The 60,948-nt window shown below is 37.8% G+C and overlaps 1 protein-coding gene across 1 annotated transcript; it reads left to right on the top strand.

Annotated features, from left to right (window-relative positions):
* Nucleotides 1-15,721: 15,721 nt before the first annotated feature.
* STAMBPL1 (STAM binding protein like 1) lies at nucleotides 15,722-60,352 on the top strand. Its single transcript, XM_081268277.1, has 11 exons — nucleotides 15,722-15,860; nucleotides 39,292-39,376; nucleotides 43,360-43,577; nucleotides 47,007-47,082; nucleotides 49,123-49,218; nucleotides 50,239-50,596; nucleotides 51,709-51,833; nucleotides 53,812-53,949; nucleotides 58,269-58,381; nucleotides 59,243-59,342; nucleotides 60,043-60,352. The coding sequence occupies exons 2-11, from the start codon at nucleotides 39,347-39,349 to the stop codon at nucleotides 60,097-60,099; spliced, it is 1,311 nt and encodes a 436-aa protein (XP_081124403.1). The 5' UTR covers nucleotides 15,722-15,860; nucleotides 39,292-39,346; the 3' UTR covers nucleotides 60,100-60,352.
* Nucleotides 60,353-60,948: the final 596 nt, after the last annotated feature.

Genomic DNA, 60,948 nt, shown 5'->3' on the forward strand with positions numbered 1-60,948 from the left:
CCAACTCGAATAGTTCCCATCCTCAGTCTCACTCTCCTCTTGTTTTCCCAGGTGGTGATGACTGAATTCCTCTTAAGGGAATAGAATGACCCAGACACATTTAGCTGGGCCTCATGCCGGCTCTGACTCACCCCCAGCATCATAGGAAACCATCTTATTTTAAAAGCATGATAGTAAAACCTGGAGTTTGGTTTGATTCCTTCTCATTTCCTAGAGGGATTCTGATGTGTGCTGATTTCCCCTCCTATGGACAGGCCATGAGTAAAAAACAAACAAATAAATGAAGACTTCATTCAATTCAGTTAGGAGAAAGCAGAAGTATATTTAACACTGAGAGTGCCATCTGGCATATGTTTGCGAAATGCCATAAACAACTCTACTAAGAGCCTGAGACTTAAAGCCTTTTTCTATGGGACATTACAGATCCCTTTCTTTGGAACTAATCTCCTAAGAAGTCCTAAAAATTGCTACTATGTGTCAATTTAAGAAGCAGAGTGAGACTACTACACAGTGGACATTTGTCTGTTATTTTACAATTAGAAGCATCTAACACCTGGGCTCAGCATTGGAAATCCTGAAGAAAAGAAGTTGAGGCTTTGCCACTGCATTCTGGTGTCTACCTCTAGTTTCTAAAAGTAGTGATGGCAACAGTTCTAGCATAAAAATGCAAGGATTGTGAAAGGTTTGAGATTTTATGCTATTTGCAGGCTAAGAAGTAGCCAGTTTTAGAAATGCTGGTAAAAAGCATAAGACCCTCGGGTCAGGGACACAAAGACTCTGTTACTCATGGTACATTAAGCAAGGCCGACCTCAGCACGTACACCTATTCCCCTTGACCCCAGTTTGCATGGGAGTGATGTGACTGGATCTGGCCAGATGTCTAAAAGTGTGGTGGGTGTGTTATAGGAGAGGAACCTGGATCTTTTATTGTGGGCAGTACTCATGCCTACCCTTTCTCTGTAGGAAAATACTGTCTTCACCTTCTAAGGCTTTTACTATACAAACATCCTTGAAAAGATAATCTGGAACAAATGCAATAAGTGCTTCTATTTGAAAGATATGCAGAAATGCACGACTCCAGTGGAAAATTATTTCTTAAGACAGGCTTACCAATGTTGGTAAAATTGGAGGTGCTAATCACAATGACTTAACCCAGTGATGCCAGGGTATCGTCATCAGACCAGTTCTGCAGCATAATTCCAGTGTTGGATCTGGCTGCATTATCTTCAAACCAGATTCTTAAACCCGTGTGGAGTTTGTGAACTCTAGCCAATAATTTTTTTTCTTGGATCCTGATTCATACACTAAAGGAAAAAACACTACTTAAAGAAAAACGCCTAAACATTCCCATTTCTTGCCTTTTATTTTGGTTAGATGTTGGATAAATCAGCTGCCTTCCCATCTACAAAGGTCAGGGGTAAGGTCTCCCCTGCGTTCAATCTTAAAAGAAAGTTGGTACTTATATCATCCAGAGAGCCTGTATCATCCATGTGCAGGCTCTCTGGATGATACAGTTACCAACTTTCTGAACATCATATATACAAATGTCAAGGACATTTTATCTGAGGTGGGTTAAAACAGCTGCTCCTGAAGATGCTGAACCCCCAGCCTGCAAGTTTCTAGAAACTTGGAGATTGTATCTTAAACTATCTAATGAAACTCAGCTTCCAGACAACCATTGATAAGTGTAACCATTTGTTAATTGCTTATTCTGCAACAATGCCTCCTGGAATAGTGTTTTTCAGTTCCCATAAGATATAATTTATGTTCATTGATTTGTTTAAGAATCTGCATATGAATTGGACAATAATCTCCATTTTATACTTCGTGATTAGCACACTTTTTCATTCTGAGAATCTTAAAAAGCAATTATTGTACTTGGAGCAGTGCTTCTTAAGGCCAAAATTTAATACTGACTTTTGTCTAAAAAGTGTTTTGTATTGTCCTTATAGTAAATTTTTTTTCTAATAATTTCCCGTGGGGAATTGAAATATTGCATCCTTTTCCCTCTTAGATGAGCTGCTTAAATTATGTTCCTACTTCTGTATTTCACATTAGTTAAACATCCCAATGCACCTTCGATTTAAAGACTCAAACTGCTGAAAATGGGGTTTTTCAGCTTATCTCTGACTTTACCATTCAATTTAAAAAGCAAGATGGACACCCAGATGCTATAAATTACAGTACTCAATGTTTCTTTAAAAAACATAGCATTTGTGGGCTGGGGATGTGGCTCAAGTGGTAACGTGCTTGACTGGAATGCGCGGGTTCAATCCTCAGCACCACATAAAAATTAAAAAATAAAGATGTTGTGTCCGCTGAAAACTGAAAAATAAAAAATATTTTTTAAAAAACATACCATTTGTTAAATTTTATTTAAAGCACACTAGCAACACTTGTTTTTTTAACAATTGGAAATAAAGTAAAATGCTCTTTGTTTCCTTGTTTGTTTTCCCATAATCAGGTAGGTTTTATTCCACTTATATTTTATAAATAAAAAAAGACATTGTTAGGTTTTCTTAACACTTGGACCACTTGTATCATTTTGCATTTTATTTTCAAGTTTTTATTCCAGCACTTTATGTTTGTGTGTGTGCATATATTTACAGGTGTATTTTTATTTAATTTTTCATTTGTTCTAATTAGTTATATGTGACAGTAGAATGCATTTTGACACATTGTATACAAATGGAGCACAAGTTTTCATTCCTCTGGCTGTACATGGTGCTGAGTCACATCAGTAGCGTAATCATACTTGTATATAGGGTAATAATGTCTGTCTCATTCTACTGTCTTTCCATCCCCATAGCCCCACCCCTCCCCTCACCCCCTCTGCACAATCTAAAGTTCCACTGTAGTATGCTGATTTTAAGTCCCTTGGGTATAAACTGAGGAGTCGGATAGTTGAGTCAAATGGTGGTTCCATTCCAAGTTTAAGTAAGATGCTTTTGAAAAGTCATACAAAGAGTATTCATTATCAATATTTACATGTGATATTTCCACATTATTTCTCTCTGCACATTTTCCTGTGTTTAGATTAAAATGTATATTTCATTTATATCTTGATTATTTTTCCAGAAAGCTTCACATCACTTTTTTTTTAAGTGTCAATGCTTCTAAAAGTGGGGAAAGGTAACAGTTTTATGAAAGAATTTTTAAAATATTGTTTTTCAGTTTATTGTTTCACTTTCCTATTCATAGTCCTTAGGTAAAATATTCCCTCCCTAAAAGTTAGTTTGAATTGGAGGGCTTCTGTAGGTTTGGCTGGGTTGGGAGGGCATAGAAGAGGGGATATGACTATGACAAAATGTAAAGTTAGACTATGTGTCCTAATTGATGGACATGAAGCCTGGAATGGTTATTTCCAAACTAACACAGTTGCTAATGTGCCCTGAAACTATACGACCCCCCAGAAGAAAAAAGAATATGGGGATTCCTACTCAAAAATGGAATAATCCTGTTAGGTCAAGATGACATATATCATCAAAAGGTACAGTAGAGACAAACTTAACAGTATTATTACTAATGCTAACAATGGTATTTAGTATTGTTTACTACCTGCTAGAAACCTTCTTGATCAGTACTTTGGATGTATTATCTTATTGAATTATCACATAAGCATTGAAGTAGAGAATATTATCATCATTATTTTAGAGGTCTGGAAGTTGGGGCTTATAGAGGTTGAGTAACTTATTTAAGGGTAAAGAGCATGGAAGTAGGAGAACCAGGACTCTGGAAGTACTGCTCTCAGTTTTAGAAATCATCCAGCAACAATGTATCGAGCTGGCGTAATTGGATGTAGAATTTATATTTTAAGAATATATTTAAAGATGTAGGAAAATGTTCACCATACATTAAGAGAAAAAATTATTAAAGAGCATATATATATTAATACTAATTTAATAAAATAAATATACATTGGGGCTGAGGGTGTAGCTCAATGGTAGAGTACATGCTTGGCATGTGCAAACTACTGGTTCCATCCCCAGCACTGCAAAAAATAAATGGACTGATATGTGGAGGGGTGTGTGTGTGTGTGTGTGTGTGTGTGTGTGTGTGTGAATTTTGTTTCTTCTTTTTGAATCTTTTTTTTAATAAATTATGTGGGCTGGGGGTATAGCTCAGTGGTAGAGCATATGCTTAGCATATGAGAGGCCCTAGATTCAATCCCTAGCATCAAAAATGTACAAATAAATAGGGTGAGCACAGCCATGAATGCCTGTAATCAGTCTTTGGAGGCTGAGGCAGGATTTAGTGAGGCCCTAAGTAACTCAGTGAGACCCTGTCTCTAAATATATATATATATATATATATATATATATATATATATATATATATATATATATATATATATATATGTGTGTGTGTGTGTGTGTGTGTGTGTGTGTGTGTGTGTGTCTGAGGATGTGGTTTAGTGGCTAAGTACCCCTGGGTTCAATCCCCAGTACCCCCAAAACAAAAAACACACAAACGAAAAAATATATATGTATAAAGGTTACTGTAGTGTAGCAAATTAATATATCCACCATTTCACAATTAAGAGAGAGTCTATGTGTTTGTGTGTGTGTGTGTGTCCGATGATTGAACACTGGACTTCACACATGCTAGACAAGCACTTTACCATTAAGTTACACCCCTGGCCTCACTTTTGTTGTTTTTAAGGCAAGAACTTGTACCCAGGTACACCTATAATCCCAGTGACTGGGAGGCTGAGGCAGAAGGATCTTGAGTTTGAAGCCAGCCTCAGCAATTTAGCAAGGTCCTAAGCAATTAGAAAGACTGGGCCTCGAAAATAGAATATAGTATGGGCTGGAGATGTGGCTCAATGGTTAAGCTCTCTTGGGTTTAATTCCTGGTACCAAAAACAAACAAAAACAAAACTATAAAATCTACTAATTTAGCATGAGTCTTAGAGTACAATTTTATTACCTAAAGTCATCATGTTGTGCATTGAATCTCTAGACTTGCTCATACCCTGGTTCTCTTCTTTAGAAATATTCTAGTTTTTTTTTAATGGAACCACCATTTGACCCAGCTATCCTACTCCTCGGTTTATATCCAAAGGACTTAAAATCAGCATACTACAGTAACACAGGCACATCAATATTAATAGCAGCTCAATTCACAATAGCTAAACTGTGGAACCAACCTTTATGCCCTTCAACAGATGAATGGATTAAGAAGATGTAGTACATATACACAATGGAATATTACTCAGCCTTAAAGAAGAATGAAATTATGGCATTTGCAGGTAAATGGATGGAGTTGGAGAACATCATGCTAAGCAAAGTAAACCAATCCCCCAAAATGAAAGGTTCTCTCTGATAAGTGGATGCTGATCAATGGGGGGAGGGGGCATAGGAACAATGGAAGAACTTTGGGCAAAGGGGAGTGAGGGGAGGGGAGGGGAGGGGGCATGGGAGTAGGAAAAATGGTGCAATGAGATGGACATCATTACCCTAGGTACATGTATGACTGCACATAGTGTGCGACTCTACAACCTGTACAACCAGAGAAATGAAAAGTTGTGCTCCTTTGTGTACAATGAATCAAAATGCATTCTGCTGTCATGTATAACTAATTAGAACAAATAAAAAATAAATAAACAACAGGTATATGAAGAAAGAAAATATTCTAGTTTTATATAAGAAGTAAATAGTTGGCTGTTTGCCTCAAAAGTTTGATTGGGTAATTGTTTAAATGTCATTCTACAAAGCCTAGGGTAAAAGAAGAGAAATGTTTGTCTCAATCGAAAAAGAGCAGTGTGTGCAGTAGTAGATATGGACACCAACTGTTTCTCAGAGGCTCATCTTAGAGACTTACTGTGGGAAAACACCTCAGTTGAAAGCAGGAAATGCCACCACAAAGTACGTGGTTTGGTTTGCTGTTTTCTTCAAACTGAGGTCAGTTTGGGGGAACAGCAGAGGCTTTCTGTCGACTTTCTTACCTGCCTAAGGACTCGTCCTCCAAAAGGAACTCTATTGTCATGATTCCCCAGGAATTTCATCAACCAGGGAAGATTAAACCTCTCCTCACAGAAGAGGAAACTAGAGGGTGATAGTTGCCCAGAGAAACTTTGTCACAGGCCACACCTCTTGTGATTCTGAGGGCCCCGTCATCTTATTTATCATCCCCTAAGTTGCCTACACCTCCACTCCCCTTTCCCTGATGAGGAGGGTGTACGAGTTTCTAGAGCTCCCTGGGTTTGGGGGTACTCATGTTTCATTCATGTGATGCTCCCATGCACATAACGGATGTGGACACCTTTTTATCCTGTTAACCTACCCACTGCCCATTCATTTCACAGAGTATTACAGACCCTCAGAGGATGCAGGGAATATCTTCCCTTCCCTGAACTAGCATGCTGAGCCTCTCTCCAAATCATCTTGAACACAGTGGCCTAATGCCCCTTGCAAAAATGGCCTTTCACAGTGTTTTGTTAGTGAGAGAGAAGGTGTGTGTCCTTCACAAAGTAAAATATGAGTATTATATAAGTAATAGATGTTCTTTGGAGGAAGATTGAAAAAATTAAAAAAGAATAGCAGTACCAAGAATAGAGAAAAAAGAAAAAAAATTCCAAGATCACACATAATGCCATCCCCCATGAACCAAGAGCTCCTAGAATTCAAATCATTCTCCAGGCTCTAAATTAATGCTAGAATTAAGGTATCTCTATTGCAACAGTTTCCTTTGGCTAAGTCAATGTAGATTTTAATCAAGGTATTCCCAAATCTTAATGAAACATCTGCTGATAGATGCATTATGTCTCCTTTGTCTAGCCTGCATTGCAAACATCTCTGTTTGGCTCGGACACAGGGGCTGAAAAAGTAATCAAATGTTTACAAGTGTACCATTGTCTAGGAAAACAAGTTAAATGGATTGTAAATACATAGACTTTGTCTTCCCTTCCTCCACAAAAGCTTTTATTACTGCACGAACAAATTAATTTTCAGGAGAGTTCAGGGATGTCTCCTTATGTCTCAGTTATTGCTTGCTGAGAATTCTCTTTTACTACTAACCATGGTGATAATTTTTTTTTGCCAGGAGACCATAGAGTGCTGATCACTATGCTAAGTAAGCACTTCAGGATACAAGTTCAGTGAATATTCACAAACTCCCTTTGAAATAGGGCTATTGTCCCTGTTGTACTGATGTGGACATGAAAATTCAGAGAGGTTAATTTACTTGTCCAGACATCATGCCATTGTAAAGTGGGAGAGCTAAGATTCACACCCAGGTCTGTCTTGACTTCAGAGCATCTTCTCTTAACTATTGGAGTAAATAGGCTCGCTTTACACCAAGATGGTTCATGTTCTTGGTTGTAAAGATCCAAATAGGGAGAAATGTTTTGGATTGTAAAAGATACTATAAAAAGGTCACCCACTCAAACTTAACTCAGTGAAGATACCACCTGGGAACTTAAAAATTCAACTTGTTCTTATAGCCTCTGCAGCATATGTCCCTGCTTATCATTATCTCAAGAGCCTCTAGAGACTCTTCCAATGGCTCAGGGCACCAACTCCCATCATGGCTGCACTACCATCTGTGTTAACGAGGAGGTTAATATGGCCTACATCACAGGTCAACCAAGGCAGGCCAATTGCGCAGCACAGCACCTAGCATGGATAAGGATCTCTAAGGTCAGCAGTTATCAGTAATGTTACTCACTCTCTGATGCCTGAGTTGTCATTAAGATCATCCTTTCCTGCCCCTCTTCCTTGCACTACCCAGAACATGGGGGACATTTGTTAAGATTCAATTCCTGGTGCATAGGCCTTCCCCATTCACACTCCTTGAGGCCTCTGTGCATTATTTGGGTTTCCTGTCACTAGTTGACAAATGTTCCCCAAATCTACACCATGAGGCTAGCATCTCAACACTTCCAGGCATTTCTTCTGCATTCATCCCAAGGACATCACTGTCTGACTAAAGCCTATACTATTGTTTGATTTTATTTTATTCTTTGCATCTCAGGCAATGATAACACCACTCCTTTTGTAGTCCAGCTCAAATCCTGTCCATAGACTATCCTATAGCTGACACAGTGCTAGATGCTTTATAGACATGATTTCATTTAGTTGTCATAAAGTTCTATTATATTTACTCCTCAAGAAACTGAACCTTAGAAAAATGAATCCATTTACCCTTGAGGTAAGGTATAAGCCTTCCAAACAAAAGAATGCATTTTTTGTGCTCTGCCCGTTTGATGTCCAGCTTTCACAGATTCACTTATTTCTTGATGATTTGGAATAGATTCCCATTTGATTCCACCTTCTGAGTGCCACTTTAATTCTGAACAATATTGTCTCCTGTTTTGCAGATTGCAGGCTTCTCTTTTCCATTTCATTCTGTGAACCACTTCCAGAAAAAAAACAATCTTCTATCCTTTGGCCTAATTTATGCTCTACTATCTAACAGAATAGCTAAAGGAGCCAACTAACATCATGCATGGGGCAGCAATGTACAATTAGTAAAGGTAAAATTTAATAAAACTAGTAAGTGGCAAACTAATTATATTTTCTGACCATAATGGAAAAGACATGAGACTAGACTATAGTGCTATCTTCAGTGACCTAGGCACGTTGTCCCCATTTTCAAGATCTTAGTTTCCTTAGAGTAAGGAAGTTGTACTACATGATATCTCCAGTGAGTTTTGATCCTAAAACTTGAACATTCTGTTGGTTTAACAGTCATCCTATTTTCTAATTCAAGGAAAAGTAAAGATTCTTCTGGTAAAAAATATTGATTAAAAGAGAGGCAATCTCAATAACCTTTTAGAATTTTCCCTTCTTTTTTAGAGAGGGGAGAATGTCCTTTATGTTTACTGAAAACATAAATAATATTATGACAGAGTAAATTATCATGGTAAAGTTCCACAATCCATCAGAGAAACTGAATTCAAGTCACTGTATAAAAAGACAGATTCATGATGATGTTGTCCCTTGGAGAACCAAATTCCTAAGAAACTGGTATATATTATATAGTTTCATTCAAGGTGTATTCAGTACTTTCAAATGGTAAATCAGTTGCTATGTACTGAATTATATATAGCCTCTCAAAATTCATATGTGAAGTTTCTAACCCAAATGGAATTATATTTATAAATATGGCTTTTAGGAAGTTATAAGATTAAGTGGAGTCTCATGATAGAGCACTTGCATAGCATACACAAAGCCCTGGGTTCACTCCCCAGCACCAACAAACAGACAAAACAAAGTTAAATGAGATCATCCTGATTATGTCCTGATCCAATGAGATTGGTTTCATGCCTCTCCCCTCCTCCCACACACCCACCATGTGATGACACTGAGAAGACACAAGTCTGCAGGCAAGGAGGAAGACCCTCATGAGGGCTGAATTATCTGATCCCCAAACCTTGAACTCCCCAGCCTCCAGAATGGTGAAAGATGAATTTCTGTTGTTCAAAACACACAGTATGTGTTATTCTATGCCATCCTGAGCAGATTAAGACGTAAGAATCATCAACATTATGAGCATAAGTGTTAAGCCCAGCAGCACATGCCTACGTATGTGTTGAGAGAACTGTTATTTTTAGTATCTGTCTCTGGAAAATAGCATGTCTTTGCTTTTATATCCATAGAAAACTTGAAGAGGGCTGGGGATGTGGCTCAAGCAGTAGCGCGCTGGCCTGGCATGCGTGCGGCCCGGGTTCGATCCTCAGCACCACATACCAACAAAGATGTTGTGTCCGCCGAGAACTAAAAAATAAATATTAAAAATTCTCTCTCTCTCTCTCTCCCCCCCTCTCACTCTCTCTTTAAAAAAAAAAACTTGAAGAGTTGTGTTTTAAGGTATTATTTTTCACTACAGTAAAATTTGTAGTGATCTCATTTTTTAATAAGCAGAAGATATTGTTTCTGTGCTGACAAAGTAAATAAGCAGTACAATGCCATCTGTGTATCTAGCATGTTTTCTTTTTAAAGGAAGCTGTTCAAAACACCTGAATAGCTGTTAAATAATAGCAAAAGCCTATGAAGAAAGGATTCCTATTACACTGGAGCAGCCCTAGGGGAGATATGAGTGTTATAGGGTATGTTTGAAGGTGAGGGGGAGGGATGCTGTCCCATCTCCACCCCTCTCCCACCTCCTTCCACCTTTCTTTCCTTTCTGATACTTGCTTTGCATTATAAGTCAGTCTGCAAAAAATGTTTTAAAACTTTAACACCCCAAATACTATTGATATTTGGTCTTTTGTTAATGTCTTATTAAATCCAAGGGATCAAATGGTATTGGAGAATTTACATTTTTCATTCAATATCTGCCCATATATGGAAATGTTTAGTAATAGGAAGCTTTATATCTGCAAAGCACTTTATAGTTGTCAGAATGTTTGCATATTCATCAGCTTCATATCTACCTCAAGCGTTATCTAAAGTCACCATTCTTATGTTTCCAATGAGAATACTTAGGCTCATGTACCTGAGGTCCCGGACAGTTTGTAAATAACAGCAGGGGAGTAGGTTCCAGGTATTCCCAAACCTCATGCAGTTGACAGAATAGAGAGAGATGATGGGTATAAAATTGTCCAAGTCTAAAGCAGAGATCACAAAAATAAAGCATAGAAATGGGAAAAAAATCAAGGGTACTTGAAATTTCTATTTTTGAGTTACTTTATTCCTGCATTTAGTGACACAGGTTAAATTCCCTTAACTCTTCAAGTGAAAAATAAATTATTTGGAACTTATTAGCTCTTTAACAGCATAGATCTGTGATTAATCTCAAGATTTCTTTATATTACTTTTCTTTTTTTTTTTTTCAGGTGCTGGGAATTAAACCCAGGGTGCAAACTAGGTAAATACTTTATCACTGAATTACATCTGCAGCCCTGTTTTTTTCTCTTTACAAAAGTTTCCTGTCTAGCTTGGTAGATGACTGGACTCTCCTATCTGCACCTGCTTTTGAGTGGTGAGATCACACATACAGCTCTGGGACTCTCCATCACAAACCCATGAGAGAACTGCAGTGAAAAAGTCAAATAATGCACTTGTGTTTTTATGAAAATTATATTGACCTTGCAGAGTGTCTGAAAGAATTTCAGGAATTCCTAAACTATACTTCCAGAACTATTGGTAAAAATAATATCAAAACAAGGGTTTTAAGAATATGTGTTTTAAGAAATGATTATTTCTGAGGCATATAGTTTAAAAAATTTTTTTTAGTTGTTGATGGACCTTTATTTTATTTATTTATATCAGGTGCTGAGAATCAAACCTAGTGCCTCACACGTGCTAGGCAAGCACTCCACTGAGCCACAACTCTGGCCACCAAGGCATATACTTTTAAGTATACAATAATCTCTGAGATAAATATTTCCTCCAATTTAATTGGTTGGGTATTTTTATATTTGTCTTTTCCTGGAGACTTTGACTTTAAAAACAATCCAGAAACAGGAAATCCTAAATCTGAAGGAACAAGGATTTCAGCCCCTTTGGGGTCAGCAAGAATGCCTAGTGTCAGGGCTTGGCACACTTTATTTGTCCACCATTCTGTGAACATACTGAGAGGAGTACATAGACATAGTTTTAGCTTCTGGATGAAAGCAAATTCAACCCTACAGACTTTCTGTTTGTACTATCACTTCCAAGAAGTAAGATCCCACCAGGGTGTCCACAGATGGGAAATTAAGAGACTATCCCAAGCTCTTGGCTTTCGAGTGCCCCAAAGAGAGTAGTAAACCTCCATGTTTTGACCAACCAGAGGCAAGAAGGGAACTTTTTGTCTTGAATACCCACACCCTGAGGCTATTCCAAATTCTTAGAACAGATCTATCTCTGGTGTTGTGAGACAGGAAAAAAATCTGAGTCCTGGTTCCAGATTACTCATCATCCCGTGAGAAAGATATTAATGTTTTGTCACTTGTCTTCAGCTGGGACATGCTTAAACATGGCATTGCTTGATGAAGCATTTTAGAATGTAATGCTCTATTTCTACAGATGCCATCGACTAAGCAAATGACAGGGGAGTCATGATCCCTTAATTCATCACTCTTCTTTCTGAAATAATGTGCCGTCTCTTTCTGCTTTCTTTATTCCCAACTTCATGCTCCTCTGAAATATTTATAATGTTTCTATTAAAAGTGAGGCACTTTGATAGACAGAATTTCATCTTTATCTGATTGCCAATTCTGTTTTTATTTATTTATTTATTTATTTTTGGTACCAGGGATTGAACTCAGGGACACTGGATCACTGAGCCAGATCCCCAGCCCTATTTTGTATTTTATTTAGAGACAGAGTCTCACTGAGTTGCTTAGCATCTCACTTTTGATGAGGCTGGCTTTGAACTCCAGATCCTCCTGCCTCAGCATCTCAAGCTGCTGGGATTACAGGCATGAGCCACCATGCCCAGCTCTGTTTATTTTTAATTATTAAATATTTCTTCTTCCTAAATAAAAGGAAAGTATATTCTTTAAAAAGATTAAAATTATAAATAAAAGAGGTAGGTATAATTTCCAATGAATCTCTAAGAGGAAATTTTAATAAGTTTTCCCATAGCTTTTCTTTTGTTTTTACCTATTTGAGATTATCCAAATATTATCTTTACATCTTTTTGCTTAATATTGTATCATAAGTAGGTTTAATGTCTTTAAAAACTCATTTTAAACATTTGGATTCCCAATGTTGGTGATGAATATTTCAATGGGAAAATCTTATTCCTCATTTCATATTTCCTCTGAACAAGTTGCTTCTTAGAAGTAGAATTACTCAAGAGCTTTGTAATGTTGTGAACAACCAATAAAAAAAAAAGAAGTAGAATTACTGGGGAGGTGGGTATACACACTTTATGTACTGAAAAATTCCTTTCCAAGCAATGTATCAAAATTACACCACCAGATAATTGCACTGGATAATGCACTAGATAAGGTGCATTTCATTGCACCTCGACTGGTATAAAGGTATTTACAAGCAATCTTAGCTTATGATTGGTAAGGGGAAGGGAGTCTATCCTGTTAAAAAAATTGTATTTTTTGCTTATTATTTAAATTGGATCTTTAAAACTTCAAGTATAACTACAAAACATACTAAAATTCTCTAAGATAAAGGTTATATAAATATACTGTGATCACTCTTCTTTGACTCAATTAATGACTCAATTAATGAATCACCCCCAGAATTGTATCAAACCTCTTGGTGGTAAACACCAAAATAATTTTTGGCTACCTTAATCAGAAGAGAAATGTATTTGGAAACCATCAAGTGGCATATCAAAGAGACAGGGAGGCTGGAGAATCAGGCTCACCAAATAGGCAGGGAAACTTGGCAGCTGGAATCAGAATAGGTTACATCACTCCAACAGCCTGCTTAGATACCACTGGAACTGCCATGATGGACACTACCACCTGTCACTTCAGGCATTACTGTCCCCAGACATAAAAGTTACTTCACGGATGATAGAGTTACTTTTGTTTTTGGTACCAGGGATCAAATCCAGGGGCACTCATCCATTGAACTACATCCTTAACCCTTTTTATTTTTCTTTAGAGACAGGGTCTTGCTGACTTACATAGGGCCTCGATAAGTTGCTGAGGCTGACTTTAAACTTGTAGCCCACCTGCCTCAGCCTCCCAAGCAACTGGGATCGCAGGCATGTGCCACTCAATGTGCCTTGCCTGACAGGGTTACTTCAAAAACGTCTCTTCTTGATTCACAGAATCCAGATTCAAAGAGTGAGAGGAGACTCTGATTGGCTGAACTTAGTCACTTAATGATGCCCAGCTGCTAGGTGTGACGAGTTTAAATGATCATTTTGTCTTAGCATCCCAAATTGCTGGGACTGCAGCTGTGTGCCACTGCACTTGGATTTTTAATACGAATTGGCTGCTTGGTAGTAAGATCATCCATGCATGATTAATGACTGCTATAAATATGTGCCTGGAATTCTTTATTCATAATACTTTTTAGGACTCTGGTTAGCTTTCTTCTTTTTTATTTTAAATATTTTTAGTTATAGATGGACACAATACCTTAATTTTATTTATTTATTTTTTTAATGTGGTGCTGAGGTTCAAACCCAGTGCCTCACACATGGTAGGCAAGTGCTTTACCACTGAGCCACCATACCAGCCACTGGTTAGCCTTCTTGTCACTGAATTCTAAATTGTCTAGTAGATCATGAGATGCAGTCCAGAATTGCAAACCCAAATTTCTACCAAATTCTTAAATGTCAGTGAGGTGGCTGGTAAATGGACAGGAGTGGTGGAGACTGCAAAAAACTGAAGAGCACCTTCACAGTCTAAAGGGAACAACTGTTATTTATCTCCAGCTGATGGTTGCTAGACCCTCCAAGGACCAAATACTGTCCCATCTTATAGCTTTTCAGAAAATACAAAAAAAAAAAAAATCTGAATTTTTGTGAAATTTCCTGAATTTAGAATTTGGAACCAAATTCAAACTCTTAAAAGTTAAGGCTACCAACTGCTTCCATCAAACCTCTTTATTTAAGAAAATCAATGCAGGATGATGACACATAAGAAGAAATGCCTGAGACCAAATAGCTTGAGAGGTGACAGATCCAGGGCTAGAAGTCTGGATTCCAAAGAAAGCCAACCATCCTACTCTGTAGTCGCTTCTCCCATTTGCTGCTAGCCTCCCAACCAAACTCAAGAAGAGTGCCTGAGTTTTATCCAGTACCAGCAGCTTTAGTAAAATATTTACAAACTAATAGAATCTGTTCAGCCAACAGAAACAGTTTTTGATATCAGATCAGAGTGGCTTTTATTAAATTTTTTGCTCCTAGATGTGAATTTAACTTTAAACTTCTACTTCTTTCTAGGCAAGCAACCCAAGATAAATAACTTTCTTCTCTGTATCTTTCTTATGGAAAAAATCCGAGTACTTTTTATACACGGGTTTGTAACAGATAAATAAGATTACATGTATTGAGTGCTTGGCACAATGCCAGGACCATGCTTTTTTCTTTTTCTTTAAAAAAAAAAAACCACACGAATGAAGTGATAATAACAATATAATAATATCCAGGCGCTAGGATAATACGAAGTTCAGGAAGGCGGGTAGGAGAGATAACGTCTTTCTTGGTGAGCATGTCCAGTTATGGATAAATCTCAAAATGGAATTCCTGTATATGTGTGAGTGGGGTTTTTACCAAAACCCTATCCGTTGCCAGTTTCACTGTCAAATCCAGCTGCATTACAGCTTGTGTGCTCTGCGGTCACCATTCTGGTCCATCAGGGTGAAAGTGATAGTGGAATAAAGGGGGAGTCCAGGTGGTCGCGGGCTGGGCAAGAGGCGTGGTTTTCAGATGGGTAAGTAGCACCCAACCGTTTCACGCTCTTTCTAGGCCGTCCGAAGGGCCCTGCTGCCACCTGCGAGGTTTTTCTGCAGAATGCGGGAGGCTGTGGCCGCGGAGGAGGGGGCGGAGGCAGAGGCGGAGGCGGCACCCAGGGGCTGGGGCAGGGGAAGCCAGGACCATCGCAGTGACAATTTCTTTTCCTGCGGCGGCGGCAGCAGGGAGAGCTGCTGCAGGTTGAGAATCAGCGGGCCTGCGCGCGGGTTTGCAAGGACGCTGTTCCACCCCGGCGCTGGGCAGGCGGGCTACGATCGAGAGGAAGAATAGGAGAAAGGGGAGCAACACACGACCCAGAACGAGTGGAACTAGCAAAGCTCTTCGGCTGGCAGGGAGAAGCGGGAGGAAGCACGCCGCGGAAAGCGGGTGGGCGCCTCCTAGCTGGGTGCCATTATCAGTCCGCTGCAGTACCTTCCAGCAAAAGCCACCGAGTCCGGGGCTGTAGCGGCCAGACGGATGCCAAACCCACACGGCACGCGAGCGGGCAGCTGCCGCGGTCGCCGTCCCACGAGGGCCCCGGACATCAAGGGCTGCTGGTGAGTAGACGCGCGCGCGCGCGCGCGGTAGAGTGTGGGCGCGCTCCGACACAAGCGAGTGTGCACGCCAGGAGCGTGTCTGGTGGCTCGGCGCGCGCCGGCCCCTCTTCCGCTGACGGCGTCGGGGTGCCGGCTGGCTCCTAGGGGAAGATGCGCTCTGCTGTCTGCTTGCTTCCTTCCAGTCAGCGCTGTGGTCCGGCCGGCTCCCGTGCGCTCCTCCGCTAGTCCCTAGGGGTTAGTTTCACCTTGATGGGGAAGGCAGAGGCAGGAAGCTGTGGTTCCTGGTAGGGGGCGGGACTCTGGCTCCAACTTGTACCTAGGTGCGCGTGCTTTTCTTGTTCAGACTTGGAATGCAACCGTGAAAATAATGTCTACATAAAGATCACCGCTCTGTGACCGTGCGTGTGTGCAGAAGCAGGGGGCAAGGGTTGGAAAGACTGACATTTACTCCTGCAAGGCGTGTGGGACGCCTTTCTAGATTTTTTTTTTTTTTTGCCTTTTCAGAGCGATCCTTTAAAGACATTTCTGCCTTCCGAATAACTTTAGCCTTCACTGAAAACCCCCAGTAAAATGCACTAAGAAGTGGAATGTCAACAAAACACAATTCTCCAGAACTCTAAAACAACCAAGCCTAACGTGCTTTAGTTCCCGAAGTTTAATAAAAGAAAATTGCCGAAGGAATAAATAATTCAGGAAACTGAAGCTGGTCTAGAGGATTGGAAAAAATCTCTAGTATTGGGAGGAGGGAGGAGGGGCGGCTTGCTTTCCGGAAATCAGCGTTTGGTAGCAAGTGAAACAGACATCATTCAAAGTAAGTGACCATACTGCTTTTTAAATATCCTGTTAATCGCTGAAAATAAAATGAAGTCTTGGATTTTAAGACATTTTCAGGAATATAGAGAATATTTCTAGGATGCTGATTTATGGTTCATGATTCAAATTTATGGTTCATAAATTCAAATTTATGGTTCATGTCAAAATCGGTAAGGAAGATTTGTTCCAGCAGATAAATTACACCTGAATGTTTGATTTCCTGTTTCAATTTTGGGGGAGGAGTTTTTTGTTGTTGTTGTTTGCTTTTCTTTTTGCAGTCCTGGGGATGAAAGGCAGACCCAGTGGCAAGAGCTCTACCTCTGAGCTACATCCCCAGCCCATAGGCATTAGTTTTCTATGGTTGTTTTACAGAGATTTAACCACTATGTTTTATGGTTTTCCCAGACCTTGTTTCAGTTGGCAATTTTATGTTTTTAGGATGGATGGTAAATTTAAGTTCAAAATGTACTCCATGACTGAATTATATCTGACATATTTGTAGCGACACTATACATGTTTTGTGTTAATTTTAAACTGGAGTCAATGTCTTTGAGCCCTAGGCTTTTCTTCTTACCTTTTGCTCCATTAGTGCTTCTTCTATTAAAAGGCACGAAATGTTACTGGAATCTACCTGGAAAATAATGACTGCATGCTTTCTGTTAAAGTTTACATACAGCAAATGTTTGCCACATGGAAATACATTTTTGAATATACTTTGGTTGTAATTTATGCATCATCTGTTTCTTGGGAATTTTTTTCTTCTTCTTCTTTTTTTTTTTTTTTTTGGTACAAGGGATTGAACACAGGGGCACATAAAACACTGAGCCACATCCCCAGTCTTTTTAATTTTTAATTTTGATACAGGGCCTAAGTTGTTGAGGCTGGCTTTGAACTTTCAATCCTCCTGCCTCAGACTCCCAAGCCACTGGGATTATAGATGTGTGCAACCAGGCCTGTCTTTGTTTCTTGGGAATTTTGAGAAGAAACTTGTTTTATACTCTTTTGTAGAGTAAACACCATTTGGACTATGAAGCAGATGCTAAGTCTTTTACCTGTATCTCAGTCTTCAAGTCCAGTTTCTTGCCTGCTATTGCCCTATCTCGTAGTATTTTTAGTGCCTGGGTGGGGTTTGGAGAGGGCATTGAGAGGACCATGTGTCCTCAGCAGACAGATTTGCTCCTGGAAAGAGGGTGTTTATGGGGTTGATTCCTGAAAAGGGTGCATAAAAATACCTAAAGAGTTGTTGTTAAAAGTTTTCCTCTTCTTACTTTTAGGATATAGGACTTAGTTTGGTCACATCCCTCCTTTTTAAGGACTCTCTCCAGGCCTATTTACAGCTACAATATAAAGAGTGAGATTGCAGTTTACAGAAAAGAGAAGCCTGATAATTCTTGCTCAAAAATATGACAGGAAATCATGTAGATACTTTCTGGGAAGTGCCAGGTGCCTTCCTAGTGGATACATCTGCCAATTAAAGACATTTTAATTAAGCTATTGGATTTGTGATTCTAATAATGGAATTTTTCTTGGCTTTGTAAAAAAAAAAAAAAGTGGCTTCAGTTAAAACTATGTGAAATGACTCGTGGTTTTCCCTGAAAATATTAGTTTGTTTTTCCATCCCTGAGGGCTAATGGGTTGCAGCTGTTCAATAAATATATTTGTTAAATGAATAACAAATCCTAGAATGTCTTTATCTTCCCAACCTAATTACTCTGACCTTTCTGGTATTGATTTTATTCTAGTCATAACTTTAAAAGAATCACCAAACCTTTCACCAAATTGCAGCCCCATTGATACAACCAACTAAGAAGACCATCTTAAGTGAAGGAACAATAACAATCCCTCTAAAACTACTATATTGGTACCTGTTGACTTGCTTATTCTAGCTGTCTGGATATGTGAACTATCCAACTGGCTGTGTGAGCGTACGTTCAGAAATCCTGAGTTGACATCAGAATGTTCAACTCAGGAATAATCTGGATGGGTCTATATCTGGATGTGGCTTTTGTCAGAAATTATTTGCATTTCTAAGCAAATCACATGAACTTCTAGTACAATCCTGAATCTCCTCATGCCAAGCGGAGGGGCCAGTTGAACATTTGGCAATTGACTAAGTCTTTAAAATACATACTACTTGATGATTTTTCTAAATTTTAAATTAAATCCATGTTATTTTTGTCTACTGGTGCAGTTGGTTTAGAGACATTAATCCAGGCTGGTGGGTTACTTAGTAACTTGTGTTTATTAAAAGCAATTCCTTAATATAAATTCCAGTAATTCCTATGTTGTGATTGGCTGTTAACCTTTCAAGGAACTTTAGAAATGGTGCATTGTTCAGTTTGGAATACAAGAAGATCATGCCTTCCTTTTGTTTTAGTTCTGACTTCTCTAATCACTAGAGGTTCTCTATGAGATTCAGAATCTAACTTCAAGTTGAAAGATTAGAAAGCTATACAAAGTGTACCTAAAAATTAACATTGCATTGTTTAATAATAATGCAAAATTTCATCAATATTCTTCCTTTTATATGCTTCTCTGAGCAAGTTTGTTTCATTCTAAATAAAATCAAGTGATATTTTCAAATTTTTTATTGAGCTATGTCCAAAAATAAATACATAACATAAAGAAAATGCTTATCAGCATTCTGAAGTAACACAAATACTGCTATTCTCTGCATAATCAAACATGGCTATTCATATCAAGTATTTATTTGATAAGTAGGTACTTGGGCCCTTGAAGGAGAGTTAAAGACATGTTCCCTCCATGACTTATTAAGGTCCTTGAAAGCCAGGAAGAAGAATTTTTATTGTTAGTTGGTTGTAGGTTCCTTGACAGAGAGTAAGGGATGAAAGCATCTTTTTGTGAGAACACTTTGGCAATTGAGTAGGAGTGGAATAATAGAAGAAAGGGGGATGTGATAATCTGACGTCAGGTGATGACAGTATGATATAAGAGCCCTGGGCATTGAGATGAAGAAGGGAAAACTTCAGGAAGTCAGACACCAGAGTTCTTTGTTGCATGTGGAAAGGACACAAGTATGATCACTAACATATTCTACCCCCACTCAGGCCAGCTGATCGCTGCATTTCTTCTTGCTGGGCTCTGGGTAACCTGCGAATTATGCAAATGTTTGACAAGTGTTTCCTAATAAATGTTAAGGATTGGCCTTGTGCTGTATGCCAGAGATAGTATTAAGCAGTACTTGGAATAACATATGAAATTTCAAGGATGATTAGTGTTAGGCAATGAAATCCTTTTGCCACTGACCAGTTGTATATCTCTGTGCAAGTTACTAACTTCTTGGAGTCCCCGTTTCTTCATGTTTCAATTGGGATGTTAGTTTCTATTTCATAAGGCCCAGGAAGGAATGCATGCCTAAATAAGTATAAATGAAAAGTGCTTAGAACAGTGTCTGGCAAAAAGTTAATGTTTTATGTGTTTGTTATTCTTGTTTTTATTAACACATAAAACAACCTTATGCAATAGGTACCACTTTGCAGATTTAAAAAGTAAGACTCGAAGAGGCTAGGTAAATTGCTCAGGGTCATAGGCTGGTAGATAGGTGATAGAGGTGGGAGTCAAACTCAGACAGTTTGACTCCAACACCTGCTTTCCTATCTTGAATAGATTCTTGTTTCTTATCCCACATGGTAGGTGCTAGGGATACTGATTCGAGTAAAAACAGTGTGGGATTGTTCTCATGGAGTTTTAGAGATCCAGTCATCCCTAATGTAGATTTGCTATGTTTAAAATAAAATTAGCACACAGGTTATTGGCTACAGTTTTTTTTTCTCAATGTTTTCATGTTTTATAATTTTTTTGAAGTTCTTTGTCAAAAAGTATTATAGTTTGCGTTTTTACATAGGCTTTAAAAATTTGTTATTTTTGCCTAATACCATTGACATGTACAGCACATACAACTGTCATGTATTCAGTATTCAGTGGTTCTTTTCTGGAGGCAGGGAGGAGATGACTCCTTAATATAGCATATCAGGTTCTGGAGTAAGTATCAGTATTCTGAGACACTTTGGTGCCATTCATCTCTCTCCATGGCCCTAGAGTCTTGTATCTCTCCCATTTTTGAGCCTGGTGAAGTGATGATGGCATTTCTAATCATTTTTTTTTTTTTTTACAGTTAATTCAGAAAATTCTACAGAGTAGTGGCAAAGTAAATTTTAACTGTTCTTTAACTTGATGAAATTATTGTGTATAACTATAGGAGGTCAGATTTTAATTATAGGTGGGAAGATTGCTGTGGCAGTAAAGAACAAAAATTGTCAATTTCTCCAGAGGTTCTCTAGAAAGGAATCTGCCATCACTGATTTCCATATTTTGACATTGTTACACTAATGCTTATAATCTTTGTTCTCATAAATAACTCACAAAATCTATACATATTATTGTGGGTTTCCCCTTCCCACACCCTTCTCTCTCTTTTCTTTCTTGGTCTGAGAATTGAACCCAGGGCCTCATGCATGCTAAGAACAGGCTCTACCATTGAGCTATACCACCAGCCCCAGTATTGTGTTTTTCTAAGTAAATGCCAGTTTTTTCTGGTTTTGCATGACACTCATGGATAGAATGAATTCTTTAGTGGACGAAAAATAAAATAAAATCTCATCTTTTAAAATATACTCTGTATTCTTTGCTTTACCCTTTTGTGTAAATTATGCATCTTATGATTTAGTTAAAGTTCCATTCATTCTAGAAAAAACTTTTCAAAAATTTCATGAGTACAGACTTGATTAAGGATGACCGAACTGGAGGTTTGGTGAATTTGATTTTTTGTTTGTTAAAGTTTTGCCATCCTTAATGTTTTAGTGTCATTCTAGTACTGGAACCAGAAATTCAGCAAATGCCCAGATAAGAGATAAGTGCTAAGGGATCCATCACAGAATAGTCATTTTGTTGGTTTGACTTGATTCACTGGCTTATTTTGGAAACATGAGGCCAGCATGACTCATTTTTAACCCTTCTGGTTCCGTGTGAATACTGCCTGTTTTGCATTTCCCCATGTTCAGAGAGAAGTCCCAGTGTGGGCTCCTTTTGTGAGCACTGTGCTTCTAATGCCAGTGGCTGGATCAATAATTTCTGTACCTTTAATTAAAAGCAGAAGGAAAACTACAATCAGTAATGGAATTATGATTAAATTCATCTCATTTAAGGATACTGCCTTTTCCTTTTTCCTGTTTTAGGCAGGATAATACTCTGTCATTATCTATCACTAGAGTCATATGTTTTTAACACTAGAAATGCACATTTCAACAACTGAGAAAAAAGGAAGAGAGCTCATTCTTGCCTGGGGGTCTGTGCTTCTATCTTCTGGTGGATTGACTCTGTCCTTTTTTCTGATCTCTTTTTCTCTGAAAGGCTGGTTGATAAATTGTCCTACAAGGTAAGTTCTCTTTAATTATAGGCACATTATGGACATGATGGTTGGAATGAGATTAGAAAAGAAAAGCTTGGAAAATCTTTCATGTGTTAGTTAGTGTTTAACAGCACAGGAAAACTCCTTTCTGAAACTATGGTACTTTATATATAAGTAGAACTAAAACTACTTGAAATCACTGGTGGGGGTGGAATTTTGCTTTTCCAATTCATGAAAAATGCAAGAAATCAAAAAGTGGATCTTGAAAGAAATATGTATGGCATGTTTTATGGTATATATGGTCACTTTCCTTTTGTCAAGTGTGATGTTATTGAAAGATGTAGAAAGGTAACTAGAGCAATGATTCTCAAATTATCCCCCCCCAAAAATAAGATGTCCCCCATCCCACCCCGTAGATTGTTATTCAGAAGGTCTGGGTGGAGCTGGAACCCTTCCTTTCAATAGTCTTTTCAGAAAATCCTGACATAGGTGATCATAAACTGTACTTTGAGAAAAAAACTCATTTTATACTCAATCTTTTGCCTCTCCTTTTATGTTTTCAGCATTTATTCTTACTGATTTCCATAGACATTCTCACATAATAACATATTTCAGTACAAACACCTCACTATTGTCTTGGAGTGCTTATGATGGAGTAAAACACTTTCTCTCATCTTATTAATAATTCCTATTTTTTTGATGGACAGAATCAGAAAACCACAGTTGGCAGTAATATGTTAGAGATGATATTATGTGTCCTTCTGAATGGCAGATGATTAGATAAGAGAAGTTGAGGAAGACATAGGAGGAAGTGATAAATAGTCTAATAATACAGAAGGAAGGAAAGGGAGTCTGATTACACTGAGAGCCTTCATGGGCTGTCTAGCTAAGGTGTTTAAACTCCCTCTGGTAGGTACTATGTTGATACTGAGCATTTTCGAGCAGGGGACTCACCTGATGGAAACAAATGTGCTCCTTAGCAAGGACCACACAGTATCTAGTCCAGAAACAGGATCAAGAAACAGGGAGTAAAGCAGACTGGTTTGTCACCATAAAGGCAGAAGAGAACAAGGATGAGGATTTGGGTGCAGAATTTGGTGAGACCAACTTTGAAGGCCTTTGCACCAGGGTTCTCCAACTCTGTATTCCTGAACATAGCCGGTAAATTGATATTTCCAGCAATTGCATACGAATGATATGTAACTTTAAGACTACTGTGTAAGTCAGGTTTTTGTAGTGATAAAAATACCTGACAAGGACAGTTTAGAGGAGGAAAAGTTTATTTTGGCTCATGGTTTCAGAGATGCAGTCATTATTAGGCTGATTCCATTGTTCTGGGCCCAAGATAAGGCAGAACATCATGGCAGAAGGGTGCAGTGGAGGAGCACAGCTCTGTTGATGGCATCCTAGAAATGGGTGGGTAGGGGCCAAAAGGAAGATGAACCCTTTCAGTGCATGCCCCTAGTGACCTATCTCCTCCAAATAGGCCCCACCTGCCTTCAGTTATTACCTAGTTAGTCCACTCAAATTAGGATGGACTGACTAGGTTGTGCGCTTATAATCTAATCATTTCACCTCTGAATATTCCTGTATCAACACAGTAGCTTTGGGGGAACACCTCATATCCAAACCATAACAACTACCTAGGTTAGCCATCAGTTTCTCCTACACATAGGAATTGAAGAGACCAGGATTCAAATCTAGAACAATTGACTCAAAGCTTTAAGACTTAAAAAATTTATAATTTGTCTTTTTATAAAGTGATACAGACTGATAACAAATATACAGAAATGAATGAATTGAAAATGAAAGTCCCTCGAGGTCCCACCCTTGAGAGATCAGCTTAGAAAAGAAATCCGCACATGATAATGATATATAACTTTAAGACTACTGTGTAAGCACAGGTGTTCCAGACTTTTTTCTTCTAAGTACCAATATAAACTAATACATATACATTCATACTCCAAGGATGAAGTCGTGCTTTGTATGTTAATTTACAATTTGGTTTTTTCACTTAATGTTCTAACTTGAGCAAGTCTGTGGCTCAGTGCACAAACATGTGGGTCTCTTCTAAAGGCTTGATTTGAAGCCAGATATTTTTTTAATATGCCCTTTTATGGCTATTTATTTTATTTTATTTCAGTTTCTAATGTAAGTATATTCATACTACCTAATTAAATAAAATATATGCCACAAAAGTGGACAACCAAACAAAAGCCAATGAAGAAAACTCTCCTCTCTCATGCTATTGGATTCAAACATGGACATCCAATTCTACTTAAAAATAAATTAATAATAGTAACTAGCTTTTATTAGTTTTTTTTTACTGTATACTAGGTACAGTTGAAAGAATATTACATGCTGATATTAAATTTTATTCTTGACAAACTGTTATGAGGAAACGACTCTTACAGTGGTCACTTTGAAAATACAAAAAACTGGTAAAGAATCCAAAAATCTTTTCCAGGATCATAGATTTATTACTTGATACCAGGATTTGAGTTTTGTCTTATAAAAAGCATTATAATAAATTTATGTATACACACATTGAGCATTTGTCACTCATTCTGTGCCTGGTCAGATGATTTTTTTCTAGGACCTCAGATCTAGCACAATATACGGACTATATCAGACACTCTGTAAATGTTTCTTGAATATTATTAATTCCATTAATATTCCATGATTTTAAATTTTTTCAGATTTTGCAGCCCAGATAAAATACCCAGACCAGAGCATTCTCTTTGGCTGTGATATTAGTATAGGCTACTAGATAAAAGATTTAAGTCTAGAGTCAACAAGATTTGATTACTTAACAACTGTGTGGCCCTATGCAGCTATTTCTTTTTGTTTCCAAAATTTTAATATTTTTAAACCATTGCTGCTCTCTCTCTCTCTCTCTCTCTCTCTCTCTCTCTCTCTCTCTGTGTGTGTGTGTGTGTGTGTGTGTAGCATTTGGGCAGAACAATCTATGGGGAAATCTTAGAATTGGAATTTCTTGGTCAATAGGAGTGTATATTGTAAAAAAAAATGCCAATTTTTCTTGTAGTTCGCCTTCTAGTTCATCTATTGCATTTAGTTGTCATGTCTCCTTAGTCTTTTTAAATCTGGAGTTGTTGCTCAATCTTTCTATTTTGACACTTTTTAAAAAGAATACTGGCTGGTGGTTTTATAGAAAATCCCTTGATTTGGATTTATCTGATGTTTCTTCAGGTGTATTGTAATCAAGAGTGCGTCCTAATCTGGTGGTGGTCAAAGGTGTCTTTCCTGAGGAATCTGGTTAAACTAACACTGGGAAGATGAATCAGAAGTAGAAGTGTGAACCAAGGAGGGGGGTATTTTCATTGATTTTGCACAGTGCATTTTAGCAACCCTAAGGTGCCAGTGTGTAGAGAAGGGCAAGTGAAAGAAGGTTGGCCAGGAATGAGCTGGGTCAGACTCAGATTTGCAGGACCTCAACACCTGTGGTGTTGAGTTCTGCAGTTTCAGTGACCTGCAGTCAACAAAGAAGGATGAGTACAATGCAAGATATTTCGAGATAAAAAGGGACCACAATTGCATAAATTTTATTGCATTATGTTACATTTGTTCTACTTTATTACTAGTTATTTTTGTTAATCTCTTACTGTGCTTAACTTACAAAATAAACTTTGTCATAGGTAGGAATACTAAGAGGAAAATCATGTGTAAAGTTTTGTGCTATTCATTGTTTTAGTCATCCACTGCGGATCTTGGAACATATTCTCTATGGATGAGGTGGGGGGAACTACAATAGGATATTAATAGTGATGGCAAGCCACTAAGGAGCTTTAAGCAAAGAAATGACAGTATTCCAGTCAAGTTTTTAAAAGATCACAACGCAGGTCGTATATCGAATTAATCAAAGAGGAGCCAGCTAGAAACAAACACACCAGTTAGAAGGCTGTTCTAGCAATGTAGACAGAAAAGGGCAGAAGTGGTTAGGGTAAGAAGATCTTGAAAAGATGGTGAGAAGATGCAGATTGGAGAGGTAGTTTAGAGATTGCATTGAAATCCTTAGATATAGGTGGCAGGTAGGACTTGAGGTTGAAGGACAGGCAGGGAGGGGTAGGGAGGTGTTACCAGGGTTTGCCATTTTGTGTAATCCACTGGGTGTTGGTTTCATTTGTGGAGATGAAAGATACATTTCTTCACCTTTTGACAGTGAAATTAGAAGCATCACCATCTTCAGCTTCCTTAGATGCTTATGTTTACAATATTTTCCCTTAGTTTTGCTCCTATATTGTGTTATGTTCATTTAATTTCCAAGTTCTCTGATTTTTCTTCAGTGTCCTCTGTAGCTATTATCCATCTCCATTCCTTTCAGACTCGACCAACCTCATTCCACAGTTGCACTTTTCTCCCCTTTGGGTGGCTACTTGCTGTCCTCTCTCCAACTTTATCCATCACTGTCAGATGATTTAAATCTATGAATGTGTACTGAGTGCCTAGTTTGGGCAGATCACCTTATGGGTGAGAGTTGAGAATTAAACAAGAAGGTAAAAAATATATGAGGATCAATTCCTGATTATAATTTGAAGAGAAAGAAAAGGACATTTTACCTGGCGATGAGGAGCCAATCTTGACACACTCCTTATGTAAAAATAAATTGTATAAGGATCAAAGCTGTTTATACAAAAATGCCTAACCATCAAATTATTGGCAGAAAATAAAGGTAGATGTATTGTAAAATTTTTATGATCAGTGAGTTTGAAGACCTTTTAATGAATGTTCAGGGACCTAGATGTAGATATCATAAAAAAGATTGATTTGGATGGGAGTATAACAGTCATTGAGCACAGGTCTGGCATGCACAAGGCCCTAGGTTTGATCCCCAGCCCCCACAAAAACAAACAAACAAACAACCCCCCACACACCAACTTAAATTTTTACATTTTATATAAAAACAAAACAACTTCTGTCAACCAAGAATTTTTACTTATTTAATAAATGTAAGGAATGATGGAAATAGAAAAATCTCCATTTTCAAATATCACAGTAATAATTGTTTTTTTTATTCCAAGATAACCTTGCTTTCTAATAACTTTTTTTTGCCCCCTTTTTTATTGATTATTTAAAGCATTACATATCTCATGATATATCATCTTTCATACATTTGACTCAAATTGTGTTTTGAACTCCCATTTTCACCCCAAATACAGATTGCAGAATCACATCTGTTACATATTCACATTTTTACATAATGCCATATTAGTGACTGTTGTATTCTGCTACCTTTCCTATCCCCTACTATCCCCCCTCCCTTCCCCTCCCCTCCCATCTTCCCTCTCTACCTCCCCTGCTGTTGTTCAATTCTCTCCCTTTTTTTTCCCTCCCCCTTTCCCCTCATGACCTCTTATAAAGAGAGCAACCAAGAACAGAACAGGAAGGAAGAGCATGAGGAAAAGACTACAGTAAACAAAGACGAATGGGGGGAGAAAAACGGAGAGAGAAGGGAAAGCATATGGAAATGGTAGGAGTAATAATTGTTTTGGGCAAAAATCATCTTTATTTGCTAAAATTAATGGGTAACAGAATATTTTCAAAGCAGTATGCAGATTTCTTGGAAGACTGGGAATGGAACCACCATTTGATCCAGCTATCCCTCTCCTTGGTCTATATATACCCAAAGGACTTAAAAACAACATACTACAGGGAAAAAAAACAGCCACATCAATGTTTATAGCAGCACAATTCACAGTAGCTAAACAATGGAACCAACCTAGATGCCTGTCAATAAATGAATGGATAAAAATATGTGGCATTTATACACAATGGAATTTTACTCAGCAATAAAAGAGAATAAAATCATGGTATTTGAAGGTAAATGGATTGAGTTGGAGAAGATAATGCTAAGTGAAGTTAGCCAATCCCAAAAAAACAAATGCCGAATGTTTTCTCTGATATAAGGAGGCTGATTCACATAGTGGGATAGGGAGAGGGAACATGGGAGGAGTAGACGAATTCTAGATAATCAGGCAGAGGGGTTGGAGGGGGGAGAGGGGGCATGGGGTTATAAATGATGGTGGAATGTGATGATCTGATTATCCAAAGTACCTGTATGAAGACACGAATTGGTGTGAATATACTTTATATACAACCAGAGATATGAGAAATTGTGCCTTATATGTGAAATAAGAATTGTAATGCATTCTGCTGTCATAAAAAATAAAAAAAGAAGAAAAAATATTTTCAGAATCTAAAAATATGATATGTCAAGAGCTTTGTAATGTTGTGAACAACCAATAAAAAATTAAAAAAAAAATAAAAATAAAAATAACTACCTACAACATACTACAACATACTTTTTTTTTTTTAAATGGGGCTGAGAATTGAACCCAGGGCCTCATGCATGAGATATCACTGAGATATCCCCCTGACTCCAAATACTTTATAGTTACAATTGAAAGTATAGTATCTTCATAGGGGAGAAAACTACAGAGGTATTAATGGTCAAAGTTAACATTACCAATAATCAGATAAATCTATGATCTATGTCTCCTGATGCACTAAGAAAATATATCCTTGCCCTAGAAGCATTTTTGCTAGCAAATACATAAATCTCATCATTTCCTCTAATTTTTCTCTGTAGCAGTTGCCATCATTTTTATTACACAATTGTGTAAATAATTGTTTAATAGTTTTACCTCTCCATCCCAGCATTTGCTCCTAGCAAATATGTCTCTTTGCTTACCACTTTTTTTTCTTTTGTACTGGGGATTGAACTCAGGGCCACTGACCACTGAGAAACCTCCCTAGGAATACAAAATCAAAATATTTTGTATTTTATTTAGAGAACAGGGTCTCACTGAGTTGCTTAGCACGTCACTTTTGCTGAGTCTGGCTTTGAACTCATGATCCTCCATCCCACAGCCTCTCAAGCTGCTGGGATTACAGGCATGCACCACACTCCCAGCTCTTTGCTTACCGGTTTCTAACACAACACAGGGTTCATAAACAATGTTGGATAAGTGAATGAATAAATAAATTTTTTTGGAGCTAGCAGTATTTGTGGGAGAGATGTATTTATCCTTGGAACATAGTGAGAAACAACAATTGGATATCCTGGTGGAAATGAAGGGAGCACCTTTGGAAGGTATGCTGCTAACATTCAAATTAAGTTGAAGCCATGAAAAAAATGTGTCCTGTAGGAGGTGTGTCAGGAGTAAAGATGGAAAATTGGTATTTGCAATGTGGATTGAGGGGCGAGGGAGGAAAAAGGAGAATAACCTCTACTTTGCAGAAGCCAAGTCATAAAAGTTTGTTCTAAAGTAGAAAATATTCCACTGATGAAGGCAAGGCATTTAGAAGGTTATTTGTAACAATCTTAGAGGACTTTTATTTGAGGCAATATTTAAAGTTTTAATGTGCATGAAAATATCCTAGGCTGTTTCGTAAAAAATGGAGATCCCTGGGGCATCCTTTCTAGAAATTCTGACTCAATGGGTTCTATAAATCTATTTATTATTGCCAGCACCCACCTCCTCCACCAAGTGATTGTGATGCAGGTGGTCCAGGAACCACACTATGAGGAAACCATATTAAAGTTAGGGGGATGTCACAGGGCAGGAAGGCAGGGAGGGAGCAAATGGTAAATGAATGGGCTTTGCTGGTAATAAGGGGTTCTTCAAGGACTGAGGGTGTAGCTCAGTGGTGGAGCACTTGCCTAGCACCTACCACCACCACCACCAACACACACACACACACACACACACACAAAACAAAAAACAAAAAACCCCAAAACAACAACAACAACAACAACAACAAAAAAAGGAGCTTTTCTTTTTTTCAAGAGTTGTAAAGTGAATTGCCAGAGAATATTATGAAAGGCACTGTCTTTTCCTGGGGATTGGAAGTTTGTTCACTGCATGGAAGAAATTGTCTAATGTAAAACCAAACACGAGTGCAACTACCCACAGTGAAAATTCTTGTGGGTGGGGATTTTTGGAGAAGCAGTGGACGAATATTTCAAGATAGTTGTCTTGCTTTTGGATAGTAAGTTCATTTGTTGAAGAACTGTTCTCAGGAAATTTATGAAAAATTTAAAAAGTCTATTAGTCATGCCCAAGGACTGAACCCAACTTTGGAGTTTCAGGCAACTGGCAGGCAGAAGAATGGTGTCATTTAAAAATTTTATTTGTGATTCATTTCACTTCATTGCATTAGGTATCTATTGGTGGTGGTTTCTTAAAAGCAAATTGGAATAAAAAGGAAATTATATTAAAATGTAAATTAAAGTTTGGTGTCTCGTGGGTGACTTAGGTTTAGAATACATAATCTCTAGGAAATTTTAGTATTTTAACAGCAGGCGAGTAAAATTAACATCCCCATACAATTTATGATGAAAAAAATCTGTGTACTGGGGCTGGAGCTATGTTCAGTGCTAGAGTACTTGCCTAGCATGTGTGAGGCACTGGGTTCGATTCTTAGCACCACATTAAAAAAAAAGATCCGTTGACAACTGAGCAATATATTTTTAAAAATCTGTGTACAAATATAAATTTCTCCTGGACATCTCAAATTTATTTACCAAATGTTTTATAATTCATATTAATTGAATCATCACATTAAAAATTCGTCACCTCAGGCTTCTAAGTTAGAACGTTTTTAGTATATGAAATATCTTTCAAATACAACAAAATTTAGAATTTATCTTTAAAACCAATAAATCTTTTGAATTGAAATCTGTCTTGGTAGAGTTTGGATTTGTTAATAAAATGTACCAGGTGTTTAGGCTTCAGACACTGAGCATTCTTCCTAAAAGTGAAGGGAACGAGTGCTCTTTTATTTCTTTGGCAGGAAAAAGGTTATGAGTCATACATTTGTAACACTGAACTAAAATCTTCATTTTTGTAGTAAATCCTGTCATTCTTACCTAAGGCTCAAGGATTTGACCCTTCCCTGGATTTTACTGATACCTCTTAAAGTCCAATTTCTAATTTTCATGGGTGACTAAGACTGGTTCTGGGTTCCTGCGCAACTAGTTTTGGGATTCCTGTTTCAAGAGTTACTCAAGTTTCCTATTTCTAGGCTCTCGTTTTCTTAACTATAAAATGGAGAGTGCTTACTGACATCAAGAATTGTGCTGCTTTACAAGCATTATCTCATTTTTCCTTTTTAGCACCTGTAATTTGACAGTGTCTACGGTTAACTCTTTGTATTTGGGGAGCCTGTGATTCTGCAGTCAATGGTGGGTGAAGTTAGAATTTGAAACCCGATAGTCTCACCCTGGGTTGCACCTCTAATCAATAAGCTCACCTGTGTCCTGTTTGAACAGGCTGTTGTCAGGGTATCTGAGATCATGTGTATTAATGTCTGATTTCAGTTAACCAGGGAAGGAAAGCTGTCTATTAATGGTACCTATTATTATTACGACAGCTGTTTTGCTATGGTGGTTTGCATTGAAGGTGACATGTAACCTGACAGTAGTACCTCTCCTGACTAGAATTACTAGGACAACTGTTAGATAACTGAATGTCTGTCAACAATGAATTTCCAAAAAGCAAGTAATTGCACATCAACCATCTGTGATATCTATAATAACTTTCAGAAGTCATTAACCTCATTTCTTTAACCATTTGCTGTGAGAAAGGACAGATTTTCTTTGTTTCCTACCTGTAACCTGGGGACTATAATGGAATTTCTTATACACTTGACTTGCACTTCACTTGAGTTCTTCTGGCTAAGTATTATTGTCTTCCTTTAAAGGGTGAAAATAAGTTGAACAAAAGGGATAAATAGGATGTAGTAGGCTTCCCTAGTGGGAAAACCTGGATTCTCCCAGAGATGTTTGTAGACCTAAAACCTGAGTTCTTGGTGCTTAGGGGACCCAATCACTTCATTCTGGTATCAGAATAAAAATTTTGTATTGCACTATGCAAAACAGTATTTTTATGGCCAAACGTATGACTCCATTGCCCTTAAGGTAGCCTAGATTTGTTCAAAATAATTTAAAACAAATATCAGGAGTGGTTTACTTAATACTCTTTTCTGTAGCTACTTCATTCTTGCTGATCAGATCAAATCTAAACTAGTCTGTTGCTGAATGTGTATCCTGAATATTCCTCTAGAGGTAAGAGATGAGAACCTGGCCCTTAATAGATACTCATTGTGTTAGTTAACTTTGCATCCCTGTGACCAAAATAACCAATAAAAACAACTTATAGGAGGGAAAATTTATTTTGGTTCACAGATTTAGAGGCTTAATGATGGAAGGTCAAGTCCATTTTGTGGGGGGGCCCAAAGTGAGGCAGGACATTATGGTGGAAGGGCATGGTAGAAGGATGCATCAGAGAGAGAGGGGAAGGGGCTGCATAGAAGATGAACCCTTCCAGGGCATGTCCTCAACAACCCACCTCCTCCAACCATGCCCCACCTACCACTTAGTCCATTTAAACTAGGATGGGCACATTAGGTTACAGCTGTCATAATCTAATCATTTCGCCTCTGACTGTTCCCTCATCAAACCAGAAACTTTTATATGCAATCAAAACTATTTCTAATATTCTAGTCAAGTTGTATATTTCCCCCATGAATTTTGATTTTGTCTTTTCATTTTCATTCAGTTCAATGTCTTTTTTATTGCACTGGAGACTTTCTTTTTGTTCTTTGGAAAGAATATTAAGGATATGTTACTGAATTTTCAAGTCAGACTTTTTTTTAAATTTTAATTTTTAGTTATAGATTGACAAGTTATAGTTGTGCAAGTTTAATTTTTATTCTGCCAATATTTTAGTACAGATAAATGATCAATCTTGGTCACAGCACATTTCTGATTGGTAGGTAATACAGATTAATATAGAAAATTCAAAATCATCTCTGTTTTCAGGTCTGAATTTTTAGACTCTTTTAAAATGGACAGACAAGGATGGGCCTCAATCTTTTTTTTTTTTTTTTTTTCTCTACAGCGGGTTCAATCTGTAACAGTGTGACTCAGGAGAGTCTTCTTTGTACCTGTCATTTAAAGCATGGGAATAGCCCTTTACCTCCCTTTATCTAAATCAGATTAGGTCAGCACAGCCCACGGCCTGGGTTACAATGATTTCCTTTAAGTATTGCCAACTAAGTAAACTGCAGGGTGTTCTTCCTCGAAGACATGAATTCTATAACCAAAGAATGACTGTTGGTGTGGCCAATTAGAAGTGAAACACCAGAAGGTGGCATAAGGTGTTCCCACCCCTCCCCTGCTGGCAGATCACACCTGCTTATCCAAGTCACCACGGCACTCAGGGAGCAAAGGACATAGCTGGGTAATGGTGGTGCCAGCTCTTCATTCAGTACATGGTCTCCAAGGAGACTGTTCACTGTTTGGTAGTCTCCTTTCAGTATTCCAGAAAATATTACTTTATGTATGAAAATGGGTCAGGAGCTCAACCAAAACAAAAGGTGGGGGGGGGTTGAAAAATTAAGGATGAAAAAAGTCACCAAATTGGGCTGGGGATGTTGCCTATGAGGTACTGGGGTTCCTCCTCTAGCTCCAGAAAAAAAAAGAAAGAAGGAAATTTTGGTAAATTAAGGCCACAAAAATAGATACTGTACTAGATCAGATATCTTCTCTGTTCAATCTTGGCATTATTTGTTGCTTGTTTTAAAGAGCAGAATCATAAAAGTTTTTCCATAGTCTCTTGGGGGAGTTGAGACAATTGGGACCCAATAGCCATAGTTTGATCTCATCCCTTTTGGACAGGCTGGCTGCTCACTTGCTTCTGGAAACTACTTGTCAGCTGGGCACCAGGGACCGGGGTTGAGCTCCATGTGCTTATTGTGAACACACAGGGTTATGACACCCAGGTTTCCAGTCCTGGCAGGAAGCAAATGCTGCCTTACACATGAGAAAGGTCAGTTAAAAGAAGAAAGTGGTGGTTTTTGAAAGCTATGGTGAGGAATGGGGTTAGAGATAAAAACTAGAAGGCAGAAACTCTAAAGCAAAATGAGCCTCCAGAAGGTATCTTACAGGTATCATGGCTGTCACTCAGATGTCATCAAATCTCAAGAAAACCGGCTGTTCTGGGGTGAAGTTTAGGGAATCAGGTTGAGATTAAATCAGGCATTTCTGATGAATGTTGGTTATAATCCCCTATGAGTGGGATGAAGGGGACCATTTGTGAAGGAGGGTAAGCCTGGGAGGTGCTCAGGAAGAAGGCATCATAGGCAAGTTAGGAATAGACCAAGCTCACAGCCAGACTTGTCTGACTGCAGGGCTGAGTTTGCACTTGGCATTTCCATAGTGTACTGGACCTCTGCTTTGAAAAAGGAGTTATATTTTATTCTTGCGTGACATTGAATACTTCCCATCTGCCTTTGACTTTCTGCTTCAGTATATTTCTGATTCTCTAAATTGCACTGTTCATTTTATATTTAGCCCTTGAAGTCATCTTCAACCGGTCTTCCCCATACTGGTTGCTGAAGTGTGAGGAATTAGAGAAGATGCTCTGCCAGCTTCGTGCCAGTTCTACTGTGCTGTTAATGTCACAAGGACTACTTCCTTTCCTGAAGTACCATTTACTTATAATCATGGTACTCAGGTTGTTTTCATCTCTTCATTGGAGGCTTAACATTCTATTTGTGGATCCACTGCTGGAATAATTAAGTATTTCAGGTGCTCAGCCCTAGGCTAGGGGTGGGGGTGTGTGTGCTAGAACCCCCCTCCTCCCCCCACACACACCCCTTTTAGAAGAATCTGGAAATCTGAATTTTTATATGAAAATCTTACAAGTTTTAAATGTTGATAAAGGTGGGGCAGGATGTAGGTGAGCTAAGAGAAGAGGGAGGAGTTATTTCTGTTACTTCCTGTACCTGGGGCAAAGGTACAGAGGCAGTAGAGAATATGTGTTTCCCTTATCAGTACTGACCCTAGTCCCTGTGGGCTCTTCTGAATCACCCTTTCTAGGTTAAACCTGCTGCTTTTATCAGGATATAGGTCCGGCTGCCTGAACAGCAACTGAAAGTATTAAATAAGATATAAATTATTTCTCTCCTAATGGTCTGAGTGTAGGCAAACTAAGGTGCTCCTTTTCTCTTCTTGTTTTGCCTTGGCTCATCCTCATGACCCGGCATGTTTCACCTTTGTGTGTACATGCCAGCTGGCAGGAGGGGAAGGGGTGGGTGGAGAAGGCCATGCCCTTTCTTTGCAGGGCAGGATCCAGATGGTACCACTTCTGTTCACGCCCTGTTGCCCAGAATTTAGTAATGTGGCCATTCCTCACTCAAAGGAAGGATGGAAAATGTGGGTTTTAGTTGGGCAGCTATATATTAGCTAAAAATTAAGCACTTAATCAGAAAGAAAGAATAGGTATTATGGGATGCTTTGCACTTGTGCGTTGCAGTTTCTATGAGGTAAGGTATCCCTTACCGTATTCACTGCTTCAGTTTTGCAATTATTTTAGCAAACTCTAGTAGCACACATGGCAGGTGATGCTTGCCATTCATTTTTCCTGTTTTATTAGAGACTCATGGCCTACTTTATTTCTAGTTCACTCAACATTGCGTGATGAGTCTGTATTGTTGGTCTTAGAGCAGGGGTCTTCAAACTTTTTGTCTCCTTAAAATTTACCAAAGAGCTGGGGTTGTGGCTAGTCATAGAGTGCTTGCCTAGCATGCATGAGGCACCACTGGGTTCGATTCCCGGCAGTACATAAAAAAATAAACAAATAAATAAAATAAAAGTATTGTGTCCATCCACTACTAAAAAAAATTTTTTTTAAATTTACTAAAGATGCTGAAAAGTTTTGTTATGTAGGTTATATGTATTTATTATTACTGTATTAAAGTTAAATATTAAATGAGTATACCAGTAAACATTCCATTAACTGTTGGAAATCTCCACTATACAACTGTGAGAGACTGATGTTAAAAAAGCAAATAATGTTTCAGTAATGGTGTGAAAATAATATTGACCTTTTAGACTCCCCTAAAGGATCTGGAGAGACTTGGACCATATTTTGAGAGTCTCCAATCCAGAGAATATATATATTGATTTTGATAATTGTTTATATTACAACTGGAAGTGTCAGGATTAGGTGTTGTCACATCATTAGTTGTTCATAAACCAAGTGTGGCTCAGTGGTACAGTTCTTGCCTAACATTCTCGAAGCTATGAGTTCAGTCCCCAGCAAAGTAAAAAAAAAAAAGTCAACTGACCAATGTTTTATATTTAGGAAGTGCTTGCGTTTTATATTTAGGAAGCATTGGTTTTCATTATTACTGGATAATAAATTAATTTATGTGTGCAAATTAATAGTGAATATTTTTTATCTATAATAGTTTAATCCATTCAGGTGTTCAGGATGAACTAAACATTTTATACTTATAGAAGCTCATTACATTTTATGAGTTTATTTTTGTGCATGCTTATTGTTTTGGGCCACTCTGCCCTAAATCCCCCTTTTCTCACTTGGCACATCCTACATCTTCTTCTAGAAATGAAAAGTGCTGGAGATGTCAGGATATTCTATCGCTTTTGCAGCCAGGCTGTAAGCATATGAACTAGGCACTACCAGTCAGACACCTCCATGTCATTCTGTGAGATAGAAACTAGGGACATGCAGAAGTGCTAGGCAGCTGCACAATGATTCCATGGCAACAATTCCCGATAGAGTTGCGGGAACTGGTGGAACAAGCTTCAGACTCCCCTGCTCCTTGGCAACAGAGATAGCGGTGGGGTTTTTACCAGACCAATGCTTCTGTGTGATTTGGGTTAATGTTCCTGAAATTGTAACCTCACCAACCCCGATTTCTCTGGTTCTTCTGGAAATATGTGATCTTTTCATTATCCTTCCATGAATTCAAAAGCCATTGTCTTTGCCTTTTGTTAAGAATCCTGTGTGGTCCATTATCAAATATAGTGCTTCTCAAAGTATTGTCTGGAAGCTAAATAATTGTCTTCATGTTTCCAACATTTGAAATTATTTGTTCTATGTTAAGGGTCAGAGGGACTTTTTTTTTTTTGTACCAGGGATTGAACCCAGGAGCGCTTAACCAATGAGCCATATCCCCAGCCTTTTTTTTCTTTAATATTTATTTTTAGTTGTAGTCGGACACAATAACTTTATTTTATTTATTTATTTTTATGTGGTGCTGAGGATCAAACCCAGGGCCTCTCACATGCTAAGCAAGTGCTCTATCACTGAGCCACAACTCCAGCACCCCCAGCCTTTTTAAAAATATTTTTTTAGAGACAAGATCTTGGTGAGTTACTTAGGGCCTCACTAAGTTGCTGAGGCTGGCTTTCAATTGATGATCTTCCTGCCTCAGCCTTCCAAGCCGCTGGGATTATAGGCATACACCACCACTCCTGGCTTGGAGTGGCTTTTAAAAAAAATAATTCTACTCTTTACCAGACCCTAATCAATGACTAGTCAGTATTTCCTTTTTATTCTGTCTCTAACTCTTTTTTTAAAAAAATATTTTTAGTTGTTGATGGACCTTCATTTTATTCATTTATTCGTATATGGTGCTGAGAATTGAACCCAGTACCTCACATATTCTAGGTAAGCGCTCTACCACTGGGCCACAACTCTAGCCCCATTTTTAACTCTTAATATCTTTTTTTTTTTTTTTCCTGTAACTTCTTGTCACTGAGAAGTGGTAATTCCCCAGTTGGTTGCTGCCAGAATTGTTCAACTCAAGCTCTGGCTCTTTCCAGGTCGTTTCTTTCTTGAACATTTTGTAGTGAAAAAAACCTGCAGGCTTGGGGCTTAGGGGTAACTCCAGGGATGGTGCAGATATGAGGGAGAAGAGAAAAGTGACTTTCCTTGAAGGGTTTCTCAGCCGTGGACTTGGGCCAAAAATAGCCTGGAGGGGCTCATTGATCTACTTAAGAGATTTGTAGAATAATAATGTTAGATTTGTAGAATAACAATGTTATAATTTAAGAGAATGTAGGCTCCTTTCCCTGGTTCCTAAATGAGGAAATGAGTGAGGAGAAGGTACATGTCCAGAGTCACCTCAGTGACTCAGTGGGTTATAAAGGACAAAAGAAATCTAGAAAAAGTGGGAAATGGTGATACAGAGATGGATGTGCATTAGCATAAAAAGGAAGGAACTCACTGAGTTGATATTTGAACTTGGGTATGTTCACTTCACACCTTTGAGCCTCAGTTTCCTCAATGGCAAAGTAAAGATTCTAATAATAGCTAACATTTATAAAATTGACTATGTGCTAAGAGCTATTCTAAGGACTTTATATGCTGACCCAATCCTTGCCACCACCATATGCCATGGTACTATTACTTCTTCATTTTTCGTATGCACAGAAAGGCTATCTAACTTACCTATGGGCATGCAGCTAGCATATTGATTTTGGATTGCTACTTCACACATTTCCATGATCTCATCAATACGCTTTTAATCCCACAGTTGTGTGGGTGAGGTATCAGGGCCCAGCCTCCCTGAGTCCTCTGCTCACCATCTCACAAGGCGGGGTCAAGGTGTGGACCAGGGATTGGGGTCCATCTGAGGTTTGGGCTTCTCTTCAAAGCTCATGTTATTATTGGCAAAATTAATTTCCTAGTGGCTGTGTGGCATTTGGATCTTCTATACCAGCAGAAGAGCATCTCCTTTGAAAGATCTAACCTCATTAGGTCAGGGCCACCCAGGATAACCTCTCTTGATTATTTGAGCATCAACTGACCAGGGTCCCCAATATCTCTGCAATATCTCTTCACTTGTGCCATATAATATAACATAGCCATGGGAGTAATAGCATCGTCTTTGTCATGTTCTGTTGGTTTGAAGCCAGCTACAAAGTTTTGTCCATACCTGAGGGAAGGAGATTAAACAAACCCATTGTTTCCAAGGAGCAGGAATAACAGAGCCTTCTAAGACTCCTGCCTACCACAGCTCTAAACTGAGTTTAGACCCTGTGACCTAGGTAAAGAGTCCCTTGCCCCAGAGTTCATGCTGTTAACCACGGAATTCTTCTTTCTTCCTTTGAAGAAACTGAACCTATTTTATATCCAAGCATAGGGTTCTAAATAAAATAACACCCAGCAGCTTCATCCTGGGTGCTCATCAAATATTAATTCCCTTCACACCTCCACTTTGAATGTACAGCTTCAAGAAAACATAACCACCTACAATTTTGTATTTTCCTGACCAGATTTCCAAAAGCCTCTGTAAACACTCTGGTTATGTAAGTTATTTCAATGTGTTGATGTTTTTTTGAACATGTTATTTGGAATTTGGGACTTGGGTTCTCCACAAATAACCTTAGCTCTGTTTTTGTCTTTGAAACAGATGAAGTGATTGAGAAGAAACAGTGAACACCTTCCCATTTTGTAGACAGAACAACATGGAACAGCCATTTACTCTGAATTCTCTGGTAGGTAGCAGCAACTGATGCTTAACATATGGTTGGAAAACCCAAAATGAAGAACAGAAACGGGCCCAAACAAATGTGAAGTGAGTCACAGTTGCTTTAAGAAGTTCAGCACTTGTAGTTTTTCATGCATCTGTGCGGCCAGCAGTCTCCTTTGAGGAAGTGACTAATAAAGCCATCTTCACAAGACTTAAAAATAATTTTTTTTTTCACAACAAAAGTGTAAAATTTTAATTAAGGTAGATTCTACCAGTGCAGTCCTTTGGAAAAACACTGAAGAGAACTTGAGAGTGGTATCACAGCGGGTAAAGCTCTTTGTGCCTCCGTCTCTTTACAGATAAAAATTGGGAGTCTTACCATGTATGCTAATAGCTGAGGAAAACATATTTAATTTAACACCCCAGCTTTGCTTTGGGATCCTTGTGTAAATATCTGCATTCTTGAAACTCTTCTTTCTTCCTCTCACTTTTTCCCTTATGGCTCAGCAATACGCATACTTCTCCGGCAATACCTTAGAAGAGTGTGTGTAATCTCTGTTGCAATTATTTGTGCCTTATGAAAATTGTAGACAATATTTTCCATGTTCCTAGCCTACCAGGATGGCTTGATAGATGGAAGTGATACCTACTTTACTCCTGACTCTCTTCGATACCCATGCCTGGCAACCCTATAGAAGTAGCCTTGTAAGCAACAGTGTGCTAACACCCCATCACACCCAAACAGTGAAATAGAAGGCCTGGATCTTGCATCAAAATAGGTTGTGACCTAGTGTTTTTTCTCAACCTCAAGAAAGTCCTTCACAGGGGCTTAGTTACTTTTAGAGCATTTTTGAGAAATAAGGACTTACTTTGCAGGAACTTATTTGCTGACCCTGTGTTGGGAATAATAAAGGTTTGCCCCATGTCCATCTTTGCAGAGGAAGGAATCATCCTCATAGTGTGTCTTACATGCTTTTTCCAAAACGTTATATAGATCAATTTTATTTTTATCTTTAGGGAAAAAGATAATCTAAATATAGCCTTGTTACTTCCTTTTCTGTCTTCCTCACTTCCTTCTCCCTTGCTTTCTCATTCTGTCTGTCTCTCATTTTCTTTTTTTTTTTTTTCCTGCTTTTTTGGTGTTAGAGATAGAACCCAGGGTCTTATGTGTACTAGGCATATAACCTGCCACTAACTGATAACTCCAACCCAACTTTTTTCTGTTTTATTTGATGCATTTATGGATTTATCAGCTCTGCTTCAGGGAATATACCTCAACCTAGGGAACAGAGATGAATGGAAAATGATTCCTTTTAAAACTCCAAGGAGTTTTGAAGGGAATCATTTATACAGATATAACTAAGACTCAGCAGACTTTACAGTAATGACTGTGGCAAATCACTCTTGCACGTATGGGAAACCAGAAACCCCACTTAGAAAATGCTCTAATTTTCATAGTTTTTTTTCCCCAAGTTATTTTGTGATGTCATAGAGGCAATTATCTGTGGTTGAATAACAGTATTTTCATTTGTTGGGTTTTATAAGTGAGTATAATTAGGGGAAGTGGGTGGATTGCAATAGTATTGGAGACATCTCAGTTGGAAGCCTCTGCACACTCACTCCCTGAGTTCTTGAGTTTCAGGTTCCTGTCTCTGATGTAGGGAAACCTCCAAGCGTTTCTCTGAAATTGCCATGTTCTTCAGAGACTAAAAGAACAGCATAACAGGGTGTGGATCAAAATAATTGTGTTTTTTTTAAGTACTTGCACCTTATTTTTAATTGTCAGAATATTTTTACATATTTATAAGGTATAGTTTGATAATTCAATTGAAGTATTCAAGGGATAATGATACAATCAGGATAATTAGCATTTTCCTCTCTTTAAATATTTATCATTTCTGTATGTTGGGTACTTTTGGGTTCTTCTTTTCTAATTATTTTGAAACATATAATAATAGTTTATAGTTACCTTACTTTAGAACACTAGAACTAATTCCCACTATCTAATTGTATATCAATACCTGTTATCTATTGAAGGAAGTATGCTTTAATTTGACATGATGCTAGGAAGGGACTGAGTTTTGGTGTCACTGCCAGTCCTGCCTTTTAGAATTCTGACCAAGTAATCATAGATTAAAAAGTACCAGGTGAGGATCAAAATTGCATATTCCCTTTATTATTAGTAACTTAGATCAGAAGTTTTCTCTCCACTGGAGCATGTGGGAGATTCTTCTTACTGCTTCTGCCTTAAATTGATGAGGTGTATCAACTCTACCACTGAAAAGGGAGCTGTGGACCCTCAGGGAGAGGAAGCTCAGGCCCCAATAGCTTCCCTGGGGAAGAAAGATCGGGAAGGAGGTTCAGAGCAGGTCAGAAGAGTAGCAGCAGATGTAAAAGGCAAGGCCTGCTTCTGATTTATGGAACCTTGAGAAGCAAGTTTATGGCTCTCTGGTTATATATTAAGCCGTTAGAAGCAAGAGTCATTTCAGATCCCTGGAGTTCTATTTGCTATAAAATTAACACCAAAGTAGACCAAATGGCATTGGAAAAACTCCAAAAGTCTAATCCATTGCACTCTACCCATGAAAGTTGAATCAGTAATTCATAACTAAATGGTTTTTACCTTGATTTCTTTCATAGCTCTGCCCACACTACAGTCAGACTTATAACCTACCCTTAACAGATCAAAGAGGCCTCAGGCAGCTAAATTTGCATTGGGTTAGCTCTGTTTTGGTGCATGAAATAATGGGAGAATGATCTAGATTGGAGCGTGCGGAAGTTCGGAAGTTCCCCTGGGAACACTAGTTAAAACATCCATTCTCTGGTCCACTTTCAGAGATCCTGAGGTTTTAGATGCAAGTGGGGCCAGTTAGGAATTTGCATTTTAAAGAAAGGCCCATTTTGCAGCTGATGCTGCTGTTGTATGGACCAGGCCTTCGGACACTCTGGTAGCCCGTGGAGATCAAGTATGGTCTCACAGCTAAATTCACTGCCTGGAATGCAGCCAGGTTCAGTTCTATCTTATTGTTTATGGCTGCATTCACATTAGGAGATATGAATTCAAGTTGCAAAGGGCCCTTAATAGAAAAAAACTTTCTTTTTTTTGCCTTTCCCAAGCTCTGATTTCTTATTGAATAATTGAGTAATTATCCTAAATATACATGCTATATGCATTTCTAGATAGAAATATATTTATTAATAAAATTCAAATATAGTGATTAATATGTGTCTTTTCTTAGTAATTTGGTATGTTATTTTCTCTGTCAAGGACTGATCAGCAGCATAATTGCTCGCATGTGGAGGCCCGGGAAGCTTCTTTTTAAAGTAGATATATTCTGGAATAGATCAAATCCTCATAGTAACTTTGAATCCAAGCTACCTCCTACAGACCCTTCAGGATAGAATGATATGAGTCCCACAATGGCAGGAATTCCTCTCAGGTCCTGCTCAGCATGACCCAGATATAAATATCCAGGTATATTGATGGTCAATGGTATTTTACCTCACATGACATGAAATATTTACAGACCTAGGAACTGCTGCATAATTGTACCTTGAAACCGAAAAAAGAAATCTTACTCCAATAAAAATGTATGTTTACACTGGATGTGTGTTTTTTGGTGCAAAAAGATTTTGTTTTGATCATATCTTTAACTCTCTTGCTCTTTCTTTTCTTTTCTTCTTTTTTTTTTTCTTTTTTTTGTGTGTATGTGTGGTCCTGGGGATGGAAATCAGGGATGTTCTGCCACTGAGTTACGTTCTCAGCCCTTTTTATCTTCTGTTTTCTACAGAGTCATACTAAGTTGCACAGTCTGGGTTTGAACTTGTGGTCTTCCTGCCTCAGCCTCCCAAGTCACAGATGTGCCCCACTGTGCTAGGCTCACATCTTTCACTCTTATGAAAAGATACCCTTAGTTCTTACTTTCAGTTTTTAGTATAGAAAATACATCTGCTAATCAGTCATATTCATTTCTTAGTATAATCAGAAACTTCAATTTTGCTTTGCAGAAAAAGTTAGCTGCCATGCCTGACCATACAGATGTCTCCCTAACCCCCGAAGAGCGAGTCCGGGCCCTCAGTAAGCTGGGTTGTAATATCACCATCAGTGAAGACATCACCCCACGCCGCTACTTCAGGTCTGGAGTAGAAATGGAGAGGATGGCATCTGTGTATTTGGAAGAAGGAAACTTGGAAAATGCCTTTGTTCTTTATAATAAATTTATAACGTAAGTCTTGTTGGAGGCCTTTAAAATAAGAAAATTGGAAAAATACTTACATGATATTTTGATGTGGCTGATTGGGTACCAGGAAATTTTCACATTCAAACCAGTTTTATTATTTGCAAAAACATTAAATGTCCAGGTTTTAAAGTTAGTAACAAGTTTACTGAAAGACATTTAGACACCTCTGAGACTTAGATGGGAGCGATCAGGTTTTCCGTAGGCCTGCCTGGAAACCTGAATGTCTCACTTTTCAAAAGTAACATTTCTTGTTTCATGCCTTTCTTCCCTCACTGGAATGTAAGGTTTCTAAGAGGAGGAACCGTAGTATAGCTCCATCCTTAGCACCTGGAACATGCCATCAGAGTTTTTAAAATTTGATTTGATGAGTTGAGACTAGGGGACAAGTTGGGGAACTTAGGAAAGATGTGGTTCAGGGTAAGGATACAGTCATTTCATTTAGTCCTTAGTTTTTTTTTTTTTTTTTCTTTAAAGAAAAGGCAATTGGGCTGTGTAAGAATTGTATGTATAAAAGGGTATTCAAAATGTTGAATGAAAGTGGCTACCTCGAAATAGCCATCCCTGTAAAAATGTCAAGTCCCCATTGGATATTTGTTAGTAGCATGTCCTTGTTAAGAGGTAACAGAGGGCTGGGGATGTGGCTCAAGCGGTAGCGCGCTCGCCTGGCATGCGTGTAGCCTGGGTTCGATCCTCAGATCCTCAGCACCACATACAACAAAGATGTTGTGTCCGCTGAGAACTAAAAAATAAATATTAAAAAATCCTCTCTCTCTCTTTAAAAAAAAAAAGAGGTAACAGAAAGGGTCTGGGGTAGTGGCTCAGTGGTAGAGTGCCTGCCTAGTGCATTTGAGGCTCTGAGTTCGATCCTCAGCACCACATATGAATACATAAAAAATAAAGGTATTGTGTTGATCTACAACTAAAAAAATATTTAAAAAAAGAGGTAACATAAATGAGATTTTGAGTTTTCATACAGGTTTAGTGACTTAATTGTTAGAAGGATCTACTGTTAGCTCAGTGCAGTGGAGCACACCTGTAATTCCACAGGCTTAGGAGGCTGAGACAGGAGGATCTCAAGTTCAAAGCCAGATCAGCAACTTAGTGAGGCCCTAAGCAACTCAGTAAGACCCTGTTTCTAAATATAATACAGAAAAGGGCTGTTTATATATGTATGCATTGTGAAATGACTAAATCAAGCTAATTAACATATTCATTACCTCAAATGACATTTTTTTATAGCAAGAATATTTAAAGTCTACTCTCTTGACAATTTCCAAGTATACAGTACATGAATACCATGTTGAACACGGGCTCTCCTAAACTTACTCCTCCTAACTGAAATTTATATCCTTTGACCAGCACCTCCTAACTCCCTCCATATCTGCAACTGCTGGTGACTACTGTTCTATTTTCTGCTTCCTTGAGTTTGACTTTTTAAAATCTCACATATAAGTTAGATCATGTATATAATGACCATGTAGATCATTTGTATTTCTTTTCTTTTTTTTATCATTTGTATTTCTTTACCTTATAATTTCACAAATTTATTTGGGGACTTACCATAAAAACACTTCAGAAATTGAAAAGATTTTAAAACTGTTTTCCATGATTCTACCAAGGGCAAAGTTCAAAGTGGTTTACATAATCTATAAATTTCTATATTATGAACAATAAAATTTAACTTGGAAATTTAAGGAATGGTTGTGTTCGGAAATCTTTGCCCTACCTGAGTTAAAGATAAGCAATAACTATGAAATTGAAGGTTCCCTACCACCATTGACAGCCAAGACTTGCCAGAAATATTTGTTTCTGAACTATGTTACCAATGAATAATATTTATTTTACTTTCTCCATTTTACACACAGTCCTATGGAATCAAAAGTGTGGTGAGAAGGAAAAGCCACTATTCCTTCCTTGAGTTACTGAGTAATTAGAATGCTTGAATTATAGTGTTAGCAGTGCAATAATTTGTACTTCACTTATGCTTCTTGACCCTCACTGCCTCATCTATGAATGAAGGACTTAATGGAAGAAAATCTCTGAGGTTCCTCCAGCTCTCAATGTCTAATTTTACTCTGTTTATAAGGTTTTAGGCAGTTAACAACTTTTTTGTAGCTTCTGTAAGTCTTAATTTTGTCATTTGACAATTGGATATTATCATTCCTGTTTTCCTCTATAGCCTTGTAATCAAATGAGTATGTAAATGTGATCTGTAAGCAATAGAATCAGTAATTGCAAGATACCACGTAATGGTTGGTCAAAAATTATATTTCTAGCCCATTGTGATAATGTTACAAATTTTTATTCAGTAACTATTATAAACTGTAGTTCAGGCTGGGGACACATCAGTGCACAAAAAAGTATTCCCGCCCTTGTGGAAACAGTTTCTTCACTTTATCTGAGAGCTTGCACCTGGTTTTCGTGGATTTACCTTCAATTCTGCTGTATCTTGTTCCTCCAAAAGAGGTGACAAATAATTAACTACTAATTAACACCTCCCAACCAACTAGGGATTTAGGTTGTCATTTCTCTTAGTTTTGGGTTTTCAGTTTAAAAGTTTTGATTCATACATGATGGTGCTACTGATTCATGAGTGGTTGGTTGAGTCTTTTTCAAGGGTGAGAAAGGATTTATATTTCCAAACTCTTACACACATGAGAAAGATGGGGTTCTCGTGGGATCAAGTGTCCAGGGCCTGGGAAAGACTAAAGTGACTTGATCTATATAGGGAGTAATGTATTCTGACCCTGTTATTCTCAGTCCTTAATTTGCTGAGTCTAACTGCTCCAGAATGCCAAAACAATAACCATGCCAACTTTACTGAGAAGGTAGATGAAAAGTCTGTATGTTAAATAATAAGTTACTAAGCATGTCATTTTTGAAAAGGATGCTCATTCCCATCTGTGTTAATCAACTTTTCATCACTGTGGCCAAAATACTCGACAAGAACAACTTAGAGGAGGAAGTTTGTTTTGGGGTTCACAGCTTTAGAGACTCAGTTCATGTTCACTGGACTCCATTTGCTCTGGGCCTCAGGTGAGGCAGAACATCATGGTGGAAGGATTGGTGGAGGAAGGCTGAAGCAGAGAGAGAGAGAGGAGGGACAAGGTGTAATTCCCAAAGGCACACCCTTAGTGACCTAGTTTTTCCAGCCACACCCTACCTGCCTACAGTTACCACTCAGTAGTTCATTCAAATTGTTAATACATCAAATGGATTTATTCACTGATAAGGTTGTAACTCTCATCATTTAATCATTGCCTACAAGCCCCACCTCTGAACCTTGCTATAATGAGGACCATGTTTTCAAACCATGAGCTTTTTTTTTGTGGAAAACTAAAAGTCCAAACCGTAACACTGTCTTTGGGCTTTTGCTGTCATATAATGCTAAGGATATGTTTTTTCTTTCTCTAGCTTGTTTGTAGAAAAGCTTCCTAGCCACCGAGATTACCAACAATGTGCAGTGCCTGAAAAGCAGGATATTATGAAGGTATTGTGGGATCGATTCTCTGCTGTGGGATCAAATGCTCCATAAGTATCCATTATTGATTTCCCTCCTGTTTCTATTCCTCCCCATCTCTTCCTCTGGAGAGTTTGAGCACAAGAAATTCATTCCATTAGGTATGATGTTTCGATTTCTTTTTAGACATTTAATGATTATGACTGAGCCAGTGTGAGGTCTCTAATTGATGTTGGGGGGAAAAGAAAGACAAAGAATGTGCTCAATTACCTTCTGGCATGAAGAAGGAATTATTTTACAGTTCCTCTCAGAGATAGAGAGAATGGTTATATATTTCCCTGTGTTTTGATTAATCTGTACAGCCCTGAACCCAACTATTTGAAAATCAACATTGATTTTTAAGGCAGCCACAAAGTTCTAGCCACAGTCATAATTGCATAATGATGCTTCAGTCCATCACAGATCACATGTGTGACAGTGGTTCCATTAAGTGATATTGCCTAGTGACGTCACAACTGCCTTAGTTTGTAAGTACACTCTATAATGTTCACACAATGACAAAATCATTGAATGACACATTTCTCAGAATGTGTCCCCATCCATAATTGGCCCATGACTCTGTTTACCTCTTAGAGAACTGGTCTTATGCAAAATAAAATGTTGGGGCTGGGATTGTGGCTCAGAGTGCTTGCCCCGCACATGTGAGGCACTGGGTTTGATCCTCAGCACCACATAAAAATAAATACATAAAATAAAGATATCATGTCCATCTATAACTAAAAAATATTTTAAAAAATAAAATGTTGACAGGGTGGTCTGCCTTAAATATTCTCAAGGAAAAGAAAGATCGTTGCAAATGCATTTATCATAAACATTCACTTTAATATCTTTAGCTGAGAATGTATCCTTTTGAATAAACATGTAAAGTGTTTCCCATTTATTCCTCCTAAATGGTTTGTGTTGCTCTTATAAGGAATTAAAGTAATGTATACAAAGGCAATCACAGCATGAAATGTTTAGATGACTTTTGAAAATTATGTTATCACATTACGGAATAAAGGGTCTCCTACCAGTCCTATGAAGCCTGAGGCTACCTGGAAGCAGAACTCAGATTTTGTCAAATGGTTATCTACATTTTTAAAAATGTTTATAGTCACTGTGTTATCATGCCTTCATATAGCATTTCCCCTCAGCTCATTTAGCCTCAGAGAGTTCTGTATGGAAACCAAAAATCCCAGGCTGCCAAGGTGACTCTTTTCCTCTAATGGAGGGTTGTTCACATTTTATTGGTAGGAGAAAACTTCTGTACGTTTCTCATGTTTATGCCTTTGTTAAATAAATGGATAGGTGAATGAATGGGTGAATTAATGAATGAATTGAATGACAATGGATTAAAGAACAGAAATTTTGGTGGAAGAGCCTGTCTAGAGGCAGGAGACTTGGGTTCTAGTCCTAACTGGGCCACTAGCTGGTTGTCTGACCCTCAACAATCTCCCCAGGCCTTTGTTTCCTCATCTTCAAAAAGGAGGGTAGTGATTAGACCATATCAGGTTTCCCAGATCTTCCTGCCATTAAGAATCACTGGGGAAGTAGTTTGAAATGCAGATTTCCCAATCCTTTCTCTATGTTAATTCTGTAGATTTATGATTAGGTCCTAAAATATATTCTTATGAATTGTGACTCAGCTGCCTTCTACACTCTGACATGTTTAGGAATCTCTACCCATCAAACATCCTCCAATGTCTGTGATGCTGCATGATTTACATATAAAATGTGTGATTCTACCTACTCCTTAAAAAGTGGGGCACCTGCCTAAACAAGTATGTATCTAACCAATGGAGTCAATAGTCTAACAAAGGAATATATATATATTCTTTTTTAAAAAAACTTCCCTGCTGAAAGTTATATTTTAGAGCCCTAGAATGGAGAAATTTATTTTTCTGCCATTATCTTTCGTTATTCTTGTCTTGATTTCTAATACACATGCCAGCTGCTTTTCTTTCTCAGCTAATGATCGGAACGAGCATACTGAAAATCCTACTAATCAATTTGTATATATATTTTTAAAAGAAACTGAAGGAGATTGCATTCCCAAGGACAGATGAATTGAAAAAGGACCTTTTAAAAAAATATAATGTAGAATACCAAGAATATTTGCAAAGCAAAGTAAGTTCAATTGCTACATTTATTTCATGACTGTTTTCTTTGCATATTTTTAAAAAAAATTCACTTGTATATGTTTTCCAAATGTCATAAGCATTTAAATTAAAGATTAAAGATGCAATAATGTGAAATTAATAAAAAATTTATGTTGATGTCCAAGTTAAGCACTCTCACCAAAGATGTGGTATTTTTCTTTCCCTACAACATCTAATAAAGCAATGCATTAGAAAATAGATTTGCTGCAGAGATTTAAATAGTGCTTTTGACCAACTTTTGCCAATGTAACCTTGAGCCAGATGGCTGGATTTTTTTTCCAGATGAACAAAGGCAGTAGGAAATAGAGGGAACAGTGTGTGGTTTCTGATGTATCTAATTATGTAGGTCTTGGAAATGTAATTTTGACTCTTAATCATTACAGTCAATATTACATTGTAGATAGAGCAGCTAACCCTATGGGTATAATGTAATCATGGCACCAAAGGGTGGTTTTTCCTGGATCATTATTAAATAAAGAGTGAAAATGATAATGATATCTAAGAGACAGACAGGCATCAAAAGAAGAAATTGGATCAATTTTTGGGTCACATATGACTATTGAGTGCTTAAAATGTGACTAGTGTGACTGAGACACTGAATTTCTAATTTTTAAAAAATTTCAAATAATTTAAATTTTAATAATCACATGTGGCTAATGGCTACTAGATTGAGCAGTACAGTCTAGAGGTGAGATACTTTGTTCCATATGGTCTGGCCAGTCAAGCTGAGTCAACAACCCTGACATTGATTTTCCAATATTCAGAAGCCCTGGGGAAAGGCAGAAACTGATTGTCTCTGGTAAAATACGAGTAGGTTTAGAACAGCTGTCTTAATCAGACTAAGGGGCTTTTGCTGTGATGTGTGTTTTTCTTAGTGTTTCATGAGTGTCCCTGTGAGGGTATCAAGCTGTCTCATCCCAGTTTGATGATTTTGTTTTGTCTTGAGAACTAACTTTTTTTTTTTTTCTTATGGCATCCACATTTTTAGAACAAATATAAAGCCGAAATTCTCAAAAAGCTGGAGCATCAGAGATTGATAGAGGCCGAAAGGAGGCGTATTGCTCAGATGCGCCAGCAGCAGCTGGAATCGGAGCAGTTTCTGTTTTTTGAAGATCAACTCAAAAAGCAAGAGTTAGCCCGAGGCCAGATGCGAAGTCAGGAGACCCCTTCGCTGTCAGAGCAGATTGATGGAAGTGCTCTGTCCTGCTTTTCTGCACACCAGAACAATTCCTTGCTGAATGTACTCGCAGATCAAGCTAATAAAAGTGATGCAACCAATTATGCTAGCCACTCTCCTCCTGTGAATAGAGCCTTAAAGCCAGCAGCTACTCTAAGTGCTGTTCAGAGTAAGTGCTGACATGCCTCCTGCAAAGACTCTGATGCTCCCTGATGGAACCATTTTTCTGTAGCATCTTGGAAGGTCTCTCTTTATTTTATTAGTAATTGTGGTAGGATCCCTATATTAAATGGTGTGAATTGCAGATGACCCTTTCAGCACTCTCTGACATTTACTATAAACATTAAATTTCAGGAAACATGCCCAATGATAGGGCAAACTCTGTAGGACTGAATTTTGAGAATTCCAAGCATTTTTTTTCCTTCCATGTGTTTTAATCAAGAAGCACATATGTTTTTAAGGTAAACACTTACCCAGAGAAGAAAGGAAGCTGCTGAGTAAATCTCTTATCCAGATTTTTGCTCAATAATAAAATGTTAATTCCAGGGATGTTCAGCCTTATCCCTGTGCTGAGAGGGTCTCATACACATAAACAGCTAAAATCCAAACGGCATATGCATTTCTGCCAACAGTTAGTGCTGCTTAGTATTGTTAGATCAGTGCTGGCAAGTTTCTAAAATCAAAGAGATCTCTTCCTGATAGACACTGTCAGATGTGAGTTTCTGTTCTCATTTTCAGAGTGTTATGATAGGCACCTGTTTAATTAGCTACTTTGCTGCTGATCATTTTTAAAAATGTGCTTTTGCTTACCAATTTTCATTAGGACATAAGCAACTTCTAGTAAATACATTAAAGAATATTAATACCAGGGGCAGGGGTTATAGCTCAGCGGTAGAGTGCTGGCCTCGAACATGTGAGGTCCTGGGTTCGATTGTCAGCACTACATAAAAATTTTAAAAAAATAAATAAAGATATTGCATTCATCTTAAAAAAAAGAATATTAATACCATGTAAGTACAAGATGCATTTTCTACATCCTATCTATTTAATGGTATATTTGCTGTGTGCCAAAAGAAACATACACATTCATGGAAAATAGTTGTTCCAGGGCACAAAAATATACAAGCCACTTGCACTTTACTATTTTGTTTATAAAATAATTTATATAGGAAATGTAATTTTACCTTCCTTCTAATCAATGTTTTAAGAGTTTTTAAACAAAACATGGAAAGTGAAGATTTGTATTTCAGTTTTTTTTCTCCTTTTTTTTTTGTATCTTAGATTTAGTGGTTGAAGGACTGAGATGTGTAGTCTTATCAAGAGATCTTTGCCACAAATTTCTGCTGCTAGCTGAATCTAATACCATAAGAGGAATAGAAACCTGTGGAATACTTTGTGGAAAACTGGTATGTTTCTTTTTTTTTTTTCCTAGATCTCTCTGCACATGATTTTTTCAAATAGTACTAGAGTTTCCTTGTGATCTGCAGAGCAGAATAAAAACATGCTAAGAGCTGTAAATATAATAAATCAGCCTTAAAATATTAATCTCCTAAAAATACAACCATTTTTCATGGAATAATCTGAGAAAATGGATTGGAAAATTTCAGGGGCTCTAAATAAAGGCCTGTTTGAAATACTTTATCAAACCATAAATTAAATCTTTGTTACATAGAAGATCACAAGTATTCAGATTTCCAGATTCATCTTGTTTGCTACATCATATTTCCTTTACCATCGTTAGTTTCACATGTGTTCATATAATTCTTTCTACCTACTCTCATCTATGGCAGGTACCCTGCCATTGTTTTTCAGGTACATATGGAATAAAACTGGAATTTTGTTGTTTTCTTTGGTTTAAGGCAATAGTTTTGGCAAACCAAGATCTATAAGCAGTGGCTCTATTTTATTATGGAAATGTTACCAGAAGTATGTGATAAAGGGCAATGTCAAAATAGAATGAGCTAAGCGAAGATGGGTTTGGTTTCTTACCACAACAAAGATGAGCAATGTGTCTTTGGAAGCATTTTTTTTTTTTTTGTAATTTCCTCTGGGTATCAGTTTAAATTTCTGGATGCAGGCACATTTTCAGTCCTCAAAATTATTGCTTGAACAATATGTTTTATTCAACTCACATCCTCCTGCTGAATTCCAGTGTTTAATCATCTCTTTCCACCAGGAAAGGGGAAGCCACCTGTGATGAGCAGTGAGTGACCATCATTTCCCACCCACAGTCACCTTGGTTGTCCTTCAGGGGGTTGAGGGCTGTGGAAGCTTCCTCCCCTACATCTTATGTTGTATTTGGTGTGATTCATTGGTTCATTCATTCATTCATTATTCATTCCATCTGCCTCAGACATTTACTAAGTGTATGTGCCAGCACTGTGCCAGGCACTCAGCAGCCTGCAACAGCTTTGGTCCCTTCTTGTAAAGAATCAGACAGATGACTAAGTGGGGCTGAGTGCGCTCGGTGGAAGCCCAGGCTATCAAGGGAATGTGTAACTGGGGAACCTGACCTTGTGGGCAGGGATGTGAGATGAGCTTCCCTGAGGAGTGATGTGGAAGCTAGGCCTGAAGAGTAAATCCAACAGCCCTGAAAGGACTGGGTGGAATGGAAGGAACAGTTGTAATCAAGGCAGAAGGAACAGTGCCCCACTGGCAGGAAGGTCTTAAGGCTAGGGAGAGGAGAGTGCTGGGGATAGATGGACATGCCAACCTGCCTTGGGCAAGACAGCTTCTCACCACCAGTGACTCTGCACTCTGAGCCTCTGGTCATAGGATCTCTCACCACCTGGGAGCCTCACTTCAGCTCTTAATCTTTTACCTAAGAGGGATAATTTATCTTTTATTCCTTAACTGTGAAAGCTAAAATATTATCTTTATTGTGGAAGATCTAGTGAGTCTTCTCAATACTAGAAGAAAGTTTATAAGTTTTTTTAGAGAAATTAAATATAATTAATAAAATAAAACCAAAACCATCAATCTGCATAACTCTTAGAAATGCACTTTAGTAATACTACAAAATTATTTAACTAGCATCTCCCCTTCCAAAGAAACCTGTCCTTGTTTTGTTCTGATTTTATCCATTGTAAATCTGTCAAGATATTATTTATTAACTAAATTGTCCTGGACCCCCGCTTCCCAGAAGGGTATTTTTTATTTATGATAGATTTGCTACTATAAAAGTGGGTTTCAAGTTCTAAACAACTGGCTCTCAAAACTTGGGGCAAAGAATCCACTTTTATATTTGGGACATTTTAAATTGTGATGGAGTGTATAGGGTGAGGGGGGAGCCAGGTTGTAAGGGAAAGCTTTAGTCTTGTGGCAAAACATTTCCCATTTTTTCCTATTTACTATTTACTGTTCTTTTTACTAATTGTCTTTCAGACACATAATGAATTTACTATTACCCATGTGATCGTGCCAAAGCAGTCTGCTGGGCCAGACTATTGTGATGTGGAGAATGTAGAAGAATTATTCAGTGTTCAGGATCAACACGATCTCCTCACTCTGGGATGGATCCACGTATGTTTGACTTGTTGGATTTCAGTTTATTTTGTAAGGCATATTATTTTCCTCCTTGAAGAAATTTAGTTTTATTTGTATTTTTTAAGTATAATAAATGCTATTATATCAAAGCATTTAATTCAATGTTAGGCTGTATATAAATCTGTCAAATATGGATTTTTTTTTTTTTTTTTGGTACCAGGGACTGAACCCAGAAGTGCTTAACCACTGAGCCACAGCCACAGCCCTTTTTTATTTTTTAAGACTGGGTCTCTCTAAGTTACTTGGAGCCTTTCTAAGTTTCTTAGGCTGGCTTTGAACTTCCAGTCCTCCTGCCTCAACCTCCCAAGCCACTGGGATTAACAGGCATGTGCCTCCATAGCCTGCTCAAATTGGGATTTGAAGAGGGGTATTTTATTTATTTATTTATTGTACCACCCATAGTTGAGAAAGAAAACCTAAAACGTTTGGAAATTAGGTGACTCTTTCTGATGATTTCACATAGTCTAATGGAGGCTTAGATTTTTTTTTTTATAGATTTGACTAAGCAGTTACAATATTTTCTGTGGGTTTACATTAGATTATCTAAAAAAAAATTCTGAAGATGTTTCATTTAAGCAGCTTTTGTATATATCAGATAGGGTCCATTCACTTCACTGCACTGCCCCTATAGGTCAAGAAGAGAGAGAAAGACTGGGAGCAGGAAAGAAAATATCACACTGTAAACAGCCATGGAATCAGATTAATGGATAGGGTCAAGATCATTGGGTTCTACCATCTACAAGGCCGTCATAGGAGTAGGAAAGTGTTTGCAAATCAAATAAACATGAGTTTAAATCTCAGCTCTGCTAAGAATTTACTTGTGGGAACTTCAGCAAGTTCCTTAAGCAATGTGAACATCAATTTTATTATCCATAAAATAGGTATCATAATAATTGGATTCATCCTTAATGAATTCCTTAGCATATTTTTCTAGGGGCTCAGAAAAAATTGTGACTGTTGTTATTGGTGATGATACTTTATTTTTCTATCTTTTCCATTTGGTCTCCTGCAGCTGGACTTGGGATACTGTCTTAGTTCATCCATGCTGCTATAACAACATATCTGAGGTTGAGGAATTTATAAGGAACAGAGATTTCTTTCTAATAGTTCTGGGGGCTGGAAAGTCCAAGATCAAGGTACTGGCAGTACTTGTATCTGATGAGGCTGCTCTCTGCTTTTAAGATGGTGCTTTGATGTTAGGTCCTTACATCTTAGAGGCAGAAGAGCAAGATAGCACTCCCTTCAACCTTGAACCCTTTTAGAAGTATGCTAATAGTCACCTCCCAAAGGCCATACCTCTTCATGCTGTTACACTAAGCTTCAGCAAGAATTTTGGAGAGAACACCATCATTCAAACCATAGTGTGTGGAGACAAGTCATCCCATGCTTGCTGAGACTTCCAGAGCACAGCTTGGATGATGGCAAGAGTCCCTGAAGAATGATGTGATCATTTTGTATTCTTGTTTATAGAGAAGCACTGAGTAGGGTCAACATACACAGACACATGTCAAGTATTTGGTACTATGTGATTTAGGAGCACAGAGGAGACTGTATTCCCATTCTACCTGTAAATAAGCCTTGCTGTGTGCTTGAAAATTGCTCTGTTTTAAAGTTGATATTTAGCTTAACCTAAGTACAAAAATGTACTTTAAAGCAAAACAAATTGAAGTATAGAAATTGTAACAAATTAAAAATGATAGTCTTTTAAACCACACATTATATTGACAAGTCAATGGTAGTTTATCTTTGGAAGATTTCTTTTGATTTGCATTCTCCTTTTCTTAATGTGACTATTTAAAGCAATTTCCAAATTAAAAGCACATGTTTTTTCCCTATAATTTTCTGTATATAGAATGCATGCCATAATGAATTTAGATTGTTTAAGTAATGAATTTGGCATAATTATAGAATTCTAGGACTTTTACTTAATTTATTTTTCTGTATCAAATTGTGATTCAATGAAAATAGGAATATGTTACATTTTTAAACTCAATGATTGCAATAACATTTTTATGCTGGTTTTGACGGAGCATAATAATAGTAACCAATTCCAGATCTTTTTTTCAGATCTAAATTAGTCATAGAAAACAAAGACTGAATTAGAATCAGACAGACCTGGAATAGAATTTAGATTTCTTGACTTGACTAGCTTAATGAGCTTCAAGGAGTTGCTCTCCAGCTTACTTCAGTTTTTTCAACTATAAAATGAGAATAATGACAGCACTGATCTCGTCTTGTTATTGTGAGAATTCAATGATATAATTCTCAGTCAGTGATTAGTTCTGTGCCTGGCACATTATTCAATTGCTGTAAATGGCATCTGCAGCTATTATCATTGTCTCCATCATCATCATCATCATCATCATCATCATCATCATCATCATCAGTGTTGTTTCTATGGACTCAGGGAATGGCCACACCACCCTCCCAGGAGACCTGTGCTCATTGGATAGAAGTGACTCCTGTTGGCAGACATGAAGGGCTCAGAGAGTCATGTTGGGTACATTCTTGAAAATAAGTTAACGGGCAGAGTGAGATTTGCCTGTTTGACAAAATGCTGCCTCCACAGCACAATTGTTCCTTTGACCACTTCTTACTTTCTCACCAAGACATTGGAAACACTATGTTACTCAAAGAAAGCATTCCCAGTCAGATAATAGGCTTTAAACCTTGTATTCATGCTCCTACTAAATATTTGGGTTCTTTAAGTTAGGATAGGACTGGGGATGTAGCTCAATGATACAGCGCATGCTTAATATGCATGAGGTCCTGGGGTCAATATGCAGCACATGCATGTGCACACACACATGTGCCCACAGACACACCTACTCACAGAAAGTCGGGAAATTATGTGATTCTTTATAGGCCAAGAGTTATTTTTTCTTGCAGAACGTGTATCTTTCTGTAAATAACCATGTGATTTTACCTTTATTCTATAAATAGGTAGAGAAGAGTTTTGAATCTTGCATTTCTACCACATACCCTGCTTGTGTAAAGGCATTAAGCTATTACTATGGGCCTGTGCCCTTAGTTAATAATGACAACATTAAAATAACAAGAACAGAGTCATAATAACAACTAATGACTTTGGCTCCTTTCTTTGTGTTAGGCACTATTCTAAGAATTTTACATGGATTATTCCATTTAATCTTTATATAACCCCACCAAGAAATGATTCTCATATGTTTTTTATAAATGATGAAATGAGCAGGAGGAGGCTATGTGATCTTCCCTGTGTCTTTTACCAAGTGAGTCGTGGAGCCAAGACCCAGATAGTGTGTATCAAAGACCTTTTTTTTTCATAAATTAAATTGTCATATTCCATTTTCAAGGGTCGTTAGGTTCGAATGTGAATTTTTAAGTCATTATATATGCATTTATTTTTTTATTCACATATGAACCTCTCACTTGCCTCTGATAAACCAAAGTTTTTATTTAGCTAGGAACTTTGGAAGGTTTCTTTTGATTTGCATTCTCCTTTTCGTTCTCTTAATATGAATATTCAGCTGCTGTGCATGATGACCCCAAACACCTTCAACAACCTATAGACTCCCACCTTTCTGTTTACAGAGAATGGTGATCTATAAAGGATACACAGTAATGTGGAATCTTCAGTGAATAGGTTCCTTCCATGGTTTTGCATAGAAGTATCTGTGGTCCAAGGTCTCCAGTCCTTCCCAGCTACTAACTAGGTTACTACACTTTCCCGAGTCTCAGGATTCTTATACATAAAATTGAAATAATAAAATAAGTATCATGGATGAGTTTTGCTGATCAAATGATAATCTATTTAAATCATTTGGCAAGTCATTTTCTAGCTCTTTCCCAACAAGAAGAAAGTAGATAATAGACTTGGGAGCCACTTCTCAAAATCGTAGTTATTCCAAATAAGCAAATAATAGGAATGCATAAAAGGGAAGATGATGTCAGCAAAATATTTTTAAAAATCCTTATTCGGCTGTGTGCAGTGGTGCACACCTATAATCTCTCAGGAAGCTAAGGCAGAAGGATTGCAAGTTTGAGGCCAGCCTCTGCAACTTTGTGAGACCCTCAGCAACTTTGTGAGACTGTCTCAAAATAACAGTTAAAAAGATTGGGGATGTAACTCCATGGTGGACTCAGCTACCCCTGGATTCAATCCCCATTACCTTACAGGGAAAAACATCCTTATTGGAATAATGATGTTAAAATTAAAAATAAAAAACAAATCAATAGAATTTTTTTTTTTTTGAATAGGGTATGGCCTGGCTAAGCCTCAGCTGCCCTAATAAGTTTGTCCTCTTTCTGTTTTATAGACACATCCCACCCAAACTGCTTTCTTATCCAGCGTTGATCTTCACACTCACTGTTCCTATCAACTCATGTTACCAGAGGCTATTGCCATTGTTTGTTCACCAAAGCATAAAGAGTAAGTGTAACTATGGAGGGGAGCCCAAGGAAGGCTTTGGGCTCCTGGGTCCATGTGTGTCTACACATAGCTTGTGGTCTTTGGGAAAAAGAATAAGTAGCAGCTGGCTCTTATATACTAGTATCTCTGCAGCCTTTGGTTTTGAAGGTCCTTTCAGTGGTAAAATCCTAGTTCTTTTCTTGATTAATAAGACCTTGAAGTGGGTCACACTTAACTGTTATTTGCAGTTTGATTTTCAAGAACCTATTTCTACTGTATTATGTCCTATCACAAGAAATTCCACAGACTTAGGCTCATTACCTCCAAAATGTCCCTTGTTTGGGGAGATCAGATATTGCAGAGTATGGTCATAGGAATCAGATGTATTTTGGAGTCCTGACTTGACCCTTATGTCATAGGATAGACACCTGATCCCTGTGAGTGTCTGCCCATCCTGGATTGATGAGAAGGTGATATTAAGTGATGGTGTATGTACAGTTCTTAGCCTAGTACTGAGCACCACAGCAAGCCCTCAATAAATAGTTGCTGTTGCTATAAATACCATTATAAGAAAAATTAGAAATATCTCCCCCTTGTAATTTCCTCTATGGGGGGATCTTCTTCTGATCTTTCACACAACAGCACAGCTGCCTGACCCATTATGGTCCTGAAGGTGTTACTTCCTCATAGGTTTCTCTCCTCTAGACCAGTCAGGGAAATACTGGTTTAGAAAAACCACAGTGGAATTTCTTTTTTGTGTTTTTCTTCCTCTGTCCCATTTGGGGACTATGTATGCTGTGTTACTGAAGTAAAGCATTTGGAAATCCCGAGTGGTCCTGAATTTTATACCTTTTTTTTTTTCTTTTTGACCCTGAAATTTAGCACTGGAATCTTCAGGCTCACCAATGCGGGCATGCTTGAGGTTTCTGCTTGTAAGAAGAAGGGCTTTCATCCTCACACCAAGGACCCCAGACTATTCAGTGTGAGTACACAGTGTTAGTTACTTTTGCAGGTATTTTTTTTGTTATTATCCCCCCACCCAAATTCTCTTATAAAGGAGAAAAATAATAGCAGTGTGATATGGAGTAAAACACTATACTGCTTAGTTCAGAGCTTTATCGCAGAAAACCAATCTTGTACTTCTTTGATTTCTTCTATTACTTTATTTATAACAAAATGTTAGGATTTTCATAGTAGGGTTGATATGCATAAAGTTACCTTTATATTTGTTTATTTGTGTGGTGTTGAAACATTTTATTCAGTGTCAAAATAAGCAAACAGTTATTACAAAAAAAATGATATTAAGTGTCTCATGAATTCTTTCTGCTTCATTTGGATGAATCATTTTTTAATAACCAATTAAAACTGTAATTGTACTTTTGGATAGCTTTGTACAGCCCCAAAATACATTATTTGACTACATCTTTTCTATCTGCTTGCTTAGAAGTTTTATGGCTACAATATTAGAGAAACATTAGAGAGCACAGAATTTATTTAAAATGGAAATTACTTGGTAATCTGTAAATATTTTCTTGTTGAAAATGAATAAAACCTCATATTTGTTCTAGTTGGAAATATTTTTTAAATTAGGAAATTTTTTTCAATTAGGAAATCTGTGCTTCCTCCCTAAAGAGAATCATCTGTGAAACATTATGATGTAAAACCAATTTTTTCTTTCCTAGATATGCAAACACGTGTTGGTTAAAGACATAAAAATAACTGTGTTGGATCTGAGGTGATATGTTCCGAATATAAGCACCATCAACACTAGACATCTGCCCATGGACATGTGGTGGCTGGATTTTCTTAAGATGTTTCCAGAAATGACTGATATTTTATATTTATACATTTTAGACCAGAAAGTTTGATATTTATTGCTCTTGCACATTTTGAAGTTTTCTTTTTGGGTTGCTCTGTCTCAAGAGAAGTCACATGGTGTTAAATCAAATACCTATTAATGTACCCAAATACTATCACCAGATAATAAATTGTGCTGCAAAAAAAAAAAAAAATGGTTGGTGTTTATGGAGATCTCTGCATACATGTTCAGATCTTCAGGTGTTTTGCTATATTAAAAAAAAATCATGTAAAATGTAATTCCAAACAAATTCTGTGTGCAGGTGGTCTGTACAGCAAACTGTTTCTTGCTTTCCTGTGAAAAGAAACATGGCTGCAGTCAGCAGAGCCCATCCTGGGTTTTCAGTGTTATCAAATCCCAGGCTGAGAGTTATGTCTGCAGTGAATCATTGTAGGACATGAGGTGGCAGGCTCATCTCAGGGATCAGGTATCAGAGGACCTGGGGCAGCGGAGGATTTATTAACTTGATTTAGAAGAGTAAAAGCAGAGAAGCTTGGAAGAGGAACAACAGCAACAAAAATATCTCAGCTAAAATCAGAACCTATTACCATAAAAGTTAAAAGGGGTGACAGGGAGAAAAACATGAGGCATATGATGAGATAACTGACAATACTTAGCCAAACAGAATAAATTTAAAAAGAAAACAATTTCGAAAGATATTTGTAATTTGAAGTATTTCTGTTTACCTTAGTGCACAGAGAAGAGAAAATAAATTTGGAACTGAATAGGG

This window comes from Spermophilus citellus, assembly GCF_964194105.1.
Source record: "Spermophilus citellus genome assembly, chromosome: 15".
NCBI classification, from domain to species: domain Eukaryota; kingdom Metazoa; phylum Chordata; class Mammalia; order Rodentia; family Sciuridae; genus Spermophilus; species Spermophilus citellus.

What these genes read in the sequence shown, in the direction of transcription:
- STAMBPL1 (XM_081268277.1), top strand. Translation starts at nt 39,347, where the DNA reads ATGGAACAGCCATTTACTCTGAATTCTCTG. An exon ending in CATTTACTCTGAATTCTCTG is followed by an intron (nt 39,377 to 43,359) that starts GTAGGTAGCAGC and finishes TTTGCTTTGCAG; the next exon opens with AAAAAGTTAGCTGCCATGCC. An exon ending in AAAAGCAGGATATTATGAAG is followed by an intron (nt 47,083 to 49,122) that starts GTATTGTGGGAT and finishes TATTTTTAAAAG; the next exon opens with AAACTGAAGGAGATTGCATT.